The sequence below is a fragment of the Odocoileus virginianus genome, chromosome 22 (genome assembly GCF_023699985.2).
Source record: "Odocoileus virginianus isolate 20LAN1187 ecotype Illinois chromosome 22, Ovbor_1.2, whole genome shotgun sequence".
Taxonomy (NCBI): domain Eukaryota; kingdom Metazoa; phylum Chordata; class Mammalia; order Artiodactyla; family Cervidae; genus Odocoileus; species Odocoileus virginianus.
The window spans coordinates 24,981,316-25,049,955 of NC_069695.1; the positions used below are offsets into that span (position 1 = coordinate 24,981,316).

A 68,640-nucleotide genomic window follows, 5' to 3' on the forward strand; every position below is an offset into this window, starting at 1 on the left:
CAGGAAAAAAAGCACCAAAGGCAGATTGGGTGGTACCTTAACTTTATTTTGAATTATAACATGGAATTTATCATCAAACAAATGGATGTAATGAAGAACTTTAGGGGTTCAACTAAGCAAATGATGTGCATAGGAATCACTGCTCCTAAATCTGAAAATGCAGAGCTCACTGAATTGTGAATTAGACTAACATAAAATAAGAATCATCTACCTGTGTGCAAAATAAATGCAATTTAACTTTATAAAAAAAGTTTTCAAATGCAATTTAAGGAACTGAACTTTTGTTCAGTCTTTGGTAAGGGATTAATACAGTCAGCTTCCCTGCTCTGGACAATATCATCTCATCTCATTCAGACCAAATGTGATCCTTTTAAGCTAGAGATCCCTTGCCTACAGTTAAGAAAGCCTCTGTTAAATACTGTTAAAGCTACTGAATTCATTTTTTATGCCCCTAGTATTGATCAAGAACATTATCCATTTAAAAGGATCTAACAAATAGGCCAAGGACAATGTGCTCTAGTGGAAAACACTGTCTGTGATTTCATCCCATTTTGTCTTTGGGGACTTTGCTATCAGTACCCATTATACTATTTTGATTTATATCAGAGATGAGCAACTTTAAAATTTTTTTTGGCTGGGGAAAACATAAAACATTTCAGCACATTATTTTCCTTTTCAAAATGAACATTAGCTTTATGAAATTCCCATGAAAAAAGATGTAATTGTACAACTTTGCTGAATAAAAGAAAGTCAATGAAGAAACTGGCACTGCTTTTAACTATCAAGATGTTTATATCTGGATGTTTTAGTAATACAGACAGAGCTTTCTAATTTTTTTGTCCCGAAATTAGATTTCAGGCTCATTGCTTGGCTGGTTAGGTTGCAGGCATCTCTGGGGGCTCTGTGGGTTGCTCATTACTGGCTTTGCTGTGATATGGATTAAAATAAGCTGATTTTTTGATGACTGTTTTATTGATCATAACAAACTTTAAAAGAATCTCTTCTAACGTCAAAGTTATTAATTCATTACTGACTTAAAGATAATGCTTTTAGTACTACTGCAAATTGGTTAAATATATAAATATATATGTATATATATTAGGTTTAGAACATTTCCCTCCATTTTAATATGTTTTCACATAGAACACTGGCTGGAAACCACAGCAGACATGAACAAGAAAACTAAAGATGTGTTTAAACAACCGAAATGCCATCTGTGTTTATTACAGCAGGTTATAGAAAGAAGATTTAATTTTTGTGTATGCAATTAGGCACCGACTGAGGCGTTTAGACACCACTGATTTTAAAAAGTGCATTGAATATAAATTCTGACTCCCCTCAAAGGAATAAAACCTAGGTTTCTTTCCTGGAATCAATCAGGTCAAGAACATGCACAGATGAACACTTATTAACTACTAGTAACAGTCTTTTATTACTTATACTCCTTCAATAGTAACAGTAATACAGTGTACTTACATACATCACATTATATCCAAGGACTCCAAAGTCATTGTATCAAGCAACATGGTGTTGGAAACAAGATTCCACAGCATGTCAAGTCTACTTAGTTATGGCACAGGAAGTAAATTCCCAGCAATAGACCCAGAGTGACAGCTCAAAGAGATGAGCCTACATTTCTTGTGGCTTGTGATTTTCTGAATTTCCAAATTTGCCACTTGTATCCTACCATACCAACACTGACTCCAGGTAGAAATGACCTTTACATATGAGGAATAAGATGAGGACTAAATGAACAATTTGCCTTTTTTTATAGTTCCATAGTCCATCTTTGAAAAGCACATGGTGGAAGGTCAGAAGTGGCTTTTTAATAATATAACTTCACCCATTATTGATTCATAATAACCATGGCCAGGAGCCTTGGGTGGATGAGAGTATTTTATACTGGAATGACATACACATTCATGTAAAATATGCTAGAACCATATTTTTGAGCTCACATATACTTAACACAAAAGCAAAAGAGCATCAATTAATTGAAGGTCAGACTTTCAGTCTTTTTAAAGGAACAAAGCTTCCTGTTTCTGTTTCTAAGAGGGTTTAACTCTGTCTTAAGAGTTTAACTTAAGACCCAAGTTGATGTAGTTTCAAACGAGTTTCTGTGGAATCCCCAAATGAACGTCCCAGGCCCCCTGGAGTGGGGCTGGAGGCCAGAGCTAGAAGCCCACTACGTTGGAAGGGTCCCTGAGCGGCTCTGCTCTCCACTCGGGACACACAGCACAGCTCTTCTTGGTCAGGGACCCCGGGTGGGCGTTCTGGGCATTTTCTTTCTTACAGGAATTTCCAGCACTATCTGAAAAGCAATTTATTTTTGGACGTTATGATTAAGGTTTCAATCTTTCAGTCAAATATGGGACTGAGTTAGCTCTTCCTGTGTCCTTCTTTACTTCGGAGGAGACGCAGTATATGTTCATTTTTGGTTAGTTCTGCTGGAAGTTCATTGGCCTGAAAGAAAATAAAAGACGCATGAGGGAATTCTCAACCACAGTTGGTGTGGTTTTAGGGACTCTGAAGAGGGGCCCCTCACCCAGACCTGCTCCTCCACTGATGAAAAACCCCACTGGACTTAGTCTTTTGTATCAAGGTTTTAAAGGTTTTTTTTTTTTTTTTTAATATACTTAAATGTACATATCACCAGTTACTTTCTTACCTCATTGTTAGTACTTTTTCTTTCTTTTTAAAACAATTTTTGGAGTAGAGTTGATTTACATTGTGTTAGTTTCAGGTGTAGAGTGATTCAGACATGTGTGATACAGATATGTGTGTGTGTGTATATATGTGTTCTTTTTCATATTCTTTTCCATTATGGTTTACTATAAGATACTAAATATAGTTCCCTGTGCTATACAGTAGGATCTGACTGTTTATCTATTTTATATTTAGTAGTTTGTATCTGCTAATCAATCCCAAACTTCTCATTTATTCCTCCCCCACTTCCCTCTTTGGTAACCAGAAGTTTCTTTTCTATATCTGTGAGTCTGTTTCTGTTTTTTAATAAGTTCTTGCATATCATATTTTATTTTTTTAAGATTCATGGATTATTTTTGGCTGCACTGTGCCTTCGTTGCTGCGTGGGGGCTTTCTCTCCTTGCAGCAAGCGCAGACTACTCTCTAGTTGTGGTGGGGGGGCTTCTCACTGCAGAGGCATCTCTTGTCGCAGAGCATGGGTGCTAGGCATGCGGGCTTCAGTAGTTGCGGCGGGAGATTCGTTGCTGGATGAGAAGGCAGAGTCAGGAGATAGCCAGAATGTAAGACACACGGGAAAGAGCAGCTTCAGAATCCCCCATGCCCTGCCTGATCCAGCCTCACACTACATCCTCTTTTCACAGTGCTGCTGAGACGCATTCTTCAAGCATTTATTCTGTGAGCAAGTCTCTAGTCCAAGAAACAGACATGACAAGGCAATGGTTCTCAAACTTTTCAGTCTCAGGGATTTTGTACACTCTTTTGAAAATTATTGAGGACCCTAAAGAGCTTTTGTTTTTAACTTATTAAGAGTGAAAACTGAAAAAAATTATGTTTATTAATTCATTGAAAATAGCAAGCCTATTAAGGTTAACATAAATTGTACAATTTTTGAAAAAGAACTAAATTTTCAAAAACAAAAAAGACACTGTTAACAGTTTTGCATATTTTATTACTATGTAGCTTAACAGAAGACAATTAGATTCTCATATCTGCTTCTGCATCCAATCTACCGAGATATTTTGTTTTGGCTGAAGTACAGGGAAAAAATTTAGCTTCATACAGACTGGTAGTTGGAAAAGAGAGAAACATTTTAACAGCCTTTTTGGATCATAGTAGGTATTTTTCTTTGATGCTTCAACAATACAGGACAAGTGGCTGTTTCTTAGATTAACTGCTGTGTGCAATCTGGAACCACATCAATGAATTTTTCTACTCTATTGCATTAAAATCCATAGGTCTATCTATCCGCAAGTGGATTTTTTTTTTTAAACCTATGCTTGATTTGTAACATCTTGTACTAGTCATTTAGAAAATACCAATAAAACTGGAATTTTTATAAATAATTTACAACATGGAAAATAACTTACAGAGGTTTGTAAAATTATTTTCAGCCACAGTTTGTGACTCTGCTTTGATGTGTACTAAGATGCCAATGGTTTCTTCCACCATTGTCTTTGCACCATTAGAGCAAATGGCTGTGTGTACTAAGTCACTTCAGTCATGTCCAACTCTGTGTGACCCCATGGCCTGTAGCCCTCTAGGCTCCTCTGTCCATGGGACTCTCCAGGCAAGGATACTGGAGTGGGTTGCCATGCCCTCCTTCAGGGGATCTTCCTGACCCAGAGATGGAACTGGTGTCTCTTATGTCTCTTATGTCTAACTCTTATGTCTAACCTGCATTGGCAGGCAGGTTGTTTTTTTTTTTTTTTTTTTTAACCACTAGCGCCACCTGGGAAGCCCAGTAAATGGCAGCACAGGGAAAAGGGCAAATGGTGCCTCTGTATCTTTATTATTTTATTGTGATTTTTAGAAACTTCCCTGACCAGGGATCAAACCCATGCCCCCTGAAGTGATAACGTGGAGTCTTAACACTGGACCACCAGGAAAGTCCATCTCTGTATTATCAAGAATATTGTTTTGACCTATTAGAACCTTTGAAAGGGTTTGGAGGACACCCCAACTGTCCATGGACCACACTTTGAGAACAGTTGTTACAGATGAATAAAAGGATGTTCTTGGGAACTCAGGGGAGGCAATTCAAGTGCAGAAACCTACTCAAACTGGGGAGAGAACTCAGAGGTAGATTTTTTTCCCCTGCAGTTAAACCTGGAACCCCAGTTCTTCATCTGAAACCTGGATCTCAGGTGAAGTTCCTGCAGTCCCCACTTTCTAGACTGGATCCTGCTCCCTGACCCCACTTGCTGGGAATGATGAATTTGAAACAGTGGTCCTGCTGTGTGCCTCGTCCTGCAGCTACACTCCTGCCCACCCACAGGACCGCTGATGCTGGTGCCAGGCTGGCAGATGGGAGTCGCTGTGCGATGCTGCCTTAGGCCAGGGCCCCGCTGTGGGGTCAGTTCTACTATTAGCTTGGTTCCTGCAGGAGCAGACTTTGGATGGGCTTAATGCCTGGGCCTGAGAAAAATGCTCACAGAGAATGGACCTGTGTGCCATCCAGTCTTTGAGTGACCCTCAGAACTAACTGTTTTGCATCAATTGTTGGTCCTTGATTGACAGGCTGGCAGGTAGCCAGGGGAGTCCTCCACAGTCAGGAAGAGGAATAGATCTAAGAAGCTGCATCTCTGTCTATAAGCTTGTTAAGTGGTAATGTATATGTCCATCTCCATCAATGTCTGTATCCTTTACCATTAAAATAAGTCTTATACTCTGAAAGTTTTGGCCAATCGCATCACTGTTCTGTGTGTCATCCAGACAGTTTTAAAAACCTGGTCTCATTCCTTCTCTCCCCCAGTGGGTCCCCACTGAATCCTCAGGTTGCTGAGGTGGTGCCAACCACTACGATGGCTAGCACCCAGGCTGCCCCTAAAGTCCGTCTTATTCATGACAGTACAGGACCACAGGTCATGAATATGGATTCATGACCCACAGCATCACACCACTCTGTCCCCACAGCTCTTGGGAGGAGCTGTGTGCTGAGTCCCCAGCTGGGGTACCAGGAACACAGGATCCCTGCACCCATGGAAAAGGCCACGGTGCAAGGGGAGGAGCTACTGGGGCCATTGGTCACCCTCTCCTTGGGCGTCTGCCCCGGGGCAGAAGTCCTGGAGCCTAGAGAGCAAATGGGTGCTTCTGTGCTAGCTGAGAAGTGACTCTCTCCCTGGGAAGGCTTTGCACTTCCTGCTGACAGCCCTTGTCACTCCGTATTGCAATTTTTTTTTTCCCTTCGCAATTGCTTAATTATCCTTATTCCCCAGTAAACTGTGAGCCCTATGAAGTCAGACACTATGTGAATCTTTTTCACCAGTATCTCTCCATTGATAAGGTTCACAGCGCAGTGCATGCTATCTGTGCGTGCTAAGTCGCTTCAGTCATGTTGGACTCTTTGTGACCCCATTCTGTAGCCCAGAAGGCTCTGTCCTGGGATTCTCCAGGCAAGAATACTGGACTGGGTTACCATGCCCTCCTCCAGGGGATCTTCCTGATCTAGGGATCAAACCCCCTTCTCTAACGTCTCCTGCATTGGCAGGCAAGTTCTTTACCACTAGCATATCTAGCAGGTACTACTAAGAATTTGTTGGATTAATGAATGAAGGCCAAGAATACATCCTCAAGAGTCCTGTGTGGCTGCTGGAATCCCAGCACTCTTGCTTCTGGAGTTGCCTCTAAAGAGCCTGGCTTTTCCAGGCTGCCTGGCTTACAGCTTTAGGAAGGGTCCAAAGTCCAGCATTTCGGTCACTGGAAATTCCCCATAACCATTATTGATGAGATTCCAGGAGACACAGGAAGAACTGCATCTTTCAATTTCTATATAAAGATACTAAAGTTTCCCCCATGATTTAACTCAATACAGGATGGCTTAGCCATGAAGACATCTTAGGACGTCTGTGTCCAAGATGCAAAGATAAGGGAGCAATTGTGGTTTTGTGGGCTCATGATACAATCAGGTCAGCTAATGGAAAACAAATCCATGTATTTCAGGAAGAGATAAGCAGCAACATTGTCTTCAAGCACTTCAATGATAGGAACAGGGGAAATAGTAATTCCACCTGCTAAGTGGAATGAAAAAAAAGAGGCTCTTGGCATATTATTTAACTGCCCTGCAAGATGGTTTCTTTTAAAAACACCACGAGATGTTACATGGTTTTGGTTTTATTGTTAATAAAATCCTTCACAGTAATGGGCTTCCCTGGTGGCTCAGACGGTAAAGAATCTGCGTGCAATGTGGGAGACCTGGGTTCAATCCCTGGGTTGGGAAGATCGCCTGGAGGAGGAAATGGCAACCCACTCCAGTATTCTTGCCTGGAGAATCCCATGGACAGAGGAGCCTGGAGGGCTACAGTTCATAGGATTTCAAAGAGTTGGACAACTGAGCAACTAACACAACACAGCAACAGATGCTTATTAAATTCAAGCAGTATATAAGTATAAAGTGAAAACTGCTTTTATATCCTCCCCTGTTAATAAGCACCCATCCTACTTTCTCCTTCAAAAGTCAGTAGTTTAGTTGTTTTCTCCAGACCTTTTCCAGGCTACCGTTCTGCCCCCAGTCTCTGTATCTGACTGCTTAGGCAGCTGTTGAGTAGGAGGGAATACAATGATAACCTTTTTTCCCCCCGCCACGGTTACTGTGCATCCTCCCACCTCCAAGTTTGACTTAATAGAAAACTAAAATTATTTGGGGGCTATAAAAATATGGGTTAATTTTGCTCAACTATATGTCAATAAAAAAATCTGGGTTGGCTTTATAGCTGTGGTCAAAGTCCTGTTAACAATATAAAAGCAACATTTTCCCCTTGATGTAACCAAATAGAGCACGGGCAAGTCTCAAGATATGAGTATCCAACTCATAGAGGATGGTTATTAAACTACCAGAATTTTGACATTTTCAGGACACTTTTCTGATGATAGAACACTTATAACCTTACTCCCCCCCACCACTGCCCCCTACCTCCTGCCCCACTGTTACTTAAAAATCACTGATGATATAGGGGTTTTAGACCTCTGGGTTCAAAGGGCTTCCCCAGTGGCTCAGATGGTAAAGAATCTGCCTGCAGTGAGGGAGACCTGGGTTCGATCCCTGGGTTGGAAAGATACCCTGGAGGAGGGCATGGCAGCTCACCCTAGTATTCTTGCCTGCAGAATTCCATGAACATAGGAGCCTGGCAGGCTACAGTCATGGGGTCATATAGAGTTGGACACAACTAAGTGACTGAGCACGCATGCCTGCTGGGTTCAAATATACTGCTCACTCATAACCTATAATGAGAACATTTTATGTTCCTACTATGCCCAAGAGAATTCCCTGGTAGTTTAGTTGGTAAAGAATTTGCCTGCAGTGCAGGAGACCTGGGTTCTATCCCTGGGTTGGGAAGATCCCCTGGAGGAGGAAGTGGCAACCCACTCCAATATTCTTGCATGGAGAATCCCATAGAGAGAGGGGCCTGGCGGGCCACAGTTCATGGGGTCGCAAGAGTCAGACATGACTTAGCAACTAAACCAACCACCACTATGCCCAAGAATGAAGTTAGTGACTGGAGCCAGAGAGATGCTGTCTTGGCTTCTGCAGATGTGATCTTATCTCTTTTCACAGGTGCCCAACGGAGGGAAAAGATGACTAAGACGGTACCTTGTTTCTCAGGGCTGGGTCCGCCCCTGCTTCCAGGAGCAGGGCGACTGTCTTAATATTCCCGCTGAGCACCGCCGCATGGAGCGCCGAAGTCCCATTCTAGGAGAAAAGGACAGCGTGTGTCAGGTGACAGCTCACAGCTGTCCGTACTCAGCTTGGCTTTCCTCATGAACCAGCCTGACTGGGGATACTGTAATGCTAGAGCCTTTCTCGTCCTTATCTTCCTTTTTCAAAGTCACTCACTTCAGCGTCTAATACAGTGTCCTCAGGGACACTGCAGACAGTCAGTATAAATACTGCCAACATCCTTTTGCAAGTACAATAAGGGATCTGCCCAGTGTGTCCATGACTTCATGCTCACTTGGTCCGCTGTAGATGCATTACAACTTGCTATGGGAAAAACAACAACGCTCCATCAAACTTTTTTTTTTCTTAAGAGTCATTGTGCTTTATGTGAACACACTTCTGCGAGGCTGGAGGTATTATAGCTTGCTCACCTACGCGCCAACTTGTCAGCCCAGCTGCTCTCACTCCACATGCACAGGGGGGCAGGACAACGACGATGGAACCACAGGGCTTAAGAGTAAAAGTAGGTGGGGTTGAGGACCACTCCCTGCATTCAGCTCCGAGCTGAAGCATCTCTGGGTACAGAGGGGACCTAGTGAATAGGTTGCTGACATTTTATGACATTTACTGCAAACATTTATTGACATAAGGAAGCAACTCTGCACAGCATGTAGCTGGATTCTGGGAGGGGAGAAAAGAATATAACAAACCTGATAGAAGAACAATGGACAATTATAAAATATCTGTTCTAGAAGGTACATATGTCTGTGAACAGCACCTAAATACAAGCTTAGTTTTCAAATTAATCATTGTATATAGATATTGGGTTGGTCAAAACATTCCTTTGGTTTTTTTCTGTAAGATGGTTCTAGTAGCGCTCAGTTGCCTTTAACTTCTTTCTAAACAATTTTGTTAGATTATATTCTGACAGCTGTTGTAACAGTGTTGTATCATTAAAAAGAAAAACTTGCTAAAATTGGTGAATTTTTGTGTAGCCACTTTAATATTGAAGATGGAAGGAAACACGTTATAATATTAATAAAATATTAATATTATACTTTATTACTGTATATGTACACATAAAACTTTCTGATTTTGTAGACAAGTTAAATGAATATCATACCCAGAGAAAAATTCCGGCAAGGCAGCAGTTTTCCATGTCTGCTATACCATGATTACAATGCATGGCAATACGTTAATCTGATAATATGACATTCACTTAAATCTTAACCAATCTATCAATGTTCCCTATGCGCAACATGGCTAAGAATGAAAAAAGCGAAGAAAGAGGTGTCTGAAACAAGATTAGATATCACAAAGACCATTTCTGCAGCTTGTTTCTTTTATTCACAGAGAATTCACTTTCACAGCCTATTTATTCTTACTTTCCAAACAGTTTTTACAAAGTATAGTTTTTTGACTTCCAAGCTCATGGGAGATCAGAATTAGCTCCTTGGGGTGAGACAGGCCAGCACTGAAAAGAGGAGCTCTATATCAGCTGAAATCAACCTTGGAGCCTGAACATATAAGGTCAGACACAAGGCATCCAAAAAGCCTCTGGGGTCATCTAAGGCCAAGTACTTCAGATACATCAATAAATCCTCAAAGTGCTAAACGACTGTCCTTCGTTTACAACAGGTTCTGGTGTCATCTTTCTAACAAAACAGGAGCGTGTACACCAGGAATCAGCAAACCACAGCACTCAGGCCAAATTTAGTCTCTTTCACCGGCGTCCCACCCCCCACGCCCACCTGTTTTTCTACATCTTGATTAGCCCAGAATTTAAAAAAATTTAAAAAGAAGACTTTTTTGTGACATGTGAAAATATCGAAGTTCAGAAATACAGGACTTCCCTGGTGGTCTAGTGGTTAAGAATCTGCCGGCCGATGCAGGGGACATGGGTTCGATCCCTGGTCTGGGAAGATTCCACCTGCTGCAGAGCAACTAAGCTTATGCACCACAGCTGCTGAGCCTGTGCTCTGGAGGCTGGGAGCCACGATTATTGAGCCCAGGTGCCCACAGCCCGTGCTCCCCAGCAAGAGAAGCCACTGCGAGAAGCATGTGCACCACAACTAGAGAAACACCACACACACAGCAACAAAGACCCAGCACAGCCAGAAATAAATAACCTAAATAAATAATTTTTAAAAAGAAATATAATATCCAGCAGTGAGGTCTGATAAGACGCAGCAACACTTTTTGCTGCTGTTGCATTTTCTACGGTTGCTTGCTCTGTATGACCACTGAGTGAAGCCGTTCCAACGCAGACTGTACAGCCCACCAAGCCTAACGTATTTGCCATCTGGTCCTTTGTTGAAAAAGGCTGCCAATCTCTGGTAGATCCTCCAGTTTAGAAATATTTTAACTCAAAATGATTACAACTTAATAAAGGATTTTGAGGGCTCTGTTTTCTGGAAGACCCAGCCCTCCAGGATGACACGGTCTCTGAGGTGTGCAGATGCTTGAAGCTTATTTCATTCGACCTAGGCTAACAGTGTGGTTCTTTGATCCAGGCAATTAAGAGAAAAAAATGTACCTGTCCTTCATGTTTTCTGGGATACAAATCATGTCATGATTTGTGGAGGACTTCACCAATCTTCCAATGATATATTAATATTAATATGGTTGACTCTCTGATTTAACATTTCATTACTGTTGTCTGATTTTTTCCCCCTAGAAAACTAGTTACCTATAGACTCTGGTTCACCCTTTTTATTACCTTTCCATTTCTACCAGTGCCCAGGAATCTCCAAAATTAAGAAACTGTAGGTATGTTCTGCAGTGGCCACAGGACTGGAAAAGGTCAGTTTTCATTCCAACCCCAAAGAAAGGCAATGCCAAAGAATGCTCAAACTACCGCACAACTGCACTCATCTCACACGCTAGTAAAGTGATGCTCAAACTTCTCCAAGCCAGGCTTCAGCAATACATGAACCGTGAACATCCAGATGTTCAAGCTGGCTTTAGAAAACGCAGAGGAACCAGAGATCAAATTGTCAACATCCTCTGGATCATTGAAAAAGCAAGAGAGTTTCAGAAAAACATCTATTTCTGCTTTATTGACTATGCCAAAGCCTTTGACTGTGTGGATCACAATAAACTGTGGAAAATTCTGAAAGAGATGGGAATACCAGACCACTAGACCTGCCTCTTGAGAAGCCTGTATGCAGGTCAGGAAGCAACAGTTAGAACTGGACATGGAACAACAGACTGGTTCCAAATAGGAAAAGGAGTACGTCAAGGCTGTATATTGTCACCCTGCTTATTTAACTTACATGCAGAGTACATCATGAGAAATGCTGGGCTGGAGGAAGCACAAGCTGGAATCAAGATTGCCAGGAGAAATACCAATAACCTCAGATATGGAGATGACACCACCCTTATGGCAGAAAGTGAGGAAGAACTAAAGAGCCTCTTGATGAAAGTGAAAGAGGAGAGTGAAAAAGTTGGCTTAAAGCTCAACATTTAGAAAACCAAGATCATGGCATCTGGTCCCATCACTTCATGGCAAATAGATGGGGAAACAGTGGACACAGTGGCTGACTTTATGTTTTTGGGCTCCAAAATCACTGCATATGGTGATTGCAGCCATGAAATTAAGACACTTCATCCTTGGAAGGAAAGTTATGACCAACCTAGACAGCAGATTAAAAAGCAGAGATATTACTTTGTCAACAAAGGTCCATCTAGTCAAGGCTATGGTTTTTCCAGTGGTCATGGATGGATGTGAGAGTTGTACTATAAAGAAGGCTGAGTGCCGAAGAATCGATGCTTCTCAACTGTGGTGATGGAGAAGACTCTTGAGAGTCCCTTGGACTGCAAGGAGATCCAATCAGTCCATCCTAAAGGAGATCAGTCCTGGGTGTTCATTGGAAGGACTAATGTTGAAGCTGAAACTCCAATACTTTGGCCACCTGATGAGAAGAGCTGAAAAGACCCTGATGCTGGGAAAGATTGAGGGCAGGAGGAGAAGGGGATGACAGAGGATGAGATGGTTGGATGGCTTCACTGACTCAATGGACATGGGTTTGGGTGGACTCCAGGAGTTGGTGATGGATAAGGAGGCCTGGCGTGCTGCAGTTCATGGGGTCGCAAAGAGTTGGACACGACTAAGTGACTGAACTGAACTGAGGTATGTTCTCTCAAGAATATAACTAACCAAGGAAATGGTACCTGGATTCTACTGCAGTCCCCATTGCAGACTTATCAAATTTCTAACCTCTCTCTTTTACAATTTGGTAAAATTTCTCTGTAGGTCTTACCTTCAAAATACCGAGGGTGGGTGAGAATTTCAGCAGCTCCTTTATAACATCATTATACCCTTTGTTGGCTGCTTTCAATAAAGCTGTTGTACCATCCTTTACAGAGAAAGGAAAAGAAAAGTTGATTATTAACATGTGTGTGTGTTGGCCAAGAATGAAATGTTTGTTGAAAACTAGGAACATGCTTGTCAGAAATAGGCAAAATATGTAAACTAAAGCACAGGGCTGCCATGTCTTTTAAACTAAAATCATTTTAGACCATATTAAACAGTTAACTCTGCATGTAAAACACCAGACAAACTATGTGACTTATTCTGTTATCTTAGAACCCAGCCGTTTGGGAATTCAAGGTCTTCAAGTCCCTTAGAATATTGGGGAATTTCAGGAGGATATTTTTAGAACACAGATGGACTAAAGAGGCATTCTTTGCAGTTCACGACTTAGAAATTAATTGGTTGAACTGCTTTTTAAAAGTTTTAAAGTTTTTAATTTTTAATGACTGTTGAACTGTATCTATGGTTTTGAAATTTTAAATGTGCTTTTCTTTTTGTTTTCCCGTGTATACACTCTTGTCCTAGTCTGCCCCGGGTGCGTGGGTACTGTGGGGAGAACAGGAAAGGGGCAGACTGAAATCTGCAGGAAAGAATGCAGAGACAAGTTCAAAAATTAATATTCCGTTTCTGTTGTCCTTTTCTGGCCTGAGAAGAGATTTTCCAATTCCCCCTTTCTCCTGCTGGAACACATCAATTGCTGTATTCGGACGATCTCGCTCACAGATTTCTGTAGTAAAGAAATCACCCTTGCGGTGCAGCTGTCTACAGCCTGGGGAGCCTGGGCACCGCGGGGACCCCAAACCACTGACCCCGCGAGCCAGCTGCACTGCGACCCAGAGGCCAGCAGAAGGCGCAGCGCCAGGCGGACCAGCAGCCAATGGGGACACATCCCCAAGGACCGCCGAGGTCCAGGCTCCTACCTCCCCCATCCTCCCGGGTCATCCAGAGGCTAGCTCTGGTTGGAGGAATATTCTTGAGGAATCCAACATTTTCCCCTTAAGAGACCGAGCAGCAGTTGCTAGGTTTCAGTGCATTCAGACCTTTCCCTGGGGTTTCTGTTAAAGAGCAGGAGGAGGTTGGGAGGAAACCCTGGTGAATTAGAGACAAAATGAAAGCTGCGTCTTTCTTCTCCGCAAGTCTGGGCTCGGAGGTCAACGCTTCGATGGGAGGCCTCCCCACCCTTCCCGCGCGGTGGCCCCCGCACTCACGTGGCGGGCGGCATCGCGCTCGGCCCCGCGCAGCAACATCACCCGCACCACCTCGCTGTGGCCCATCTGCGAGGCGATCCACAGCGGTGCTGTCCCGTCCTGCGGGGAGAGGACACGGGGCCGGGGGTGGGGTTGGGGGCGGAAAGTGGTTAGGGCCCAGACACCCACAACGAGGGCGATTCTACCCACCGTCTGAGTGTCAGAAAGCTAAAGACGTTGCTCCCCCTCTTTTTCTGTGTTTGCAATCCTCCACCATCACCTCGTTTCCAGGGACTATAATTTTATGCAGGATGTGATGCTGTGTCTTCTGGGGGTTGCTGCAACACTGCCCAGCTACAGCGGAGTGATGGTTTTGGTAACACTTCCTGAGTGTTATTCTTCCTGTGATTATTTTTTTCCTGTGAACACTGGGGTCATGAAACTGAGGTGTGTTGCTCCAGAGAAGGAAAAGTGAAACATCAAAGAGACAGAGAATTATTTGACAGGAAAGAGGGTGGTTCCTGCTGGTCAGAAAGGAAACTAGAAAACCCTGATAGTGCCAGGAAGGACTCACTAGAGAGGGAGCCGGGAGGCGGGGTCACAAATGTCTGTGTTTTCCGCCAGCTCTGGGTTGAATCTGGGTTGGTAAGTTCGGGTACCAGAAACACTCAGATCAATTATGCTGAATTCCCGATGGGAAAGGACTTTCTCCTGTTCTTGAGATGAAACCCGGGAACACTGCACGCCCTTAGAGGAGCTCTGCGCTTGGCTGGTGCCTCATGGGTAGAAGAGAAATGGTTGTGGGAGCCGTTTAGACCAATGCTGGACGTGGTCCCCAATACCCCTGGTCACATCCACCCAGGAGTCCCTGCCTGCCTGCGGGACATCAGAAGTGCTGGCTGAACAGTTGCCCAGAGTGAGCCTGGGTCGGGGACACAAGGCTACAGAATGTCAAGAGCATAGGTGATGGCAGGACCTGTGTCTGGTAGACCAGTTGCCCCTGACCAGCACAAGAGGCCTAAAGGCCAGGGAGCTGGACAGGCCAGTGGAGGAAGCAGACAGGAGTATTTTTACCCCCACCCCAATGCCACAGTGATACTGTGACCTCTGAGAACCTGGGTCACTTGGAGAGACGGGCAGGAGGAGGGAGAACCCAGAACTGACCAACCTTAACCTCAGATGTAATTAAGGTAATGGAACCCAAAGAGATGGCTTTAGTCAGATGAGACTAAATTACTCATCAGTGGGGCTGCGGGCTGAAGAGCAAGATGAATCGGGTATAGAGTCTAAAGTTTCACTTTCCATTGGAGGACATCATTTCAACTCTAGGGTACCGCCTTCAGCAGCCAGAAGGTCACTGCCCACTGATGTCCTGAAATGGACAAAGGACCAAGGCCTTTGAGCAGGGTGGTGGGTGATGGCAAACCAGGAGCCTAGAAGGATCTGGTAGTGCTGAGGGGGGGGTCAGAGGACACTGACACCACTGTCTTGGGGGAGATACAGGGAAGGGGTGCTGGAACAAAGGATGGAAGAAGGCTGGAGACACCTTGACCTACTTCATGCTCTACAAGGCCCTCTCAGACATATCTCTGAACCTGAATATTCTTTAAGATTTTTTTTTTTTTAAATATGGGCCACGGGCTTCCTCATGGCTCAATGGGTAAAGAATCTGCCTGCAATGCAAGACACTACCTGCAGTGCAGGAGATTCAGTTTCCATCCCTGGGTTGGGAAGATCCCCTGGAGAAGGAAATGGCAATGCACTCCAGGAAAATACCATGGACAGAGGAGCTGGTGGGCTATAGTCCATGGGGTTGCAAGAGTAGGACAAAACTTAGTGACTAAACCACCACTATTTTTAAAGTCTTTATTGAATTTGTTAACAATATTGTTTCTGTTTTATGTTTTGGTTTTTTGACCATGAGGCCTGTGTGGAATCTTAGCTCCCCAACCAGGGATTGAACCCATACCCCTTGTATTGGAAGACAAAGTTCTAACCACTGGACCATCAGGAACATCACTGTATATTCTTTATCATTAGCAATATAAATAATACCTTCATCTGTACTTTGAGTTTACAAAGCACTTCTGCACTCATTGTTTAGTTTGATTCTCCCAATTCAGGATTCAACCAATCTTTTGTTTGCTCATTCAAACACCCAATAATTATTAAACATCTTCTAAGTCTCGGGAAAGTAAAAAGAAAGTGAAGTCGCTCAGTCGTGTCCAACTCTTTGCGACCCCATGGACTGTAGCCCAGGCTCCTCCATCCATGGAATTTTCCAGGCAAGAGTACTGCAGTGGGTTGCCATTTTCTTCTTCAGGGGATCTTCCCAACCCAGGGATTGAACCCAGCTCTCCTGCACTGCAGGCAGACGCTTTACCATCTGTGCCACCAGGGAAGCCCAAAGTCTCGGAAGGAGTACTAAAAACAAGATCTGGTCTCAGTTCTCAAAGGAATGCAGCCTAGTGGAGAAGCTGCTGCTGCTAAGTCGCTTCAGTCATGTCCTACTCTGTGCGACCCCATAGACAGCAGCCCACCAGGCTCCCCCATCTCTGGGATTCTCCAGGCAAGAACACTGGAGTGGGTTGCCACTTTCTTCTTGAGTGCAGAAGAGACATGGAAATATCAGTATGATTGCAGTGCCACAATAAAGTACAGACAAAATGCCCAGGATGAACCTGGAGAGGGACCCTCTTACTGTGTGGGGGTGACAGGGTCAGCTTCTCAGAAGGGTTGGTATGAGCTGGGTCTCCAGGGAGGGCTAGAATTTTGCCAGGTGGGGAGAGAGGGAAAATGGTCTTCTACGTAGAAGGAAGAACATTTACAGTCACAGTGGCGAGGCATGGCTGGCTCAGGCTGGGTGGGAAAGTCAGTTGGCTGCAGCCCAAGGGATATGGGTGGAGCCCCAGGAGACAGGACAGAGAGTCTGGGCTCCACAAAAGATTTCCCCAGGTGCTAATGCACTTTCCCCTCCAGCCAGCTCTGGGTTCATCTGCTTTTTGTCATTATGGCCACCAGAGGGCAGGCAAGGAAAGAAAGCCAGAACGCTGTTCCCTGTGCTTTCCAAGGGCTTAGCTGTTTTTAGTTAAATTCTGTTAATGACATGGGGCTTCCCTGGTGGCTCAGAAAGTTAAGAATCAGCCTGCAATGCAGGAGACCCAGGTTCAGTCCCTGGGTCTGGAAGATCCCCTCCTGGAGGAGGGCATGGGAACCTACTCCAGTACTCTTGCCTGGAGCATCCCATGGACAGAGAGGAGCCTGGTGAACTACAGTTCATAGGGTCGCAAAGAGTCAGATTCAACTGAAGCAGCATACACACATTAATTGGTACTAATACCTGGAAAAGGGCTGAGAGGTGCTTTATTAGCAACAACTATGAATATTGTAACAGTGATGCTAACACTCAAATGTTGCCACCTTAATTGCAATAGTCATGGTAGATGGAAAAAGAAGTCACCGCCTCCTGGTTGAGAGAACTTAGACAAATTCCTCTGAGCCTCGGTGTCAGCCTACTGCTAAAACATTAGCTTCAGAGATATTTGTGAAGGAGAAACCATACAGAAATGTGCTCAGCACAAGGAGTGGCCAACAGATGCTTAGAAAATGGTAACCAGACCTGAATATTATTTATCATGAAAAACAGCAAGTTATTTTGAACTTTTGTTTACAAAGCATTCCAAGTACTTTAAGTCGATTCTCCTAGTTACCCTAAGAGAAAACTGACTGAGCAGGTAAGACTGATTGAGAAAATGAGATTTGGGGGAAATCTGTGTATTTCCTTACTGGTGCTTACTTCTCCAAAGCTGATTTTTATTTTTGCCTTTTTTAAAAAAATTAATTTTTATTGATGTATAGTTGCTTTACAATGTTGTGTTAGTTTCTACCCTACAGCAAAGTGAATCAGCTATACTATACATATATGCCCTTTCTTGGATTTCCTTCCCACTTATGTTACCACCAAAGGTGACTTTTGAACCCAGGAAGCTGAATGTGAGTTAGAGCATTACTGTCAGATCCAGTTATTTAACAGCTGATTATCTAGTCTGTGAAGAGGACAGGTTTTCCTCTTCTCTACACCACAAATTTTGCTTTTTCATATATTTTCCTTCTATTAGAATCTTCATTGTGACAATGACTTTGTAATAAAACTGATGGCAATCAGGTCAATTTAGGGCCTTTTATAGAGTTTTGGGGAGAAAAGGAGTAGGAAAAACATCTGAAAATATTTATATATAAGTTTTAAATTACTTCTTGACAAAAACATACAGTCAAAGTATATTAAATCAAAGAAACTGTCATGAAGCAGAAGTTAAAACCCCACCAGCACTAAAAAAAGAAACAGAACATTTAGCTTGAAGATGGGATTCATGGGGGTCATGACAGCTGTCATTTACTATTTGTGCATGTCAAGTAGAAAACGGTTTAGACTTATTTTGCATACCAAGTGATACACTGGCTCAGTGCAAAAAAGGAATGATAAGGTGGGCTGGTTAAAGATTAAATAAGCTGATGAAGTAGTAATGAGATCCCCATGCCTGGAGGGGTTTGACAGTGGCTGATCACCAAACAGTTTCTATATCTGATTTATGGTTAAATAGGGGGTTTTTGCAGCTCCTTCCAGCTATGTCATTCCCTCATTCCATTTCAAATAATATTTTCAAGTCTCCTCTATTTTTATACAGAGGTCACAGCATGAGATGGGAGTATATGACATGACTTGTATTAGAGACTAAATTCTATTCGGCCTTTTTTAGGCTCCTAAAGATGATTTAGAAAAAAGAATTAAAACCATTCTTTCCCATGTGCGTACGTGTGTGCTCAGTTGTGTCCGATTCTTTGTGACCCCATGGACTATAGCCTGCCAGGCTCCTCTGTCCATGGGACTTTTCCAGCAAGAATACCAGAGTGGGTTGCCATGCCCTCCTCCAGGGGCTCTTCCCAACCCAGGGATCAAACCTGCCTCTCTTGCACTGGCAGGTGGATTCTTTACCACTGAGCCACGCAGGAACACATGGCAATAAGTATATTAAGTGGCACTAGCTCTTTGCTTCTACTGCTTTCTAGCACCTACACTTAGGCTACTTCACTTGCAGGCTCCAGCCAGACAAGAAAATGCTGAAGACCAATTCTGTCCTAAATTGGGGGAGATTAAGGGCTTCGCAGGTGGCGCTAGTGGTAAAGTACCCGCCTGCCAACGCAGGAGATGTAAGAGATACGAATTCGATTCCTGGGTCTGGAAGATCCCCTGGAGGAGGGCAGGGCAACCCACTCCAGTATTCTTGCCCGGAGAATCCCATTACAGAAGAGCCTGGCAGGCTCTAGGCCAAAGGATAGCAAAGAGTCGGATACAACTAAGCAACTTAGCATGCACGCATGCAAGAGATTACAAGGAACCTCATCGGTAACACTGGGGTGTTCAATATGAAGACAACTTTGCTACCAGCCCTGGAGCCCTGACCCGGAGCCCATTTCTCAGTACTGTGTCCTTCTATTCTGTGTCCTTGGTCCAGCAAACAAGTCTGTAGAAGATGCTACCTGATGCTTGCATTGTCCACACTGTGACCCATTCTCCTAGTCACAGGTGATCAGACCAAGGATGGGCAGGCCAGCCATGGCCTGGGGAGCAGGGATGAGCTTCAATGACAAGGCTACCCCAAGAGTTTGGGAATCTGACCTGGAAACTTGGGGACCATATACAAGATAAGTGGACAGAGGAAGCCAATCAAAATAAAAAGGAGTGGGGAGCAAGAGAGAGAGAGGCAAGAAAGGACTTTGAGATGACAGACACTGCTTGACTTATGAGAGAAAAAAAGCAGCCTTGATTTCTGATGGGTTTTCTGTTCCAGGGAGGCAGGAAGGCCTGGATGGACTAGGAATGAAAACAGCAAAACCTAACATTCACTAAGCCCTTGGTATATACTGGCCACTGCAGGAAGTTTTACAGGAAGTTTTACAGGGATTTTTTTTTAATGCTCACAGTACTCCCAAAACGAAGATACCATTATGATCATGGTTTTACAGTTTTAAAAAATGAGATTCAGGGAGAGTAAGCAAATTTGCTTGAGGTCATGCAGTTACTAAGAAAAACTGAAACCATGTTTCATTTCCTTGTCCATATTCCCATAACCACCAAGCTGCTCACTTTCCCCATCCCTGGTCCCAGCCCTGAGGTCTGGGTCTGGCTCTTAGAAAGCTCCTGGGACTAATGTCCTGCCCTGGAGCCTGGGCGCTACATCAGAGCCTTGTTCCAGTTCCCAGTCACTGATCACCATGCACTGCAGCCTTCCAGGCCTCATGGGAACTCTGCCCACGCCAGAGGCTGTCCTCCGGTGGTCAACACAGCTTTTCTGAGAACAGAGGACATGCAAGCAGGTGGGTCTCCCTATTGCTGTCTGCTCCCATCTCAGAGCCCTCAGGACACCATACCCATCTGATGACGCCACGTTGCCAAGTGCCCACCTCTGGGTTGCCCTCCAAGCTTACAACCCAGGAGAAAGAACCTGGGTCCAATCCAATCTGGGTCCCAGCATCTCTCTTGGATTGGATGGGTACAAGTCCAAAGCAAGGCTTCTGTTAGAGAAGGCACTTTATGAGATGACCTTTTGGTCAAGCTTCAAAGAAATGCTGATTAGCACATTAAGAGAACTAGATAGAGATGATTTGATGACAGGCCAACCTCATCTCCAGGTATAGAGCCCGACCTTCGCCACTCCATAAAAGCATCATTTTAATAGGATGTGTGAATTGAGATGGGAAAAATATATTGGTAGGCATGCTAAGTCATTTCAGTTGTGTCCAACTGTTTGCAACCCCATGGTGTGCAGCCTGCCAGGCTCCTCTGTCCGTGGAATTTTCCAGGCAAGAATATTGGAGTGGGTAGCTATTCCCTTCTCCAGGGGATCTTCCAGACCCAGGGATGGAACTCATGTCTCCTGCATTGGCAGGCAAGTTCCTTATTGCTGGCACCACTTGAGAAACTCCTTGTTAGTGGAAAAACACACTAATTAGCCATCTCAGCTGATTAAAAACGTTTGAGTCATATCAACTCTACTTGGTAAGGATGCCTAGACAGAACTGAAAATGAGGTTTTAAATGACAGTATGACAGTGTGACTCTGTGACTCTTGACCTCTTTATTGAGGACAACTTAAAAGGGAAATTTTTCAAGCTCTTTCTAGGGATTAAAAAATTAAAAAAAATAAAAAGAAGAAAAGAATTTAGTCTTTCCCGAACCTGCCTATGACTTGCTTTATGATTAATGACTCCTTCTCACAAGAGTTATAAGAGTACTAAAAGGATTTTCAGTCAGTTCTTCAGTGATAGAATTACAAGGAAAAGTCTTGCCTACTACCATTTGGATTCCCTGCAGCTCAGATCAAGTATTAGCTGAATAATTTCAGTGCAGCTCTGTTCACATCTTGGTATAGTGTATCATACAATGTCAGGACTCCATGGGATGGTGAAACAAAAATTAGAAATCAGATTTACCTAAAAATTTTAAGAAACTAAACTAGGCAAATATCCCTGTCCTTATTTTGTAAACTCAAGAATATTCAGACAATGATTCAATGTGTCAGCTGAGATTTCAGAATAAAATATTGCCTTCCAAATATCCTATCTGTGTAAATGTCTACCATGTGCAGGCCATTTTAATGGAAACTTTCAGTTAGTTTTTCTTAACCTCTTCACGAAAGTGAAGTGAAAGTGTTAGTCCCTCAGTAATGTCCAACTCTTTGCAGCCCCATCGACTGTAGCCTGCCAAGCTCCTCTGTCCATGGTATTTCCCAAGCAAGAATACTGGAGTTGCCATCCCTTTTCCCGGGGATCTTCCCGACCCAGGGACTGAACCTGCATCTCCTTCACTACGAGTGGATTCCTTACCGTCTGAGCCGCCTGGAAGCCCTAACCTCTTTATAACTTTCGTCAAAGTCGCTGAGGTTGATATTACTTTTTCTGTATTTCTGACACTTCCTGTTTCTTGAAATGGAATTAAATATGCAGAGTTTACTCTTTCAGAGAAGACAGAATTTGGACTAGTCTGACCTGGGTAGATAACCTTTAACTATAAGCTTGTGGAAAGGCAGTAAAAAGATTACCGTTTGAGGGTACAAGGGGGTTAGTGCACTCTGTGGAAAGGAAAAATTTCATCACTTCCCACGGGCCCCTCACCGCCATGGTGATTCTCATTTTATAAAACACCTCTCCCTAAATAACAATCTTTTCCAGAGCTGGATGCTCACAATTCCAAACAGCTGCATTAGATGTAGTCGTTGGGAAGGCATGTCACTGGACCCTTGACCCAAGGGCGGGGTCCTCCCGTTCCCAGGCTGGGTCACGCACTTCGCCCAGGTTATCCTCATTCCTGAGGAATGAAAAACAGCAGCGGTGTGTTGTGGTTACCACGGCACTGCTGGGTTGCTCTTTAACTTCCTGGTTTTCACACCATCACACAACTCATTTTACGTTTGTTGTTGTTGGTGTTTAGTCACTAAGTTGTGTCTGACTCTCTGTGACCCCATGGACTGTAGCTTACCAGGCTCCTCTGTCCATGGGATTCTCCAAGCAAGAATAGTGGAGCGGGTTGCCATTTCCTTCTCCAGGGGATCTTCCCTGATCTAGGGATCAAACCCATGTCTCCTGCATTGGCAAGCGGTTTCCTTACCACTGAGCCACCAGGGAAGCCCCGAGGTTCCCACGGCGACTCACAGATGAGCAAACAGGCCTTCCCACATCAGGGCCACATCACGGTGGGAATCTGCCTGTGTGTGATTTCCTGGCAGGTCATCAGCTTGCCCTTTTCCCTAGAAAACTACCTTTAAAAGTAAGGTTACCTTAATCTGAAATGTTTCATTAAAAGCAAATGAATTAGTGAAGAAATAGTTCTGATAGAAGAGAGGCTAATTATAAAGCCTGACATTTGGATGGTTCTTAATCATTTATAAACGTGACCTTGTGCATGCATGCGTGCTAAGTCGCTTCAGTCATGTCCGACCCTGCGACCTTATGGACTGTAGCCCACCAGGCTCCTCTGTCCGTGGGGATTCTCCAGGTGAGAATAGTGGAGTGGGTTGTCATGCCCTCCTCCAGGGGATCTTCCCCACCCAGGGATCGAACCTGTGTCTGCTGCACTATAGGCAGATTCTTTACTGCTGAGCCACCAGGGAAGCCCTGGGTTACCTTGTGCTCCTTTCTTTACGTATCAGTTAATTGAGTCTCCAAAGAACATCTTGGCTTTTGGTAAATGAAGTCTCAACAGTGCTGTAATGTGAGACGAAACTACAGAACCCACTAAGAACACCTCTGGCTCAGCACAAGAAGTGGTGGGGAAGAGATACGGCACCATAGCAGCGGAGGAGCTGAGCAAGGGCAAGGCTCCCTGACCCGCCTCGATTTACCTATGTCCCAGTCTAGCCTACTCTCCCGACCTCAGTGCAGACATCATTTATTTGAGCAGGAGGTGGCAGAGTATGTACTTGACCTCAGACACCAAATATATTGAAATGGTGATGTCAGCCTGATTTCACAGGCTTTCAGGTGAGCCCAAAGCAAAGAACAGGAGAGAAACCTTGATCAAGGATGAACTTTCATCCAGAGGCAAAAAGGCTTTAGAGACACCCAGATCTGACTGGCTATCTTAGGCAGGTGCTGCTGCAGACTGCAAGCCACCCTGCCCACCGCCCCACACGCATGGGCACGCACAAACATTACCTGCCTCGGCTGGTTGACTTTTGCGCCTGAAGATAACAATAATCGAATCACATCCAAGTAACCCCCTTGGGCTGCTAGGAAGAGTGCAGTGGCTCCATCCTGAAAGTTGGCAAATGTAAAGTGTTAAGAAATTATTTATTTTAAAAGAAATTCGATCTTATAATACTGATACATATGTTTAACACAAGTTTCCATTTCCACCCCTCCCTTCCCCCTTTTTACTATGCATGGTATTTCATTCTTTGAAGACTAGCTCTAAAACATCACACTAAGTCAGGCTGAAAGGTAAAGCTGAAAACAGACAGCTGTATAAGGATGAGTTACAACATATGCAACGACTGTTCACGCTACAGAATCTTGGTCATGGAGTTTATGATACATCTAGTTGCAAAACTCTGGTTTTCCAAAGAGTCATCATTTTTCTCTGTCCACACAGCTTTCTCATTAGCCGCCTTCTGCTTTTGTTGCGTGATCTCAGAGTCCACTCTCTCTTATTTAGGATTAAAAAAAATACACAATACAATTTTCCATTGCAATCCATTGGTCACTAAGAGCTAAGTTGTTCATTTAAAAAACAAAAACAAAGGGTTTCCCTGGTGGCTCAGTGGTAAAGAATTCGCCTGCCAACACAGGAGACATAGGTTTGATTCCTGATTCGGGAAGATCCCACATGCCTCGGGGCAGCTAAGCCCGTGTGCCTCAACTACTGAGGCTGTGCTCTAGAAAGCACATCGAAACACGAAAAATCTAAACTTTTTTAGAACATTAAAACTCTAAAAAAACCACACACACTCACAAATGCATGTTAATTAAAAAACAAACAACCAAATCCCCCAAATCTATTTTGTGTGCTTTTATGAATCAGGTATGAACAGAATCCTTTTAATTTTTGTTTGTTGCTGTTCAGTCACTCAGTTGTGTCCGACTCTTTGCGACGCCATGGACTGTACCCCGCCAGGCTCCTTTGTCCATGAGATTATTGTGGCAAGAATACAGAAGTGGGTTGCCATTTCCTTCTCTGGGGGATTTTCCTGACCCAGGGATCGAACCCTCATCTTCTGCATTGGCAGGCATTCTTTACCACTGCGCCACCAGGGAAGCCCCATCCTTTTAATTAGATATTCCCTACTGCCTTCTCTTTTGTGTTTCCTTCTCCATGTTCTCCAGACTTTCAGTTTCTCTATTCTTTAAAACACAAGATGCTTTCAGAATACCCATTCTGGTAAGAATGTCCATGAACTTTCTCCCTGCCAAGCCGGCAGACTCCAACAATACCTATACACACAACTAGGCAGTCCTGCATGAAAACCCAAAGTATCTGCTTGTTACCAAATTCTTTAGTTCTCTTTTTAACTGGGTGTCTACACCTTCTGGGCTTTTTTTCCTTGAAGACGCACCATTGGTTAATTTCAGCAAGTACAACGGTCCATCCAGAGTATGCCTGCCAGGTGCTCTCTCCACGCAGACAGCGCTCACAGGACAGAGCAAGCCTCATGACTTTCATATGCACAGTGGAAAACTAGTTCTCCCAGCTAATAACCACCCCTTCCGTCGGAACACTACCCACACGCTCATAGCACCTTCCCTGCAAGTCCAACCAGGTAGAGGGTGCTGGCTTTCCACTGGGTGTCAGCAGAGCAGTGAGGCCCCCCCAAGGCAATCATTAGGAAATTAATCAGCCTGGACAGATTTTAAAGCAGATTTTTGATACGGGGATACAATTTTCAGCTGTTCCTTACTGTGTTGCCACAGAAAGGCTTCTCTGACATAGTAGCGCTAACTCTTATGAATTTTCCAAAACGGATCTTCCCTGCATTCATTGGATTTTTTTTTTTTTTACCATGCATTACACAGTTCTGTTTTTCTAGAAGCTTTCAGGAATCATTGATGCCACTTCCCTTGCCCTGTATTTCAACTGTTGTTAATGGAAACATTTAATTTGGACTGTTCAGGTAAGGGTAGAAGTCTAAACATAAAATGGAAGTTCTGCAGCATGGAATTTTTAGGCTACCCTATCACAGAAGAGTTTAGAAACTCTGCATTTCTAGGCTTCCCTGGTAGCTCAGGCGGTAAAGCATCCTACCTACAGCGCGGGTAGACCTGGGTTCGATCCCTGGAGAAACTCTGCATTTCTAAAATTAAGTGCCGCCTCAATGAGCCTTATGGAAGAATGTTACCCAATAGTTCAAATTCTATGCTGTGCTATGTACTAGATCGCTTCAGTCATGTCCGACTCTTTGTGACCCTATGAACTGTAGCCCACCAAGCTCCTCTGTCCATGGGATTCTCCAGGCAAGAAAACTGGAGTAGGCGGCCGTGACCTCCTCTAGAGAATCTCTCAACCCAGGGGTCATGAATTCTTTACCAGTGAGCCACTGGGGAAGCCTGGGTGGACTCAGGAAGTGAAATTTTTTAATACTCCCTGAGTGGTTCTCCTGTGCAGCCAGAGTTGAGAATCACTCCTTCAGACCATGGTCAAGTAGTTCAGTCATGGTACCAGGAATGCTATCGGCTCAAAGAGTGGGAGCAGGTTTTGAAGTGCCAAGGCTAAAGCTAGTTCCTCTGCACTTCAAAGAGGCCTGTGATCTGTCAGAGGTTCCGTGTAGACTCTGGAAAGGGTGTTCAAATGGAAAAGTTCACACCCACACATCTCATTACAGGGTTATGAAAGGCTAGTGCTCCTAAGCACAGGGTTCATGTCTGGTGGTACAATAGCCTCAAATACGGCTCCTAGATAAATGGAAGCAGGGATTCTTGCACTCCTCACCATAAGATTGTCCAGTCACTTCATCTCCCTATGTTTTACTTCTTCCTCCAAAGCCAGAATAACATTTGCCATAAATTCTACAGAATTACAGCAACCAATAAGAGTACTTGGGCAATGTGCTAATTGCCAATTAGCTGCAAACAGACCCACATGGCAGTGGATAGAAACAGACCCATGCTGGCAGTAGATGCCTTTCAAGGTCAATGGCATGCACGTATTTCAGAGATCTTCCCCCATCCAGCCTCACTTCTCTTCCAAACAACTTGATTTTTCCTTTTTTGTGTGTGCTCTTCTTCCCAAAGAACTCTACAACAGGAGAGTTTATTTTGGTTTTCAGTAAGTCCATACACTGGGCTTGTTATAAAGAAATAGGTATCACATGATTTTTGAAGATCTTAGTTGTGTAGGTATGTGAAATACTTCATATGTGCGAGAGACTTAAAAGAGCAAAGATAAATAAATAAAGATTATGTGATTTCTACACAGAAAAGGCTCATCCAGTTAACTCTTTTATTTCCTTGATGGCTCAGATGCCACTTTCGGCATCAGAATTTAGACTGTGATGCTGTATGTGCTGAGGCAATGAGCAAGTGTCCCCTGAAAGCCCCCTTGAAACACACTCACGTAGAGCTGGTCGTGGATGTTGGCTCCGTGCTTTAGCAGGGTCTCCACCACCTGCATGTGCCCGTACTGACTGGCGGCCAGCAGGGCAGTGCCTCCATCCTGTGGTCACACAAAGAATAAACGCATTAGAAATAGGGCAGGCACAGATCTTACCAGGCAGATGCTCTTCGCATGGTGAGAATTTTGGAAAAGCATTTCCCATACATAATAACAAACTGACTTTTCCTCTTTGATCTTTTTTACTTTTTTCTTTATAATCGTGACAGAGTTCATCTTTTGTTTTGTTTTGTTTTTTTCTGACTGCTCTAGGTCTTAGTTACAGCATGCAATATCTTTTTAGTGTGGCACTAGAACTCTTTTAGTTCCAGCATGTGGGATCTAGTTCCCTGACCAGGAATTGAACCTGGATTCCCTGCATTGGGAGTCTGGAGTCTTAGCCACTGGCCACCAGGGAAATCCCTAGAGTTGTCTTCAGGACATCACTATGTTGTATGCTCAGGTGACTTGCTTGAGATACATTACAGATATTTGACTAAGTTATTATAATTAATTTAGAAATTCCTCATGTCAAATGCAGAATCATCTCTTTGTCTCTCGATAAAGGAGACAAAGAACAGAAAGACTGTACCAACCAGGTGTGTCTTGTTATTACCAGAATGGTAACTAGCTTCTTCCTGTGGGTCTGCCCAGTTGTAGGCCTCCGAGATTAAGGTGTATTTAGGGAGTCGCTCTCTGGGCCCCTGGCTTCTTGGACGAGATCTACATGCACTTAGAGCAGGGATACTACAGCATATTCCATATGCTTCGCATGCTCCTACTTTGCAATTTCCTTTGAACATATGCCAATCTGTCCAAATCTCTTAAAACGCAGATGCTAGGACTCTCAACAGAGCACTGCAAAGTAGATGTGGTCTGACGGGACATTCCTTGGTTCCATCAACTCTTGCTTTTATCTCTGCACCTAAATTAGAATTCACTTTGACGCCAACCACACCACACTACTGACTCAGAGTCTGTGGTCAACTGAAGCCCTTAATGGTTTTTCTCAGGTGCTGGGCTGAGGTTTTTTCTTTCTTCATCTAGGATTGCTGTGCTGTTTGTTTGGCTCTATGAATGGGTATTTGGACATTTGAGCTAATTATAAATAATGGAAGAAAGTGGAATCTGGTTTTGAAATGCAAATCATAAACAAGACAGTGTGGTTCCTAAATTTGGGCATAGAGTGTTTATTCAAAATGCCTACTCTCGAAGCCACACCCTCAGATTCAGTAGATCTGGAGTGAGGCCCAGATATAGGCTTTCGACCAGTCATGAGAGGTGCAGGTGCTGGAGGGGTGGGGGATCCCCTGGAGAAACACTGCTATAGCTGCAAGATGCTGGAGGATGCACTCAGCTGAGCAAGGTTTCAGCGAGGGACGGGCTATGTGGTGGGAAAGAGAGGCATTTTGAAGGGTAGGAAATGAAGGAGAGAGATTGGAAGGCTGAGGTCAGTGGAGATGGGCGTGGCGTGGGGTGGCTGGGCATCAAGAAATTGGTTAATAATAGCAGTGAGCACCAACATTTCCACATTATGTTGTGTCAATCTGCCCAGTTCTTTGTCTGGGTTTAGAGAATAGATAAAACATGGTGATTGTTATAGAAGAGCTGATACCTTTTGTTTAGAAAAAACACATTTGGGGGGACATAGGGCTTCTCAGGTGGCACCAGCGGTAAAGAACCTGCCTGCCAATGAAGGAGACATAAGAGACGCAGGTTTGATCCCTGGGTTGGCCAGATTCCATGGGGAAGAAAATGGCAACCCACTCTAGTATTCTTGCCTGGCAAATCCCATGGACAGAGGTGCCTGGTGGGCTACAGTCCATGGGGTCGCAAAGAGTCAGACTCAACTGAAATGACTTAGCATGCACGCAAGTTTAATTACAATGAGAACAGTTGTTGACACAAAGTCAATTTTGGATGACAGGACTGTATTAAAACCCAAAGCTTCCCAACACTGTCTTCTTCCCAGAGAAAGCTCTTGGCCACCTGCAGCTGTCCCAATGGAAATATGTGGAGTTGCTCGCCCTGGGCCTGTGTTCCGTGGATTTCCAGGGTAGCACAGTCTGGCTCATGCACAAAGGCCAGCCCTAACTTGTTACCCAGGAAGAATGAAGCATCTGGTCACACAGTCAATTGACTTAGTTGAGAATTGAGTCTGAGATTTGTATAACTTCCACTTTTTATTTTTAGTTGTGTCACTTTTATAATTAAAAATTAAATGATAATTAACATAAAGAGTATGAACACATGTGTTTTGGATTACTGTATATTATACTCAGCATGTCTAGGGGCATGTACACAATCTGACTGTAGGTTTTAGAAAAGACAGAAACCCTTTCTGAAATTCAGATCTACTTCATAGCATTTTAACAGGAAAAAAACCCCATTGGAAACTCCCTTGATATCAACATATCACATATAATGAATTAAGAAAACCTAAAAGTTTCCAACTAGGGCAAATTTTCAAGAATTTTTTATGACTGGGCTAGACAGAAGTTTTCAATTATAAAAATGTGACAGTTCAAATTCTTCAGCTACAAAATATTATCAAGAAAAATCATATTGTGACGATAAATGGATCTTTCTGCAGTCTCAGTTTTCTTAGTCGCATGTCAAATGTGAAGAATCAATGACTTCTTTAAGGAAGAACCATAATTCCTCGCCCAAACATATGAACTGTAATCATATGTTATATATCTCAGTGGTGACATCTCAGAAAGTAAACTGCCTGCCAAAGCCTCCTTAGAAATCTCTCAAGATTCACTAGGATTGGCTTAATATTTCCAGTAATTCCTATCACAGCACTGGGATTAACCCTGAAGCAGAAAAAAGCAGAAGAGAACAGGAAAAGTCATAAAGCACCTACTACTGTATCCATTGTGATAACAAAATGTACTGTCCCAGAGTAGAAAGTTACCAATACAAGAAAGAAAGTAAGCTGCAAACCCTCCAACCCCACCCGCCCGCCAAATTCTCCAATTGTTAGCCCAGGGTAAAAAATGTCATGTTTTGAATTGAATTCCTAGGACTACCCCTGAATCATTACAACCTAACCTTGTGAAACCCAACTTCTTAGCTTGTAAATCTTGTAAATAGCATAGCAAACATTCATACTATAAATGAAGAGAAATGAATACTCATAACTGCTGAAATTCTTCAATAGGGTATAAAATCAAGAAAATTCTCTTACTTTGGTCCTAAATTCAGTGGATGCTCCAAATTCAAAGAGAAATCGCACGATATTATTATGTCCTTGTTGGGCAGCAAAGAAAAGGGCGGTTGTACCTGACTGAGAGAGAGAGAGAGAGAGGCTGGTTTTAAAGACATTTGGTTACATTTCATTTGACTGATATGATTGCAAACAAAACAAAACAAAATCCTTACATGTAAACCCCTAGCCTGAAGGGACTACATTTCAACAGACTATTCCTTGCTCAGGTTAAGTGACCAGGGTAGAGAATGCTGGGTTCCAGAAACCTTAAGATGTAACAAGGTCTGGATGAGAAAACTGGGCTAGAATGGGAAAACTCTTTTTTGTTTTTTCCTGTACTGCATGGCATGCAGGATCTTATTAGTTCCCTGACCAGGGACTGAACTCATGCCCCTTGCAGTAGACGTGTGGAGTCCTAACCATTGGACCACCAGGGAATTTCCTCCTCCTCATTTTTTATTTAAATGATTTTATTTATTTTTGGCTGAGCTGGGGTTTCATTGCTGTGTGGACTTTTCTCTATTTTCAGCGAGCAGGGGTCACTCATTAGTTGCAATGCATGGGCTTCTCATTGCAGTGACCTCTCTTGTACAGCATGGGCCCTAGGCATGTGGGATTCAGTAGCTGCAGCTCTTGGGTTCAGTAGTTGCAGCTCCTGGGCTCTAAAGCACAGGCTCAATAGTTGTGGGGCACAGGCTTAGTTTTTCAAGGCATGTGAGATCTTCCCGGATCAGGGATTAAACCTGGATCTCCTGCATCAGCAAGCAGATTTTTTACCACTGAGCCACCAGGGAAGCCCCCTCATCTTCTTAATAGCCATGAATCTTAAAGACTACCAAAGTGTGCAATTCTATGTGTCTAGATAGACAAAGAAAATAATGGCAGTACTTCTTTAGGAGACAAATATTCTGATAGTGCAGAACAGATTACAAACGAACCAAGGAAGAAGTCTGCTCGGAGTGTCAGTTCCACAGCACTGCCAGGCACTCTCTTCCAGCATCCAAAACATGCAGGGTGAGGTAAGGGCCTCTCTTTGGCTAGTTTTCCAGACTGGCCTGGCTCAGGGAATTCGGGGGATCATCCTTTCTGAAAGAACTACAGGGCAGGACCTCCAATAAGAGTGGATCAAGGAGAACCAAGCACTCCTGTCTCATCTGGAGCTTGCTCATGGATGCCCATCTGAGGTCTGAGTTTCCGTGGACTGAGGTCACGTTCACTCTAGGCGTGACCTTGGATGTGACTCCACAAAGGTGAACTCACCAGGCCCTGGACTGGTCTGGAAATACCCGCAGCCTCCCTGGGCCTGAATGCCCAGCCTTCCACTGCTCCTCTGCATCGGACCAAGAATGGATCCTCCGGCCAATTGGGACTCCCTTGAATGAGTGTGCAAACAGGCTCCCATTTCAGTCTAATATTCACCATGTGGTGGTATTTTGGGGGGAGAACCTATTTAACACACAGCTGGTCAGAGAAGCTCTCTGCAGACACGGTTTGATGAGGATGGCTGAGGTAGGCTAGCAAGTGAGCCTCCCTAACAACAGGTGGGTGACCTGATCCTTCTAAAATATAATGATCTCTATGAAAATCCTATACATTCTACAACATCTCATCCCAAGGGAAGAAGGAAGAACTGATTTAGGCTCACGGTGAACCATATGAATGTTTAAGGAGGTTTGGTTACGTCAGGTGCAACAAGGACCTGAGAAGTTTTGTTCAATTAAAGTACAACCAATGGTCCCTTCCTGGGCCTTCTTTAGACACAACATGGTCTGCAACCTGGGCTTACTCTTACATAGGAAAAAAGCAATGATTAGAGTCATCCTTCAGTATCGCTAAGTTCTGCATTTGTGGATTCAATGAACCACAGAAAAAAAATTGAAAAAATTCCAGAAAGTTCTAACTTTTTCCCCATGCACCAGCAACTATTTACATAACTGGGCTTCATAGGTGGCTCAGTGGGTAATGAATGCAGGAAAGCAGGAGACATGGGTTTAATCTCTGGGTCGGGAAGATCCCTTGGAGGAGGGCATGGCAACCCACTCCAGTATTCTTGCTCGGAGAATCCCAGGGACAGAGGAGCCTCGTGGGCTACAGTCCATAGGGTTGCAAAGAGTTGGACATGACTGAAGCAACTGAGCATAGGTATTAAAAGTAACCTAGAGATGTTAGAAGCATATGGGAAGATGTGTGTAGTTACATGCAAATATTATGCTACTTTTATATAAAGGACTTGAGCATCAGTGGCTTCTGGTATCCACAGGATGGGGGGTGTCATGGAACTAATTCCCCCCACCCAGATTTGTTGGGACGGCTGTACTCTAGTCCTTGTTCAATAACTAAGTTGTGTCCAACCCTTTTCCACCCCATGGACTGCGGCACACCAGGCTCCTCTGTCCTCCACTATGTCCCAGAGTTTGCTTGAATTCATGTCTCAAAGGACTCAATAGTCCTTCTTAGCAACTCACTACTGTGTAAACTTCACAGCTCTGTCACCAGCATTACTATTATTCACGTGCCAACCTGACCTACCTCTCTCTGGAGATTGATGTCCGCTCCCTGCAGGACAAGCTCCTTCACACAGTCTATGTGGCCAGCATAGGAGGCGACCATGAGGAGTGTGGTCCCATGCTGGGGGAGGAGAGACACATGAGCAGTTAGGCCACCATGACGTCAGAGAGGCACCCGGAGAAGAGGCTGCCAAGGTCAGCTCCTCCCAGGACATGGCTGAGCTGAACGCAACAGCTCCCGCAGTAAAGAAAACTGCCTCATGAATAATCTGATAAAGCAGATGATGCAGGAGAAAGCAAAATGACAAACTGCTGAGGCTGGAGTTTTCAATTTAAACATTCGCTTACTTCCATTACCATCAGAAACACAGTCCAAGTGAACCATAGCTACTGTATTTTGAGGCAGCAGCAATGGAATGGCCTTATTTTATGACTCCTATTAAATGATTCCTGAGCCAAAACACCATTATTAATGCAAAAAGGTGGGCTGAGTGACACTAGTCAGTTTTCTGAGCTTAGAATTGTCTTCAAACTGATTCAGGTAAAGATGCAATGAGAGGCTACAGAAGTGAGAGTCGGGAGCCCCGGGGGCCACTAGCACACAGAGGCACACTGCTCACACTTTCCGGGGCTCATTTACTGCATCTTTAAAACGAGGAATTGGATGAGATGACTGCCAAGGTCTTCGCTACCGTTAGATTCCAGGACCTGGGGCTTCCCTGGTGGTCCAGTGGTAAAGAATCTGCCTGCCAATGCAGGAGACACAGATTGGATCCCTGATCTTGGAGAATCCCACATGCCGCAGAGCAACTAAGACCGTTCGCCACAACTACTGAGACTACTCTAGAGCCCCGGAGCCGCAACTACTGGGCCCACGTGCTGCAGCTACTGAAGCCCATGTGTCCTATGGCCTGTGCTCCGCAACAAGGGAAGCCACAACAATGAGAAGCCTGCACACAGCAACTAGAGAGTAACTCCTGCTCTCTGCAAAAAGAGAAAAGCCCACACAGCAATGAAGACCTAGCACAGCCAAAAATGCATAAATAAAATAAATAAATAACTTTAAAAATGATTCAAGGACTTGAATAACTAATGAGAACATACTGTATAGCACAAGGAACTCTACTCAATGCTCTATGGTGACCTAAAAGGGAAGGAAATCCAAAAAAAGAGGGGATACATGTATATGTATAGCTGATTCATTTTGCTGTATCGCAGAAACACAACACTGTAAACCAACTATACTCCAATTACAATTAATTAAAAAAAAAGAAAAATTTTCTATTGTGGGCACATTGGCCTCAAAATACAAATCAATCATGAGCTAGAGGAAGCACAGAGCATTTAAATTGGACATTTCACAAAGAAAATTTTAAATGTCAGGCTTTATCTATATTAAAGTAAGGGAAGATGAATGAAACAAATTACCCCAAAATGCTTCCTTATGGATTCCATTTCACTTCTATAACATGGGCAACTGAGAAAAAGTCAGAGGTTGGGACAAAGAAGAAAGAGAATGAAGAAGCGGGATCTGTGGATGTAGGAAGGGACACAGAGCTGGAAGTCAGGGGTGTCTGGAAAGGGGTGACTTTAAGAAAAAGGAGTAAGTGGTCATCAACATGGTCAGTGGGTGAGACTACAATGAACTCGGGTGTTCCCACTCCAGAACTGTACAGTACGGCACTGCTGCCCAGAAATCCCCAGTAAGACCAGACAACCAGTTCACAGATGCCCAAGACCCCGTATCAGTCTGGGTCCTGGCAAAGAACAGACGGTACATTCAAACTGGGATAACTGGAAAGCAAGCATAATAAAGAGACTATTTATAAAGCTATGCTCTGGATGTAGGGAAACCACAAATAAGAGGACTGACAGGGAGGGACAGTGGGGCTTCGATACCAGCCCAGGCCCCAAAGCACGAGAGGCAGGTGGTGGCTCCCTGGACAGACAGGGTGAGGGTGTTGCTGCCAGTCAGGATAGGGGGGCTGGACTCCCCAATATTTCTGTCCTCCCAGCCTCTGATTCCCGCCAGGGCTCCCACTGGCCAAACCCTACTGGAGGTAGGAGGAAAGCGAGTGCCTGAGGGCAAGCCAGAGAGCTCTGACTCTGGGACACAGAGCAAGTGGGGAGGAAGTTACACGTAGGTCCAGAGAAGCACCCTGAGCTGTCCTGTGCCAATGCCCCGGGGGGCAAAGGGGAGCAAACTTTGATACCTCACTAGGGCTGGTGACTGATATCACCTACCAAATTTGTGTAATAAAAGCTGGAAATGGCACAGCCTGTTTTCAGGAAAACAAGAAGGCTCCTGTGAAAACATTTCTATTTAATCCCTAAAATCAAAACATCTCATTTCTCTCCTCATCTGAGGTCCTCTTAGTCCCCAGAGACGTGAAGTCCTGCTGAGAACAGAGATGACTGCCTCTGGCTGGGGAGGGAAGGACTCCGAAAGTGATGCTGCCAGTGGGTGGGAGGACATGCTTTAATTTAGTTCCCCGCCATCACTGATAAGTGAATTGATGTTTGCAAAGGTAGAAGGAAATGAGGTTGGGTGGGGGGCTTCCATCTCTCAGCAGAAAAACTCCCAACTCCTCCATCCGTGGCAGCCTCCTGAATCACCCCGCACCCCTTTTCTTCTTGGACTTGGCCAATTCTGATTTCCCAGTGACCTGTCTCTTCCCCTACTATGGCCCCTCCTGTCTGATGCAGATAATGGTTTCCTGGATATGTTTCCCCACGGTACTCTGCATAAGTCTGAGCAAACTCCAGGAGAGATAGCGAAGGACAGGGAAGCCTGCCATGCTGCAGTCCATGGGGTCACAAAGAGTTGGACATGACTTAGCAACTGAACAATAACAGTGGTGCTTTGGACTTTTTGAAAAGGATGAGGCAAGCAAACACATGGTAAGGGGGACAAGCGCAGGGAAAAGGGGACAAGCACTGTGAAGGACAGGGTATTTAGCAGGCGCTCTCATGCCAGCGGGGGACAGCCAGCTCCTGGAATGCGGGTACCAAATGGACCGGTCCGTACACTGTCCCTACAGTCCACGTCCACGCGGCCGCTGTTCAGGAGCAGGCGGAGCAGAGTCAGGTTGCCCCTCCTCGCTGCCCAGAATGCCGCATTGGCAAGCGGGGTTTCCTTCTGCAGAAGCAAAATGAAACAGAATCTTTAAAATTGACTTTCATTAATGTGACCACTGCTATGTAAACACGTGCTGCCATTCAAAATGGAGAGTTTCCAGATGTGTCTGATCACTGGAAGGCGTGCTCCTCCCGCAGCGGGCCATCGTTGTATACGATGTATACTTGGCTATGGGATGTGGGTAACCCGAGCCCTGGGGCTGTGGCAGAGAGCAGGGTTGTTGATCACACAGCACTATTAATATTCTCCATTTCCCACCAATGTCCTCGCTTTCCTGCCTCTGTGTCTTTGTTCAGTTTCCTTTTTGCTTGAAAGAATTCTCCCCAATCCTTCAAGGCCAAGGTTCTGCTTAACTGCGATTTCTTCTCTGCCATGTTCCCAAATGTCTCTTATCTCTAAGCGGAGGGGAATCACCCCCAATTCTGAGTTTCCCAGCATCTTTTCTGTGGCTCAGATGGTAAAGAATCTTCCTGTAATGTAGGAGACCTCGGTTCAATCCCTGGGTCAGGAAGATCCCCTAGAGAAGGGAATGGCTATCCACTCCAGTATTCTTGCCTGGAAACTCCCATGGACAGAGGAGCCTGGTGTTTGCAGCCCATGGGGTTGCAAAGAGATGAATATGACTGAGCAAGCGACAAACTAACTTTCTGTGTTGTCAATGCTTTCTACTCAATTCCAGCCGCCTGGGTAAACGCCTCGCTCTCCCTCTACCAAAGTTTCTTTGATTCAGCTGGAACTCGCCAGAGGTTTCGGTTGAGAACAAAGAACTCTGGGAAGGAAATGTTGCTATGCAACCTCAGGTGGATCCTTCAGCTCCAGTGTGGGGTCGTTTTAAAGTTGCTAAGTTAACCCTGAAACCATGACTATGGAAGGAACAGAGCTGGAGAACAGTTCTCCAGAATCAGAGTGGCAGAGCTGACTGAAGCACCACCTCCTTCTCTAAAATGCACTGATTTAGATTTGCAGAGAAAAGTCCATGGTGGGGGCGGAAGGACAGGCAGAACCAGATAGCTCTGGGCTTCAAGTCTGGCTTTGGACAATGGACTGGCCCTGATAAGTCCTGGTTTTCCCTTGCTTAGATGGAGATCACATGACATGCCCTGAACTTTATGGTAAAAATTAAACGATGTAGGTTAAGGGAGGCTCAAGATGGAGGGGATATATTAATATGTACCCTTATAGCTGATTTATGCTGTTGTACACCAGAAACTAACATATAACTGTAAAGCTATTATACTACAACTAAAAAATAGAAGTAAATTTAAAAATTGATGTAGGTTAATTGGCTAATACCATATCTGGCATGTTATATGTGCCTATAAACACTAGTTTCCTTCCTTTTGTCCACTTTCTTTACAAAGTTAGAACCAACAGGCAAAATTAAAATCAGAGTATTGCTACTAATGACGAATTCACAGGAAATTTTTTAGTATTCAAATTAACAGAAATACTTTTTTCGGTAGGCTTAAAGCACTCATCTCAGGGCTTCCCTGGTGGCTCAGATGGTGAAGAATCCTCCTGCAATGCAGGCAGACCTGGGTTTGATCCCTGGGTCAGGAAGAGTCCCTGGAGAAGGGAAAGGCTACCCACTCCAGTATTCTTGCCTGGAGAATTCCATGGACAGAGGAGCCTGGTGGGCTATATAGCCCATGGGATCATAAAGAGTCGGACATGACTGAGCGACTAACACTTTCTATCTTCAAAGCACCCCTCTGACCCAGAGAGTCTTATCTGCAATACATCTTCTAGGAATATTGATACATTTTTACATACAGACCTAGTGAAAAGTGAAAGTGAAAGTTGTTCAGTTGTGTCCGACTCTTTGCGACCTCATGAACTATACAGTCCATGGAATTCTCCAGGTCAGAATGCTGGAGTGGGTAGCCTTTCCCTTCTCTAGGGGATCTTCCCAACCCAGGGTTTGAACCCGAGGTCTCCCTCATTGCAGGAGGATTCTTTACCAGCTGAGCCACAACGGAAGCCCAAGAATACTAGATTCCCTTCTCCAGCTGATCTTCCCGACCCAGGATTGAACCGGGGTGTCCTGCATTACCGGCGGATTCTTTACCAACTGAACTATGAGGGAAGCCCTAACAGTACCCAACTCACCATCAATAGTTAAAAAGCAGACACCAACAATTTTGGCTGCTCCAAGGAGCCAACACAGGGAAAGTCCAGGGGTGGCAGAGGGGTGGCAGCATCTGGGGTGGGAGGATTTCACTTCAGAAGCCCTTCAGCATGTACCCAACTTAGCGTTCTTGTGCATTCTTGGATGAGAGTGTGGAGAAGCAGGGAGTGATAAGCAGATTACAAACATACTTGCAATGCTTTCCGGGCTCTTTAGGAGGGAAAAAAAATTCACCTTAAATTGCAGGTGAACCATTTGATTCCCCTGAAGGTGTAAACTGTACTGTCTCAGTTTTCACACCGAGTGTCTGTGGCTTTTACACCAGGCTGGGGCTGATGTTACAGTTGTGACTGCGAGAAGCCGCGGCAGGCGGGTTTGACTTGTATATAAATCGTGAAACAATGCCCCTTTAATAAGAAACACTGCACAAAGTATGGGAGGGTGAATCAGGAAGAGAATTTAATATGCACCATGGAAACAGCTCTGCTGGCTTTTCCGGAAACATGAGAAAAGTTAATTGTAAATCATTTTCGGTGATTCTGTTTCACTTTAACCCCACAGGCCTTTCAAAAACCATCTGTAAACCACAAGCTTCTATTGTCATAACAAGCTCTCCAGTCAGGAGCCTCTCCTGCCTTTAGAATGGCCTCGGGGATTCCTCTCCTGCACAGGCTAGACATCCCCATTTCATAAAAGGCTCCGGAAACTGAGCTTTGGGAAAAGGTGTAAATCTTCCATTTTCCCTCAAGGGCTTGATTGACTGGCAGGTGGAGGCATGAGAAAGTTGTTGATTTGGGATAAGAGAGAGCCGAGTTCAAGTCCTGACCCTGCTGTGTCCCTGTTCTGTGACCTTGGGGGGGTTATTTAAGTTCTCTCTGCCCCAAGAAAGTGAGAATAGTATTAATAGTGCTAATATAGGCAATATCCTTGGGGGACTGGTTCCAGGACTGCCTGCAGATACCAAAATCTGCGGATGTTCAAGTCTCTTATATAAATTGGCACAGTATTTGCATATAAGCTATTTGCATATAACCTATACATATCTTCTCATATACTTTAAATCATCTGAGGGTTACTTATGATACCTTACACAATGTAAGTGCTATGTAAATAGTTGCCAGGGCAGGGCAAATTCAAGCTCTCTTGCTTGGAACTTTCTGAAATTTTCTGAATACTTTTGGTCTGTGGTTGAACCCACAGATGCAGAACCAGCAGACACAGAGGGTCAACTGTGCCTCTGTCACGGGTTGTTAGAGGATAAATGAGGTAATATGTGCAAATGCACTTCGATAGTAAACACTCAAGAAATGTGAGCTCTAAAAGCACAGTCCTCCTGTGCTTAGTCACTCGGTCGTGTCTGACTCTTCGTGACCTTGTGGACTGTAGCCCACCAGGCTCCACTGTCCATGGACTCTCCAGGCAAGACTGGAGTGGGTTGCCATGCCATCCTCCAGGGGATCTTCCACACCCAGGGATCGAACCTGTGTCTCTTATGTTTCCTGCACTGACAGGTGAGTTCTTTACCACCAGCGCCACCTAGGAAGACCAAGCTACTTCTTACCAAATGCTTATTCCATACCACTGGCACATCCTCTGCAACACAGCTCAGTGAAGTGGGAACATTACTACCCTACTGCTCCGATGACATAAGTGAGAACAAGGCAGGCTGCAGCCCCAGGCAGTCTGGAGCTCGAGGCTAGGCTTTCAGCCATCCTCCTGCCTGCCTCCTGCAGAAGTCTCCTCCTGAGACAGCAAGAAACAAGCAGTGGCGACCCCAGTGACCCCCTTCCTAACCTCATGCCAAGCTCCTCTTCTGCCAACGGAGAAAGTCCCCTGGCCTTCTTTCTCTTTACAGACCACATTGCTTGGTAAACTTCCAAACGTCCTCTGGGCACAGTATGCACATAATCCTAAAATGCGGTTTATAAAGGGCAGCCCTTAAGCCTTGAAAGGAGCCGATGCATGTGAAAATGCCTCACACAAATCCTAAGGCACTTCACCAATCCGGTGGTGACTATTTAACCTCTTTCTTGGTTTTTTGCACCTCCGGCATCAGGTTATTGGTGTGATATGATGAGTTACAGCAACAACAACCTATGCTGGGTACTGCTCTGTGTCAGGCAGTGTGCTGGGCACTCTCATTGCTCTAACACTTTTCATGCCCAGAACAATCTCACAAGGTAGATGCTACTGTTCCCATTTTTAGGATGAGAAAACTGAGGCACAGAAATGACTTACTCAAGGTCATCCACCTAGAAAGTAACAGAGCGAGGATTCAAACCTAAGTCTGTTTGGGTCCAGAGTCTGAGATCCTATATCTTATACCTTGTGAGAAAACCAGGGGACAACCTTCCACATATGTCATCTTCTCCTCTCTTCCCCAGCCCCCTTTTACTGCTAGAATTTTGGCTCACACACTGCTCATCAGCACACTACCAGAAATTAAATACAGGAAGGAAGGGGAGAGAAACACAGAAGGGAAGTTGTTACTTGTACAGAAATGGAATTTTGATTAAAAGCTAAGAGGGGGTAGAGATCTCAACTACTAGCTTAAAAAATGATTGAAAATCATGTGGATTTTAAGTGTGTATAATTAATTTAATCAAGAGAACACTGACTTTGTTCAATGATGAATTTCTCTGGTGTTAGAAGCCACATTAAATGAGGAGATAAGAAGGGTGGAGAGACCACGTGCAGAAGGAGGTTTTTGAGATCTTACCGTTTCACTTTGTGCTAAATGGCTGAAATTTACAGAGTCACTTAAAAACCTTAACTGAGCGTTAAACCTGTGTTGTAAGTATCATTACACTTCTGTAAATGACAGGAAACCACAGAGAAAAAGTAGGCAATTTAGGGGACTTCCGCAGGTGGGCCAGTGGTTAAAAATCCACTTTGCAATGCAGGGGAAGTTGGTTCAATCCCCGGGGAACTAAGATTCCCACATGCCAAGGTGCAACTAAGCCCATACACTGCAACTACTTAGCCCACATGCCACAACTAGAGTCCATGTGCCACAACGAAAGATCCCATATGATGCAACCAAGACCCGAGGCAGCCAAATAAATAAAATATTAAAAAATAATAAAAACCACTGTGGTTTTTCCAAAAAGCTAAACATCTGACCAAAAAAAATGTAAGTGATTTATCTACTCAGGCATTCTGCCATAGAGGGAGGCCTATATAACACTGGCGTCTCCAAACTCAGAACTCATGACCATGCTTAAAGTCTGTTTAACACATATATGTTCAGCAGAGACCAACTGACAGAGGTAGAATATGGCAAAACCAATACAATGTGTAAAGTATAATAACTAAATAAATACATTTTTAAAAAAAGAAAAAAAAGAAAGTAGTTTAGCAGTTTTCTGAAATGAGGCTATTGAGAAGAATACAGTGACTGCTAACAGGTACATAGTTTCTTTTGGGGTTGATTAAAATATTCTAAAATGGATTGTACTCATGGTTGCACAACTCTGAATATGCTCTAGCCACTGGAATGGACAGTTTAACTGGGTGAGTTATATGGTATGTGATCTGTATTTCAATAAAGCTGTCAAAAAAAAATACACGGCTTTATCAATTTATTTTCCTGTGGCTCATCTAAGTAATTTCAGATGATTGATGAACTGGATTGATTCTGAGATAACTTACATACTTTCAGAACAAGGGTCGAAAGTATAAGTTCCTGTATGTCTGGCCAAGGCATGAGCAATTTCCACCACCAATATGGAACCTGGCATTCAAGGCTTCACTGGTGACTCAGTGGTAAAGAACCCACCTGCCAATGCAGGAGACATAAGAGACACCGGTTCAATCCCTGGGTCAGGAAGATCCCCTAGAGGAGGAAATAACAACCCACTCCAGTATTCTTGCCTGGGAAATTCCATGGATGGAGGAACCTGGCGAGTTACAGTCCATGGGGTCACAGAGTTGAACACAACTCAGCAACTAAACAACAAATCCTCTCCAGTAAGACATGATCAAGAAAGACCCAGGTATTATTCTTTATCTAGTGATCTACACTCTGGAATAGTGACTCCCCCTCACTGGGTTAGGGTCTAACTTACAAATTGTGCTGGACTTCTGGCAACCTCAGCCCAGAAGAATAAATCCTGAGTAGTTGAAATAGTTGTTATAAAGATAAAAGAAAAGCTATGACCAACCTAGACAGCATATTAATAAGCAGAAACATTACTTTGCCACCAAAGGTCCATCTAATCGAAGTTACGGTTTTTCTGGTAGTCATGTATAGATGTGAGAGTTGGACTATAATGAAAGCTGAGCACCGGAGAATTGATGCTTTTGAACTGTAGTGTTGAAGACTCTTGAGACGCCCTTGGACTACAAGTAGATCCAACCAGTCAATCCTAAAGGAAATCAGTCCTGAATATTTATTGGAAGGACTGATGCTGAAGCTGAAACTCCAATGCGTTGGCCACCTGATGGGAAGAACTGACTCATTTGAAAAGACCCTGATGCTGGGTAAGATCGAAGGCAGGAGGAGAAGGGGACGACAGAGGATGAGATGGTTGGATGGCATCACCGACTCCATGGACATAAGTTTGAGTAAGCTATGGGAGTTGGTGATGGACAGGGAAGCCTGGCATGCTGCAGTCCACGGGGTCACAAAGAGTCACTCATGACTGAGTGACTGAACTGAATTGAACTGAAAGACAAAAGTCAATGTACTGAAATCCACGAGGTTTCTTCCACAAAAAAAGACTCAGACCTGCACTCTGAGTTCTTTTTACTTTAAAAACAATTCCAGCAAATATGTATCTCCTTTCCCAACCAGAACAAATTAGCAGTTGCCTTTTCTAATGAGTCAGATCTTCAGATGAGGTGGCCAAAGATGAGAAGAGCTAACTCATTAGAAAAAACTCTGATGCTGGGAAAGATTGAAGGCAGGAGAAGGAGGCAACAGAGGATGCGATGGTTGCATGGCATCACCGACTCAATGGACATGAGTCTGAGCAAACTCCGGGAGATGGTGAAGGACAGGGAAACCTGGCATGCTGCAGTCAACGGGGTCGCAAAGAGTTGGACAGAACTGAGCAACTGAACTACAACAAAACGATAGAGGAAATTTACTGAAGGCAAAGCGCTACCAGCGAGAAGAGACTGTTGACAACATAACGGAGAAAGGATAAAACAAGTGTCCCGGTGGTTCAGAAGCAAATAGTCCTACGAATGGTGACTCTGAGTCATCGAGAAGAAGATAAATTGTGGTTTCTAAAGCCCTGTTTATCCACCCACAGACTTAGCCAACAGCTGAGTCTTTTCAATGCAGGCCTTGGAAACAAAGGGCCTAGGGCCTCCAACCTTTCAGCCACCTATGAAAATGAAACAATGGCTCCAAAATCAGAGTCAATGAAAATATCATTCAATATCTACAAAATGTTAACATGTCAACTGCTAAAATTGATATTCACCAAATATTGCTGACACAATATAATCTGCAGGTCTGATTTTCCCAATATACAAGGACTACTGAATTGCAGAAAAATCATGGGCAAATGTAAATTAAAGGTTGCTGTTCTTAAGACACTCATTCATGTCTGACTCTTTTACGACCGCAGGGACTGTAGCCCACCAGACTCCTCTGTCCATGGGATTTCCCAGGCAAGAATACTGGAGGGGGTTGCCATTTCCTTCTTCAGGGTATCTTCCCACCTAGGGATTGAACCTGTGTCTCCTACACCGGCAAGTGCATTCTTTATCACTGAGCCACTGGAGAAGTCTAAATTAAAGACTATTTGTTGCTAAATAATTTTAAAAGCAATATTATAAAAACCCTTCCAAAAATGTACAATAAAAGTGGTTGGGGGATCTTAGTTCCCTGACCAGGGATTGAACCTGGACCCCAAACAGTGAAAGTACTGAGTCCTAACCACAGGACTTACCAGAGAATTCCCAAAAGTTGCTATTTTTTTAAAGATTCTTTTTTTTTTTTAATGTGGACCATTTTTTGAGGTCTTTATTGAATTTGTTACAATACTACTTCTGTTTTATGTCTTGTATTTTTGGCCAAGAAGCATGTGGAATCTTATAGCTCCTCAACCAGGGATCAAGTCCACACACCCTGCATTGGAAGGGGAAATCTTAACCACTAGAGCACCAGGGACGTCCTGTATACTTATTGTGGGCTGTGGGCACATTCCGGCACTAGTGGTAAAGCTGCCAGTGCAGGAGACGTAAGAGACACGGGTTTGAACCCTGAGTTGGGAAGATCCCCTGGAGAAGGAAATGGCAACCCATTCCAGTATTCTTGCCTGGAGAATCCCATGAACAGAAGAGCCTGGTGGGCTACAGTCTATGGGTTGCAAAGAGTCACATGACTGAGCAACTAAACAACATGATATTAGCTGGGGCTAGTATATGGTTAGTCACCCAGCCTGCGACTCTCCCCTGCTGCCCCTCAAAACTTCTTTCTGTGCCTTTTAGAACTCCTTTCTAAAAAATCAACTGTCTTCCTCCTTCACCTAGCACCAAGCCTCTTGTCTCCCTGGGTGGGGGGCAGGGGACGGGGGTGCAGGGAGGGGTTGCTAAACCTGCTCCCACAGACACACTAGGGCGGGGAATGGGGTTGGACCCTCCTCACCTGGCTTTCAGACACCCTTTCTCAGCAGGTGTACACATCTCCGCTGCTTCAAGACCCAGGCCATCCCACCTTTCTCATCCTCTGCCCACCTCAAGGTAGCTGTGGCCTCTGGATCGTTTTTCCTTCTTCACTGAAAATGTTGGCATCTTCCCTTCTGCCCACCCCAAATTCTGAGCTCATCCTGGCCTTCGACTTACAAAACATCAGTGCCTCTGCTCTCCCACCTCTGAGAACTTCAGCACTCAGCTCCACCATCCTCTCCACGCATAAGCTTTCTCAGCACTCCCTGCTGCCATCTTAAAACACTTCTGTACGGAGATACTCTCAGTCGGTCAAAAAATCTGCCTGCAATGCAAGAGACCCAGGTTTGATCCTGGGTGGACAACATTCCCTAGAGAAGGAAATGGCAACCCACTCTGGTATTCTTGCCTGGAAAATCCCATGGACAGAGGAGCCTGGTGGTCTACAGTCCACAGGGTCACAAGAGTCAGACATGACTTACTTTAGTTTTAGAACTAATACTTTACATATGGGGCTGGCCAAAAAGTTCATTCAAGTTTTTCCATAACTATGATGAAAACCCAAATGAACTTTTTGGCCAACCCAATACCATAAAATTCATCTTTTTAAAGGGGGGTTTGGGGGAGAATTGATACATATATATGTACGGCTGAGTCCATTCCTGTTCATCTGAAAGTATCACAACATTGTTAGCTGGCTGTACCCCAATACAAAATAAAAAATTAAAAAAAAAAAAATAACCAAATAGACTGACCAAAAAAACCCAAAAAACAAAACCCAAAACCCATCCTTTTAAAGCATATAATTCAGTGGTTTTTATTTTAATCTCAAGGTTTTACAACCATCACCTTATCCCAGAATATTTTCATCAACCAGGAGAAACCTCATACTATTAACAATCACTCTCCATTACCCCCTTCTCCCCCAGCTCCTGGCAACCACTAAACTATTTTCTGTCTCTATGGATTTGCCTATTCTGGACACCTCATATAAATGGTGGGGAGGGGGCTTCCATAGTGACTCACATGGTAAAGAATCTGCCTGCAATGCAGGAGACACCAGGTTTGAACCTGGGGTCAGGAAGATCCCCTGGAGAAGGGAAAGGCAACCCACTCCAGTATTCTTGCCTGGAGAATTCCATGAACAGAGAAGCGTGGTGGGCTACAGTCCATGGGGTTGCAAAAGAGTCGGAAACAACTGAGTGACTAATACCATATAAATGGAAACCTGTAACATGAAGCCTTTGTGTCTGGCCTTTTTCACTTAACATAATGTTTTCAAGGTCCATCCCCATTGCTGCGCATATGAGAGATTTATTCCTTTTGCTGGCTGAATGATCCATCATATGGATACACCATGTTATGGTCCGAATCTTGTGTCCTCTCCTCTCTGGGTTCGTATGTCGAAGTCCTAACCCCCCAGTGTGATGTCTGGAGGTAATCAGGTTTAGATGAGGCCATGAGGGTGGAGCCCCCATGGTGGGGTGAGTGCCCTTACAAAGAAAGGAAGACACGAGAGCTCACTCTCTCTCTCATCTGAGGATACAGTCAGAAAGTAGCTGTTTGCAAGCCAGGAAGTAGGCTCTCACCAGAAACCAAAAGTGTCAGCAGCTTGATCTTGGGCTTCCCAGTCTCCACCACCATGAGATATAAATTCCTGACATATGTTTTCATTTCTCCTGCATATACATCTAGAAGCAGAATTGTTGGGTCCTATGGCAACTCTATGGTTAATTTTTTTGAAGAATGACCAGACTATTCTCTATTATCGCTGTATCATTTTACATTCCTACAAGTAATGGAGGAGGGTTCCAATTTCTCCACATTCTTTGTTGTTTTGTTTTCAATTTCTCCACGTTCTTTGGTTGTTGTTGTTTTCAATTGCTCCACATTCTTCTTTTTGTTGTTGTTTTCAGTTGCTCCAGATTCTTGCCAGTGTTTGTCATTGTCTGTCTTGTTGACTATAATCATCCTAAAGGGTGTGACTGTGGTGTCTCACTGCAGTTTTGATTTGCATTTCCAGATGGCTACTGATGTCAAATATCCTTTCAGTGGCTTATTGACCATTTGTATATCTCCTTGGGAGAAACTTCTATTCAGATCCTTTGCCCATTTCAAAATTGGGTTGTCTGTTTACTGTTGAAATGTCTTGTTGCCAAGTCGCTTCAGTCGTGTCGACTCTGTGCGACCCCATAGATGGCAGCCCACCAGGCTCTGCCATCCCTGGGATTCTCCAGGCAAGAGTACTGGAGTGGGTTGCCACTAGAGTTGAAATGTCTATTATCATTTAAAGATGATCAGGACTTCCCTGGCAGTCCATGCTTTCACTGAGGGCTCAGGTTCAATCCTTCCTGGTAAAGAATCCACCTGCAATGCCGGAGACACGGGTTCCTAGGTCGGGAAGATCCACTGGAGAAGGGATAGGCTACCTACTCCAGTATTCTTGGGCTTTCCTGGTGGCTCAGCTGGTAAAGAATTTGCCTGTAATGCAGGAGACCTGGGTTCAATCCCTGGGTTGGAAAGATCCCCTGGAGAAGGGAACAGCTACCCACTCCAGTATTCTGGCCTGGAGAATTCCATGGACTGTATAGCCCATCAGGTTGCAAAGAGTCAGACATGACTGAACAAATTTCACTTTCAGGGGAACTAAGATCCTCCAAGCTGTGTGGTGCAACCAAAAATAATAATAATAAAAAAATAAAGATCCTCAAGTCTCTACCATTTTAAAGCAAACAAACCCTTGGCCAAGCCTGGATTCCCACCTCAATCACTGTTTCCAATTTTTTGAAAGAGCTCTCTCCATTTGTGGTTTCCACCCACTCTCTTTTGAAGCTATTACAGTCTGGCTTCTGAACACAACACTGCATTGAAACTGTTCTCAACAAGGTCACCAGAGCCTCTTCTGTTACTAAGTTCAATGGGCACTTTTCGATTCTTAGCTTGTTTGATTTCCCTGAGGCATTTAATTCTGCGTCCCTCTCCACCTTTATTGAAAGGCTAGAGATTCTTGGCTTAATGACTGCACATGCTTCTGATGCTTCTCAGACATTTCTGCCTGCCATTTCCCCGCCCTCCCATTTTCTCAATGGGTTTCTCTTATTCCACTCATTCTTAAGTCCTGAGGTTCTTTAGGAATTCGTTCTCAGTCCTCTAATTTATTATCTTTACATGATCTCACTGGGCAGCCACATTCAATCCCATGGGTTCGACGACCATTTAGCACTGTTCACTCTTAAGTGTTATCTCTGTTTCCTACCCTCCTGGGCTTCCAGTTTGTACATCTGTCTAACTAACATCTCTACTTGGACTCATCTCCATCCTGAAACTTTACATGTCCCACACCAAACATTTTATCTTTATCTCTCTGGCCTTCCCTAGCCCAGTGAATAATATCAATCACTAAACTCTGCTGATGAAAAATGTTTAAGTCACTCAACATTTGTCTTCTTCCATTCTCAAAATCTGTGCCCTAGTCTGGTACCTAGTCTGGTAACAAGATGTCCCCAACATAGTCTTGACTGGTCTCCCAGCTCGGTTCTAGTCTCTGAACTGTTGTTAGTCCCTAAGTCATGTCCTATTCTTTCGTGATCCCGTGGACCATAGCCAGCCAGGCTCCTCTATCCAAGGGATTTCCCAGGCAACAATACTGAAGTGGGCTGCCATTTCCTTCTCCAGGGTTATCTTCCCAACACAGGGATCAAACCAGTGTCTCTTGCATTGCAGGCGGATTCTTGACTACTGAGCCACCTGGAAAGCCCACCCCCTCAGAGATCTTTCTGAGATGCGAATCTCACAGCGTCATTCCTCTGCTTAAATGAGCTATTGTAAGAGCTGGGATTACACTTGCCGTAATAGTGAGCCAGACTCACTAGGGTTTCAGTCTGCACACCATTCGCTCACTGGCTGCACGGCTGTAGGAAGAGTTACTTAACTTCTCCATATTTTAGTTTTCTTATTTAGAAAAGGTGCTGGTGATGGGGTGGGGGCGCGGCAGTGGCAAAGTACCGTCTCGTGGTTAACGCCGGAAGGTTCAAGACTTGAACCGTGGAGCCCCTGGATCAGAGTTGGGCACATTTTATGTGCTCAGTACATTTTAACTAATGTTTTTATTAACATCTTCAATACAGGCAAATCAATGAACCTCATTTTCACCCGAAAATGAGGGGGTTAAACGAATGACTTTAATAAACTCTTTGGTAATCAATTGCAGCTCGCTCGGCGCTGGTCCCTCAGCTCCAGCGTCGAGAAAGTATTCCGGGAGGAAGCAGCAGTGGGGCGGCTGGCGTTCGGGAACACGGATGCAGGAATCGGTGCGGCGGCCCGGGTCCCCGCGAGGAGCGCCGACTCAGGGCTCCTTCCCCGCCCCCGCCCGCCCGTTACCCCGGCGACAGTTCCCGCCGCCCGGCGCCCCGCGGCCCGGCTCACCGCACCTGCAGCCAAAGTGCGCAAAGCCTTTCCCGCAGAGCCCGCGCCCCCAGATCACAAACCACAGGGGCAGCCCTGCCCGGCCGCTCCCTCCCGGTCCCCGCAGCCCACCTCGGGGCGGCGCCCACCCCTTCCTGCGGGCCCGCGGCGGCTCCGGGCGGACGGAAGGTGCCGGCCCCGCCGCTGCAGGTCGGCCGCCCGCCCGGCGCGCCCTCCCGCAGGCGCGGCGCTCACCTTGAACGACATCTTGCACATGTCCGCGGCCGCCCCGCCGGGCCCCGCGCGCTTCCGGCCCGGACGTTCTGCACCGGCCTGCCTCCCTCCCTCTCCCGCCGCCTTCCGCAGAGGGGCGGCCTCCGCGGCGCCGCGCGCTCCCGCCGCCGCAGACCGGGCCGGGCCGGGGTGGGGGAGGAGGAGGAGGGATGAGGAGGAGGAGGGGGTGGGAGGAGGGACGGAGGAGGGAGAGGGAGGGGGGACGAAGGAAGGGAGGGAAGGGGCACCCCCTCAGACGACCCTCCCCCATCCTCCTACCCCCATCCCCACCCCACCCGCACCGCCGTACCTACCACACAAACACTCCCAACTCCGCTCGCACTGTGCACTCACTACACACACACACACACACACACACACACACACACACACGCAAGGTTCATGCACGCACCGCTGCACACTCACAACCTCACATCACTCTGCACACATCCAGACTCACTCACTCACACTACAAACTGGACACCCCACTCTGCACACTCTCCAGCCTCCACACACACACAACCCTAGCCACGTTTCAACCCTAGCTGAAAACCCAGCTCCGCTTTTAACCTACTTGATAATCCACGACAAAGGTGATTTAAGCTAACCGTGCCATTCATACACAAGAGAAATAAGCATATCAATGTTTCAAAAGTTGTATGAAAATTTTGTTGTAGTTCAATGTGCTGACATCCTGATAAGTACTCAGTTATGAAGATGTTTCGTATGCACTAAAAACCTAATAATTTAAAATAAAATTTTGGTTCAGGAGGAAAAAACACACATCCACACCCCTCACATCCACACCCTCTCTCCCATGCACACACTCCATGAACATCCACATTTCTGTCTCACACGCACACACCCTCTGCACTCACTGCAGTCTCTACACAGCCTGTACATTCCACACACACAGGTTCACAATCAATACATAGATCCACACACAGCCGTGTATACACACTACACACACATCCACACACACATCCACACACACACACACACACATCCTCCAGTAGGGCACAGTCTGCATCAAATGACTCTCAACCTTCATTACAGCACAAATATGAGGATGATGGAAATGAAACATGAGAAAAAAAAACTTCACCCATCATCTCACAACTCTTTCAAATGGCCATTTTCTGTCCTTCTAGGTTTTCTTTTGCTTCTTTTACTTTTCTAAGAATTTGAGTTTTGTTACTTTTGCAGAAAAGAGCTGGGAAACAAGCCTTTTGATTGAATGAGTGAAAAATGGTATTTTTCCTTTCTGACGGTGAAGGGCACAATTTGAAATATACACATATTCCTCCACATTTTTATCACACAGTCAGCTCCTCTTCTTGACCTTTCCTGCACACCCACAGTATGTATGGCACTCCCTCATACAAACTGCTGGCTGATTGCCCAGGACTGATTTGAGGGAAATAAAAGAGGGGGAGTCATATTCCTTAAAAATTAAAAATATTTTATTTTTAGAGTATAAAAAGCAATAATAGCCTTTTGAGAAAATCTGAATGCTAAAGTAAAAGTGGACATCTCACACCTTCCTACTACAGGAATCCACTCATTCTCCCTGTCATCTCTGTTTGAGCCTCTTCCTTTTCCTCAAATAAATTTGTAATGAATTTTTAGTTTAAAAGTTAAGAAATACAGTTTCAAGTTGAAGTTCATAAAGGACATAAAATGTTTATCTTGTATAAATATGGTGGATAAATTGTACTGCTTTGTGTTTAAAACAATTTTAAGAAAAAGTGTACCAGAATTTGATAGGAACCTCTAATTTGTTAAATCAAGAAAGAGGGACTTCCCTGGTGTTCCTGTGGTTAAGACTCTGTACTTCCACTGTAGGGATCCTGGGATCAATCCCTAGTCAGAGAACTAAGATCTGGCATACCATGTGGTGTGACCAAGAATAATAAAAAAAATTTTTTTTAATCAAGAATAACTCAAAACTTTTACCCTGTATTTGGTGTCTATGGATGAGATAGTTTTGACATTGATGAGATAGTTTTGACGTGACATTACCTTATAAGTAAGATCAATAGGTTTTGTTTTATTAACAGTTTTGATAGAAAGATAGAATGAAAAGAAGTAATATTTTGAGTGCTATAGAGTACTTTGAGTGCTAAGGTGCTTCCTTTATAAGAATGCTATGAGATGGGTGTTATGCCCATTCCATAGTTGGAAAAACTAAGGCTCTGGAAGATGAAGTCATCTGCTCATGAGAAATCAGGCTAGAACTTGAAGTCTTTCTGACTCCAAAGCCTGTTTCCTTTCCACAACTGCACTTGCCACTCAGAGTTGTTTTGAGCATCGTCTCTGGCCAGGCTGCTGATGGAATGAATTCTTGTCCAAGTCGCAGGAAAGAATGTGCCTGGACACCCTCTGGCGTGCCTGGCTCAGCTCACCTTCATGAAGAAGCCCCCAAACAGAGCAAAACTCTCCTACTCACAGCCAGGCACCTCCTTCTAAAACCACCTGCTCCAAAACTTAGCAGGGACCCACCAGCCCTCACGCAGGAACTTGAACCCCTGTGGCCCCATCCCCATATACAAAAACTTTCTCTTCCCTAACAGAAGGGCTCCACACTTGTTGGAGGATTCTCCTTGTTACCACCCTCCCTCCCATCCCCAAAGCTCTCTTATGTCTCCTCTCGGTCTGGTCTGCCGTAACCCCAGTCCTGACCTAGCAAGGTCATTCCCAGGTCAAGCCCTTTGCCACTCAGCCATCCCAGCTTTGTTGAGTTCCTTCTGCAATCCCACTCTGCACCACATCCCTCAGCCTGTGATGTGTGTTTCTCTGGACCTTGCTTCTACTTCCGACTCCTCCAGCAGAATTTCAAATCTTCAAAGCCAGACTCTGAGTCTTATCATATGTCTTTTCTCTTCTTCAAGGGCTAGTTCCAGCTAGAGTTATGGTAGGTGGTCAAAATGTATTGATCATTTATTGAATAGATTCAGGAACTGTGTTCTTTTTATCTATACTGTTAGAAAACCCACCACTCCTCTATAGACACCCACATCACAGAAGCATAGACATCTGTGTTCATTTCAAATGAGGCCATATTTGTTATCACTGCCATTTGCACGAGCACAGACTGTAATGTGTTTGTTCTCGATTTTGCACTGTCCCAGTTTATGTTGCAGCAGGACTTGCTCTAGACAGTACTGTGAAGTGGGTCAGACTGGTTTACTGAACTTTCTCCCTCTTTTTGTAATATATGGTAGACTGGTTAATGTCAACTGGTTGTGTCTATTTTATCATTTAGTGCCTTTCTTTTTGAGCAGTAATAAAAAAAATAATATATCTTAATGCTCAACAAGAAAGGCACTTAATGAAAAAACAGACACAATGCTTTACCAGTTGACATCAACCAGCCTCCATCATTGGACTCCCCCAGTGCTGGCATGGTGGGCTTGGGGGTGATACAGCCATGCTGGGAGGGATGAAGATCAGTGAATGGGCCCTAGAGCAGGGGATCCCAATTACCAACACTGATCTAGCTACTGTGGCCACTTTATGGCCAATAACAGGCCTCAATACTGAGTGACCAATATGCCGTCATCCCTGGAGGAGGTCACCTGCTCATTTGGTGGCAAATTGACTATACTGGATACATTTCATCCTAGAAAACCAAAGATTTCTTTTGCCAGGAATAGACACATTCCAGCGGTGGGTTTGCCGTTCCTGCCTGTGGGGCGTCAGCCAGCACCGCTATCTGGGAGCTTGTGGAGTGTTTGTTGGATTAGTGAACTGGCACAGAATCCAGAGTAATGTTATGTCAAACCCACTTTATAGCACTTATGGGCTGAAGACTGTGGCATTCATATTATCCAAAGCTGACAATCACTTGAGTGTGGGGGTTACATAGCTGAAGCACTAATTTGGAGAATGATATTTTAGGAGCATAAGGTACTGTCTTCTAGGACACAATATACAGATTAAGTCAAAGAACTGTCTGTGGCCCTGTGTCCCATAGGAAGAATACGCGGGGCTGCAGATCAGGGGGTGGAAGCAGGAGTGGCCCCACTTACCATGACTCTCAGTGACCCACTTGTGTTTCCTGTCCCAGCAACTCTAGGCTCAGCCAGTTTACAAGGCCTGGTTTCCAAAAGGGAAAACACGTCCACCAGTGGGCATAGTAATAGTTCCACTGAGCTACAACCTATGGCCATGGCCTGGGCGCTTTAGGATCTTTGTGTCCAGGAGTAGCAGGGGAGAAGGGGAGTCACCATCTTGGCAGGTGTAATTGGCCATGATCATTAGGAAGAAGGGGGGCTGCTGTGGAGCAGAGGGAGCAGGGGGAGTTCTTATGGAACCCAGGTGCTTTACTTGGTACCTCTTGATCACTGTTAATGCTAAATGGACTATGGATGAAACTCCAGCCTGAGAAGTACACAGTGATCAGGGTTTGCACTCCTCAAGGATGAGGACCTGGGTTATTCTACCAGGTAAGATGAACAGATATGCTGGCTGAGGATGAGGAAACTCTGGAACAGATACTCAAAGAGTGAGATGAGAAGCTTTAGTTGTAGTCCTGAGACCAGAGGCGGTAGCTGGGGCTGTGATGTGTCACCCCAGTTATTCGAGTGCTGTTGGCAGCTAACTCTGAGCTGCTCGCCCTTCGGGACTGCCTCAACTGCAGAGAGTCACCTTGCCAAGGTCATGCTGTCTCTTCAGGGCCCACATCTCATGACATTGACATGGGACTTTTAAAGACCCAGGCTTTCTGCCCCTACTCAAGGCTACTCTGACCCAGTGGACTAAGCACTGGGGTCGAAATACAAGCCCCAGAGCCTTCATTCATTGGTCAGATGTCCAGATGTTTTCTGCAGTGTTTGATTTTTCTTTGAATGTCTAGCATTTTTGTACAGCTCTATCAGCTGCCTCGATTTCCAACATACGTTTAAAAAGTCTGGGTTAATAACCGGAAAGTACTCTATCACTGGGCCGGTAATCTGGCCCTTGGGAATAAGAGCAGCTATTATGGATGGGCCCGGCAGAGGTACGTCCTTAGTGAATCTGCCTTAAGCATTCCACTGAGGCTTTGGAGTATCCACATAAGAACTTTATTTTTTTTAGTGAACTGAGGATCCTGAATGCTAACCAGCTGAACTCTCAGTCCTTACATTTTATTACCAAGTTGTTAAACTCACAGGGGTAAAAGTGCAGTAGACACGTGCACACAGTCTAAATCATTAGCAAAGTCGGGACTGGTTTCACTTAATGTTTAATTGAACCGAAACTGTTTAAAAGAAACCAAAAAAGCTGAGTTCAATCCTTAGGGAAAATGGCATAGAAGACTTCCTTGCTATGGAAATTCTCTCACTGTCTCGCATGGAAGCAAGAGTGGACTTCAAGTTTAATTTTGTTTGTGGCAATAACAAATTGACTTTTGGAACCCTTGTTTGGTAATGTAACTGTGTTGTTGCTTAGTCACTAAGTCGTGTCCAACTCTTTTGTGACCCCGTGGACTGTAGCCCACCAGGCTCTCTGCCCATGGGATTTCCCAGGCAAGCATACTGGAGTGTGTTGCCATTTCCTCCTCCAGGGGATCTTCCCAACCCAGGGATCAAACTGTGTCTTAAAAGTGGCAGGTGCCTCAAGTGAAGATGTTTTGATTGACCTCCTACAGCCTACAGGTAAGTCTAGGATTATACTGCAAGGCAGTGTTGGGTTACAGGAACTTCAGTGAGACTGAAAATTAGACCATGAGCCATATGGTTACATTAAGTCAGAAGTGGTATCTGCCTCAATCTCTTTGCAGCTCTAACGAGAAGTCCAGATCCTAGTACACAGCAGCAGGTTCTCACTGAGTATTTTTGAATAAACGAATGAATTTTCACAGGTTATCTGAGGATCCATGAGCTTCTCAGACCTGAAACCAAAGCTTCTGATGCACTTTTCTCTAATGAGATTTGGAGACTGTGTTGATGAGTTTCTTCTCTTACTCAGGAATCTAAGGCATGTAGATACTAGCTTATAAGGGAGGCCATTGGGTGGGTTAAAAAAAAAAAAAATCCTATTTTTGCACCAGGGCTACTGCCTGGTAGAACAACCATCATGATTTCACTGAAAGCAGAGCTACCCCACCCCATACCTCAAATCATCACTGATCCCCAAAATGGGGCTGGAATGTGCGTGAGGGGCCTGAAAGTGATTGCTAAGGGGTTGTGACTCCATCTTTGTGTGGGTCTATGTGTGTTTTAAATTAACTGATACTCTATGTATGTGCGCATGCCCTCTGTGCGCATGCGCGCATGCACACACACACACACACACACACACACACACACACACACACACTCTAGAATTTTGAGTTGAATGAGAGACCGCATGCTGGAGGGAACCACCATCCTCACTCCCCCAGAGGTGCAGCTCAAAGGAAGCTCAGGTCACTGAACTCTGCTGGCTTCGATGACTTTTATGCAGGTATGGAATTCTCAGTTCCCCCAGAAAGTGGGATGGGGTAGCAGGAGGAAACTTAAACAAAAGTACAAGGATGTATATGGAAAAATTTTAAGGGTTTCATTGCAAAAAGAAATGTCAGCAGAAGCTCCTAGAAGAGCCATAATTGAACGTGGTTTTTAGACAAAACAGTCTGGTAACATCTGCCTTCAGTCTGGTGCTGGCATTCTGACCCCCTGGTGATGTGCCAGTCTCAGGATGGGATCCATGCCCTGACTTGTTCCACAGCAAGTGCTGTCAGAACTGGGGCTTAGGCCCCTCTGGCTCAATCCTGTGGCAGGCTGGGCTCACGGAGATGCAGGGATCCAGGAGCTCCCAACAGAAAGTGGAGAAGCCTGGGGGTGAGGGCAGTGTCCTGGAGGGTCTGGGAGCACAAAGTAGGTGTGGGCAAGGCAGAACAGCTGATCGGAGGATCCTAAGGCAATGAGAGCTTCCACAGGATACCTGGCAGCCTTCTAGGATGCTGGGGCTCTGGGGAGAGCCCCAAGTGCAGCAGCAGAGGGGGTCAGCAGGTTGAAACAGAAATTTAGTCTTGAAGAGCTGGTGTTTAAAGGCAGGAGCAAAGAAAGCTTCCAGATGCTGAGTAATCCGGATCCTAGGCAGGCCCCAGGCCAGAAATGAAGACACAATGGGTCAAAGCTTGTTCCTGGAACTGGGTGGAAAAGAACAATAGCTGGCCTAATCTGGAGGCGTGCTTTGTGCTAGCATTGCTTTCAACCCTTAAGAAGGTCTTCATTCCACAGTCACAAATCTCTTGCCAGGGATAAAAATTTTCGGATGAAGGAATTGGGACTTAAAGAGCTTCAATAACTTGCCCAAAGTCAAAGAGTCACAGAAGCTAGCAGATGAGGGAGCTGAGATTTAAACCCAAGTCTAGGACTCTGCAGTCTGTGGGCTTAACTACTTCACTGCCCTACATGGTGAAAGCTTGGTCAGGGGAGCAAGGGCAAGGTGAAGGGAGAAGGATGGTGAAACCCAAGGATGGCCCATCCAGCACTGTCACAGACATGTTCACGCCTTATGTCAGTTACTCTTCGTGGTGTCCTTGTCCTCATTAAAAAAGTTTTTTGTTTTTTTTCCCCAATGAGTGATCTGAAGCACATAAAGACTAACTGGCTTGCTTACAATCACATAGGAAAGAGGTGGTGGTGGGGGTGGCTTAGTTGCTAAATCGTGTCAGACTCTTTTGTGACTCCTTGTGAAGAAGGAATTCATAGGGCCTGGACTTCATCTCAGGCCTGTCCGTGCTGGTCGTGCACGGCCACCTCTCCAGTGGACTCTGAACTCTGTGCTTAGCGCCTGTGGGAATGACAGTGGAAGGATAAGACCCCCTCTGGGCAGGGGAATCTTGAAGATCACATCTACGTTACGCATTGCCTAAGAGAAAACAGACAGTAATCACCCCTGCCTCCGGACAGTATCTATCAGAATGTAACCACAGGCTTATTGGTTATTAACTGGTTGGAATGTAACCTCAGGCTTATTGATTATTAGCTGTTTGAACCCATAACACGTGAATGATGGGGTTATTGCGATTGTATTTACCCTTCCTTTATAAGCCTCAGGGATTTGGGCTGGTGGGTTTGGACACGTACAAATGGGGTATAAAAGATTTTCACGAAGGCTGGTCGGGGCCCTTGGCTAAGAGGAGACTCTGCCTTGGGCCCACCGGTGTAATAAACTCTACTCCACTATCTCCATCGTCCTTCTGAGTGAGTTTGTTTCCCGGAAAGTGTGGCTATAACACATGGACTGTAGGCCACCAGGCTCCTCTGTTGGTGGCATTTCCCAGGCCAGAATACTGGAGTGGGTTGCCATTTCCTTCTCTGGATGATCTTCCAGACCCAGGGGTCGAACCCATGTCGCCTGCATTGCAGGAGGATTCTTTCACCACTGAGCCAACAGGGAAGCCCTACAGGAAGGAGGCCATCACCCAATTAATGGGACTAGGGCAGAGGTCAGAGTGAAACCACAGCAAAGCTGCCCTGAAGCTGAGGTGCTGCGGGGCAGGAAGAGACCTACAGATAAACACCATAACATTTAGTGTGTATTCAGCCTTCTTAATCTGGAGTCTGAGTTAATAAAGGTGTTCTAGGATATAAAGCGATTTTGAAGACACATGACTTCAAGGAGTCTGATTTCCAGTACTAAGTGTAAGGAGTGGCTTTCACCTGATATAACCCAATGATGCATTTATTCTTCATAAGGAATGAGTCATGGGTTTTGTCCTTACGCTGAGCTCAACACCTTACACCATCTCTCTTTGCTCAAAGACAGCTGAATCAGTCGGTGCTATTATGGAGTAAGTGAAAGCTAATTTTACCTTTAGCATATGTGTCATTTCTTTTGAGTTCTCTAAATGTGGGTATGATTAATTGCTCATACCAAGCCAAGAGAATTAGGCAGGTTATTTCATGCCCTTAAAAAAATAAAACTTGGTAAAACTCTGACTTTTTTATATTTGCTGTATGTGTTGTTGAGTGAATGGTAAAGATTTAACTTACTATTAGAGCATCATGGGACTAGAAACTGCCCATCAAGTCATTAGCAATCAGTCAACAAATGTTTTTTACCTACCCACTCTGGGTTCCACACTTTTCTAGGCCTGAGGCTGGAAGATAATTTGGAGAGATCATTTACACTAGTGCTTTTTAAGCAGTGAAGAAAGGCCATTTTAAAAATATTCCAATCCACTGTTAACCAGTATTTTGTAATATACAATAAAACTGGGTTATGAGAAAAATGATCACATGGTTGGATGTCATGGCAATATCAAATCGCTAAAAATATTTATAAACACTCAGTTTTTTAATTTTTCTCTTTGCAATGACAGTGTAGGGACTGGCAGTGGTCTACAGACCACACTTTGATTAGCAGTGTTTTAAACGAGGCATGACCATTCTAACACCATCTCAACAACTGAAAAACTAGTTTCTGCTGCCTTTTCTTTCAGTTTTAAAATACTTTTTGCTTACCGTGTTCTTGAATTTTCCAGTGCTTGATGAACTTATGAAAGAAACTCTTATTCAAGGCAAACTACACTTCCCAGCTGAGAGATAAGGGAGAAATCCTTCCTTCAGAGATCAAGCTATGAAAGGTACATGAAGAAGGAAAGAAGGAAACATAAAACACCAACCCAAGTTGAGGGAAAAAAAGAGGCCCAAGTCTCACAAATGGTAAAAAACCTATTTTCAGAGAAAAACTATGACCCGCAAGATAGCTACTAACGGAGTCTCTGACTGTGTGGAATCACATAGATACAGAATGAAGAAATCTATTTTTATAGAATTGTCTTTTCTGGCATTCCTCTTGGTGCCGTGGCAGATAGCACATTTACAAGAACTTTTTTTTTTTTAAACTTGGAATGAAGTTAGCAGTGCATTTTGGCAAGAGCGAAAAACAGGGCATAAAATTCATGAGATCAAATTTTTCATTTCCCTAGATGCTTACCCAGGGTAAAAGCCAGGAAAAAAAATAAGTAGAGCTAAACTTCATTTGTCTTAAAGACATCAACTACATAGAAAAAAAAAAATCTAAATACAAAAGTCAATTTCTAAAATCTGTTTCCTAGGAGTGTCTAGAAATAAAACTTCCTCATTCTAATTGGGAAGAGTATTCTATTGATATATTTTACTGTTAGTGCTAACTCAAGGCATTTAAGACCAGAATGTGCATATTGATTAATAAGAAATAAGATTCTGACTATTGTGGTTGTCTGCTATTGTGTAATAGACCACCCTCTAAAGCCAGTGGCTTAAAACAACTTTTCAATTGTTCATGATTTGGCAGCCTAGGCTGAAATCAGCTAGACAGGTCTGCTGGTCTCACCTGGGATCTCTCTTGCTGGTGGCTTGAGCTGATGCCTTGAATGGGACTTTTAAAACCAAGCTGGCTTTACTCACAATTCTTAGCATGGCCTCATATATTCCAGGACCTCTCTATACATTCTTGCTTCAGCAGGGTGGTTGGTCTATGTTCCAAGAAGAATTCTAGGATGACAAACACTTGTCAAGTTTCTGTTTGCACCAAACTTGCTAATATCTCATTTGCTAAAGCAAGTCATCAGACCAAACTCAGACTCAGGGTGGGATGGAACAACACAAGGACAGGAGTTCTGAGAGATGTGGTTCACTGGGGGGCCACCACTGTAACAATAATAAAATTAAAAAAAAAAAACTAAATTGTGCTTAAAAGTTATATAAATACATATTCTATTTTTCTGAATAAGGCAGAATTACGATATTTGGAAAATACAGCTGATGTTCTAAATATTGGAAGATGGCATCAGTATTTGGGAATGCTCTTGGGGCTAAAGTTTCCCAATAGTAAAGAGTTCGAATGCAAGACACATGGGTTCAGTCCTTGGGTTGGGAAGATCCCTTGAAGGAGGAAATGGCAATCCACTCCAGTAGTTCAAAATCAGTTAATGAGCCCACCTAGATGCAAGTAGAGTGGGAAATGTATTCCTGGGGCCAGCAGCCACTTTCCAGAACAATTTTACGCTCTGGAAGGGGAGAACCAATCCTTGGTAGGCAGCTAGTCATTTCTATGCCCTGCATAGATCATGTTAAGAGTTTCCATGACTCTTTGGGTATTTCTTTTTCTCATTTCTTCATATTATTTACATACCATTGACTCTGTCCCTCTCTCATCTCCTCCCACCTCCTGAAAGTCACTCATGAAGTTATACTCATATTTTCTAGTTGATTTATAGGCCTGGCTGTCTAACCAGCCACTCAGAATCATCTTTGGAATTTACTTCCACGAAGAGCTCACTGTATGAGATAAGGAAATAGCTTGTGAGTCCCATAAGCATCGTTTGGTACTCTATTACAAATCTAGATTTAAAAAATGGAGAAATGAACAAGCTGAATCTACATTGACTTCTTAAAAAGTAATGAGTTATATGATATTGTTGCAGGAAGGGTGACCCCTTCCAGGGCCAAACTGGGCTCTTGTCTAACATTCAGAAATGAATTGTCTGAGGAGACACATGTGCTGACAAAGCAAGAGATTTATTGGGAAAGGGCGCCCAGGTGGAGAGCAGGAGGGTAAGGGAACCCAAGAGAACAGCTCTGCCACGTGGCTTGCAGTCTCCGGTTTTATGGTGATGGGATTAGTTTCCGGGTTGTCTTTAGCCAATCATTCTGACTCAGAGTCCTTCCTGGTGGTGCACGCCTTGTTCAGCCAAGATGGATGCCAGACAGAAGGATTCTGGGAGGGAGTCGGACATGTGGTGTCTCCTTTTGACCTTTCCTGAACTCTTCCGGTTGGTGGTGGCTTATTAGCTTCCGTGTTCCTTACCAGGACCTCCTGTCGTAAAACAACTCATGCAAATGGTTACTATGGTGCCTGGCCAGGGTGGGTGGTTTCAGTCAGTGTGCTTCCCCTAACAATATCACTTAATATGTGGAATCTAAAAAATGATACAAAAAGTTATTTACAAGACAAATAGACTCACAGACATAGAAAACAAACTTATGGCTATCAAAGGGGATAGTGGGGAACAGGAAAGAAGGGATAGTGGGGAATTAGGAGTTTGGGATTAACATATACAAACTATTATATACCTAATAGGTTAGCAATAAGGACCCACTGTGTAGCACAGGAAATTATATGCAATGTCTTTTAATAACTTCTAATGGAAAAGAATCTGAACTAGATTATATATATATATATATATATATATATATATATATATATATATACACACACATGTATAACTGAATCACTTTGCTGTACACTTGAAACTAACCCAACACTGTAAATTAACTATACTTCAATCAAATAAAGAATATATTCAATTAAATAAAGAGGACTTTCCAGGTTTGATGCATGAGACAGGGTGCTCAGGGCTGGTGTACTGAGATGACCCTGAGGGATGGGATGGGGAGGGAGGTGGGAAGGGAGTTCAGGGTGGGGAGCACATGTACACCCATGGCTGATTCATGTCAATGTATGGCAAAAACCACTACACTATTGTAAAGTAATTAGTCTCCAATTAAAATGAATAAAAAAAAAAAAAAAAAGATGTTGAGCATCTTTTCATGTGTTTTTTTGCCATCCGTATGTCTTCCTTGGAGAAATGTCTGTTTAGTTCTTTGGCCCATTTTTTGATTGGGTCATTTATTTTTCTGGAATTGAGCTGCAGGAGTTGCTTGTATATTTTTGAGATTAATCCTTTGTCTGTTGCTTCATTTGCTATTTTCTCCCAATCTGAGGGCTGTCTTTTCACCTTGCTTATAGTTTCCTTTGTTGTGCAAAAGCTTTTAAGTTTCATTAGGTCCCATTTGTTTATTTTTGCTTTTGCTTCTAAAATTCTGGGATGTGGGTCATAGAGGATCCTGCTGTGATTTATGTCGGAGAGTGTTTTGCCTATGTTCTCCTCTAGGAGTTTTATAGTTTCTGGTCTTACATTTAGATCTTTAATTCATTTTGAGTTTATTTTTGTGTATGGTGATAGAAAGTGTTCTAGTTTCATTCTTTTACAGGTGGTTGACCAGTTTTCCCAGCACCACTTGTTAAAGAGGTTGTCTTTTTTCCATTGTATATCCTTGCCTCCTTTGTCAAAGATAAGGTGACCATAGGTTCGTGGATTTATCTCTGGGCTTTCTATTCTGTTCCACTGATCTATATTTCTGTCTTTGTGCCAGTACCATACTGTCTTGATGACTGTGGCTTTGTAGTATAGTCTGAAGTCAGGCAGGTTGATTCCTCCAGTTCCATTCTTCTTTCTCAAGGTTACTTTGGCTATTCGAGGTTTTTTGTATTTCCATAGAAATTTTGAAATTATTTGTTCTAGTTCTGTGAAAAATACCGTTGGTAGTTTGATAGGGATTGCATTGAATCTATAGATTGCTTTGGGTAGTATAGCCATTTTGACAATATTGATTCTTCCAATCCATGAACACGGTATATTTCTCCATCTGTTTGTGTCCTCTTTGATTTCTTTCATCAGTGTTTTATAGTTTTCTATGTATAGGTCTTTTGTTTCTTTAGGTAGATATACTCCTAAGTATTTTATTCTTTTTGTTGCAATGGTGAATGGTATCGTTTCCTTAATTTCTCTTTCTGTTTTCTCATTGTTAGTGTATAGGAATGCAAGAGATTTCTGTGTGTTAATTTTATATCCTGCAACTTTACTGTATTCATTGATTAGCTCTAGTAATTTTCTGGTAGAGTCTTTAGGGTTTTCTATCACTCATTATCAGAGAAATGCAAATCAAAACCACAATGAGGTACTATTACACGACAGTCAGGATGGCTGCTATCCAAAAGTCTACAAGCAATAAATGCTAGAGAGGGTGTGGAGTAAAGGGAACCCTCTTACACTGTTGGTGGGAATGCAAATTAGTACAGCCACTATGGAAAACAGTGTGGAGATTCCTTAAAAAGCTGGAAATAGATCTGCCACATGACCCAGCAATACCACTTCTAGGCATACACACTGAGGAAACCAGATCCGAAAGAGACACATGCACCCCAATGTTCATCGCAGCACTGATTATAATAGCCAGGACATGGAAGCAACCTAGATGCCCATCAGCAGATGAATGGATGAGGAAGCTGTGGTACATATACACCATGGAATATTACTCAGCCATTAAAAAGAATTCATTTGAATCAGTTCTAATGAGATGGGTGAAACTGGAGCCCATTATACAGAGCGAAGTAAGCCAGAAAGATAAAGACCATTACAGTATATTAACACATATATATGGAATTTAGAAAGATGGTAACGATAACCCTATATGCAAAAAAAGAAAAAGAGGCTCAGATGTATAGAACAGACCTGTGGACTCTGTGGGAGAAGGCGAGGGTGGGATGTTTCAAGAGAACAGCATCGAAACATGTATATCTAGGGTGAAACAGATCACCAGCCCAGGTTGGATGCATGAGACAAGTGCTCGGACCTGGTGCACTGGGAAGACCCAGAGGGATGGGGTGGAGAGGGAGGTGGGAGGGGGGACCGGGATGGGGAATACATGTAAATCTATGGCTAATTCATTTCAATGTATGACAAAAACCACTGCAATGTTGTAAAGTAATTAGCCTCCAACTAATAAAAATAAATGGAAAAAATAAATAAATAAATAAATAAAATAAAAAAAGAGGACTTTCCTGGTGGCTCAGACAGTAAACCATCTGTCTATAATGCGGGACACTCAGGTTCGATCTCTGGGTTGGGGAAGATCCCCTGAAGAAGGAAATGGCAACCCACTCCAGTACTCTTGCCTGGAAAATCCCATGGACGGAGGAGCCTGGCAGGCTGCAGTCCATGGGGTCGCAAAAAGTTGGACACGACTGAGTGACTTCACTTTCATTTTCTTTCAATTAAAGAAAGAGGTATTGAAATTAGCACCCTCATTTGTTCTGTGAACTGATCAGCTCTAAGATGGTTATTAAAGAGCATTAAGTGATGAGAGATTTCAGTGATTATATGGTTTACAAAATTACCTAATAACCCTATGTTCTAGTATGTAAGTAAAATTAATTCGATATGAATTTTGACAAGTATTTACCAATCTGCTGCTTGGTATAACTCACTTCTTAGAGATCTCAAAAGAGACAAAGAAAAATATCTTTGGGCCAGTCTCTGTTCACAAGAGTTTTCATCTTTTATTGTGAACCAATCCTCTATTAGATCTGTTGGACAAATTCTTACCAAAATTCATGTCTCTGATGTGAGGTATTTTTGACATGGAAATAAACTGCAGTGTGGCTGAGCATTGCCAGTTGGATACATTTTGTGGTCATAGAAGTCATTCAACTGGGTTCAAATCCTTAAATTTCAGTTCAGTTCAGTTCAGTTCAGTTGCTCAGTCATGTCCAACTCTTTGCGACCCCATGAATCGCAGCATGCCAGGCCTCCCTGTCCATCACCAACACCCGGAGTTTACCCAGACTCAAGTCCATCAAGTCGGTGATGCCATCCAGCCATCTCATCCTCTGTCATCCCCTTCTCCTCCTGCCCCAAATCCCTCCCAGCATCAGGGTCTTTTCCAATGAGTCAACTCTTTGCATGAGGTGGCCAAAGTATTGGAGTTTCAGCTTCAGCATCAGTCCTTCCAATGAACACCCAGGACTGATCTCCTTTAGGATGGACTGGATGGATCTCCTTGCAGTCCAAGGGACTCTCAAGAGTCTTCTCCAACACCACAGTTCAAAAGGGTCAATTCTTCGGCACTCAGCTTTTTTCATAGTCCAATTCTCACATCCATCCATGACCACTGGAAAAACCATAGCCTTGACTAGATGGACATTTGTTGGCAAATTCTCTGCTCTTTGGGTGGCACAAAAGGGAAAAATGAGAAAATGACTCAAGGGTATAATTTAGAGGCTGCTTTTAATTTTCACTCAAAATCTCTGCTGGATAAATTACTTAACCTTCATGTCAGTAGAGTGAAGGCTCCATTTCTTAAATTTCCACTATGCCTGAGCCAGATGGTCTAATTACTCACTACATTATTTTCACTCATCCACAAAATGAGAATAATGACTTCTGCCCATTTGCCTTTCAGGGTAAGCTCTGGGCTGATAGGAAAAAGTTTCATTGTTAAGAAAAGGTATTTGTTACTTAGATACAGCCTTTCTTTTATCCTAGCCCCACTGCTTCTAGTAACATACAGCTGGCACGGAAAAAGGAATTCTCCTTAGTAACAAATATATAAAATTACCTGCTCTGCCCAACTGCACATTTCATATAAAGGCCAAGGTGGAGTGTGTGAAACAAGAGTTGGAGAGGAAATTCATGCAATTGGAATGTGAGTGCTTCACAGGGTCTTTGGCAGAGCTGACTACCAGGGAGTGTCCTAATGCACCATACCAATGTCAAGGTTCCTGCTGAAGCTGGGATCTGCTTGCAGTGAGTAGAAATACTGGATACTGAGAATTCCACTCGGTTTGAACACTGGGGGTTCTGAGCTGAGATTATGAGCCAGACCCAGGCCATGTGCCAAGGGAGCATCACTACTTTACTAGAAGCCTTGAGATTAGGTGGAGAAGGAAATAACAACCCATTGATTATGCCCTTGGTGAACAGTGCCGTTACCACCCTTGCAGTCTTCTTTCTTGATACTAGGGAAATATTTTGCAACAATGGCAAGGCAAGTTGCATTTCTAAGTTAAGATCTGAAGGACATAGTTATGCATGAATCACTTCTGAAGTATTAAGAGGTCAGCGAAACCCCAAATTCACTGTGTTAGTTTGGATTTGTTTACCCACTTCTATGCATGTCTCTCACACCCGCCCCTCTAGAGCTAAGTAAACCAATATCTCCTCCTGTGCGCGGGATACTTCTGCAGCTTTCACACCTCACATGGGTTTCCCCCCAGAGTCCTCCTAGGAGCAGGAACTGAGAATCAGAATGTCTGGGTCCTGTTTATTATTCCTATTTTTCTTAAAATGTAGGCAAGTCATTTAATTTCTTCAAGCATCATCTTTTGCCATTAAAACACAAGAGCCCCATTTTGCCTTAAAAACACAAGTGTGACTTCTATTTGCTGCCTTAGTATTTAAAAGCACTTACTCATACGTTTCTTCATTTAAACTTCAGAGTGGCCATTCTCCTCTCCCCCAGCCAAAGTGTCATCATTCCCATCAAATCTCCCGTATCTAGAACTATGGAGTGTTGGTGCTCCTGGGGTATTTGTTTTGGATACATGGTCTTTTTTTGATTAACTAATTATTTGGCTGTTCGGGGTCTTAGAGCACTCAGGATCTTTGATTTTCACCGTGGCATATGGGATCTTTAGTTGTGGTGAGCAGGATCTAGTGCTCTGACCAGAGATTGAACGCTGGTCCCCTGCAGGAGATATGCAGGCTCTAGCCACTGGACCACTAAGGAAGATCCTGGATACACAGTCTTTAAAGAGGCAGTTTTACTAACAAATATGAACTTTATATGTGTAGCTTTTATTTGTTCACTTTTAAAGCTGTTCTCAGTGGCAAACATACCTATTGTGCTCTGACATCACAAAGTTATTTTTAAATAGCAATGACAGTGTGAAATCAAGGATATCACATACTATCTGACTAGGTAGGGAGTGTACTAAAACATATCAAAGAGAAATACTGCCATGTACAATACAGCAATTTGTGTGTCATACTCGTAATTGTTGCCTTTTAGAGCAAAATACAGGCTTCCCTCATAGCTCAGTCGGTAAAGAATTTGTCTGCAATGTGAGACCCGGGTTCAATTCTTGGGTTGGGAAGGTCCCCTGGAGAAGGAAATGGCAACCTGCTCCAGTATTATTGCCTGGAGAATCCCTTGGACAGAGGAGCCTGGCAGGCTACAGTCCATGGGGTCACAAGAGTCGGACACGACCTAGCAACTAAACCACCATCATCACCAGAGCGAAATACCAAGTTCTATGAGGAAGAAGTGCTGATTTGCATCCACAGATGGTCGATTCTGCTGCTAGGGGTTCTGACCTCAGAGTCTCTCAGTGAGCAGGCCTGGTTTTGTGGGAAGTTACTGGCTGGGTAGCGAACAGTGTCGTCAATGTAGACTTTGCTTTCATATTTGCATATTGATAAAAGAATTCTGGAATCTTAGCTGTTTGTTGAATATTTTCCTTCAGATAATCTTGTCTGGAAGGACTTTATAAAAAGAAAGTAAAATCTGTCTCACTTTCTCACAATGTTCTTTCATCAATTTAGATAGAACCACACCATCTCAGTGGGACTATTCCAGGCAGTGCTGGGCATTCATTAATTTATTAAAATATGAATGTTCTTATTAGGGCAAAGCAGCATAGGTCCATGACTGGAAAAAATTTTAAAATATAGACTTAGAAAAAGAATATACACAAAGACCCTTCCTTCTATCACATCTATTCACTCTTGAACATCTTGTATAACTTTCAAAATCTCTTTGAATGTGCTTTCACATACACATGTATGCACATGCACACATTTATATATACTTTTATATATAATGTATATTTCAGTTTTGCAAAAATTCTTTTTTAATAATGGTTGTGTTAAGATGCAATTCATATACCATAAATTGACTTTTAAAGTGGATGGTTCAGTGTTTTTTAGTATTAAAGTTGACCTTTGAACAACGTATGGGTTAGGGGTACTGACCGTCCCCCCCAGTCAAAAATTCAAGAATAACTTTAAGGTGGCTTCTTATATCCCCAGTTCTGCTTCAAAGACCACGTAGTTGGAGAAGGAAATGGCAACCCAGTCCAGTATTCTTGCCTGGGAAATCCCATGGACAGAGGAGCCTGGTGGGGTATAGTCCCTGGGGTAGCAAAGAGTCAGACACAATTTAGCGACTAAACAAGTATTGTAGTAGCTATTTATTGAAAAAAATCCATGTATAAGTGGACACTTGCAGTTCAAATCCATGTTGTTCAAGGGTCAACTGTATATTCACAGAGTCGTACAACCATCACCTCTATCTAATTCCAGAACATTTGCATCATTTCCCCCCGCCCCCCCAAAATTCCTGTATCCATTAGCAGTTACTCCCCATTACATATGTGACCTTTTGTGTCCGGCTTCCTTCACCTAGTATAATGTTTTTCAAGGTTCATCCATGTTGTAGCATATATCAGCTCTTTATTCTTTTTTATGGTTAATGATATTGCATTGGATGGTTATACCACATTTTGTTTTTCCATTCATTAGTTAGTAAGCATTGAATTGTTTTCACTTTTTGGCTATTATGAATGTTGTTATGAATACCCATGACACTTTTTTGTGTGTGAATATTTTGAATACAGACTTAAGATTGTAATTGCTGGATTACATGTTAACACCGTTTAAATGTTCAAGTCTTGCACTTCTTTTCTTAAATTTAGTCCTAAGATTTTTATTCTTTTTGAATATTGTAAATGAAATGACTCTTAATTTCATTTTTGGATGGTTTGTTTCTAGTG

The 68,640-nt window shown here is 43.9% G+C and overlaps 1 protein-coding gene across 3 annotated transcripts; it reads right to left on the reverse strand.

Moving 5' to 3' along the window:
* Positions 1-1,405: 1,405 nt before the first annotated feature.
* On the reverse strand, positions 1,406-49,521 carry ANKRD29 (ankyrin repeat domain 29). 3 transcript variants are annotated; one of them, XM_070452747.1, is made up of 10 exons: positions 49,267-49,521; positions 35,748-35,858; positions 32,742-32,840; positions 30,192-30,290; positions 26,963-27,061; positions 23,572-23,670; positions 13,883-13,981; positions 12,622-12,717; positions 8,294-8,392; positions 1,406-2,463 (listed from the first exon to the last, which is right to left on the reverse strand). In XM_070452747.1, exons 1-10 carry the CDS (start codon positions 49,285-49,287, stop codon positions 2,380-2,382), a joined length of 906 nt encoding a protein of 301 aa, XP_070308848.1. In that variant the 5' UTR covers positions 49,288-49,521; the 3' UTR covers positions 1,406-2,379. The 3 variants fall into 3 exon arrangements, with proteins under 3 accessions (XP_070308848.1, XP_070308849.1, XP_070308850.1); XM_070452748.1 differs by lacking the exon at positions 8,294-8,392; XM_070452749.1 differs by lacking the exon at positions 49,267-49,521 and having other exon boundaries at positions 35,729-35,833.
* Between the last annotated feature and the right edge of the window lie 19,119 nt (positions 49,522-68,640).

Excerpts from the sequence above, each read along its gene's own strand:
- ANKRD29 (XM_070452747.1), bottom strand. The coding sequence starts at position 49,287 with ATGTGCAAGATGTCGTTCAAG. Across the intron at positions 32,841-35,747 it reads ACGTGGACTGTAGGGACAGT|CATGGGACCACACTCCTCAT; the intron begins GTACGGACCGGT and ends CTCCTCCCCCAG. Across the intron at positions 27,062-30,191 it reads CCACTGAATTTAGGACCAAA|GATGGAGGCACTGCCCTGCT; the intron begins GTAAGAGAATTT and ends GTGTGACCACAG.